The sequence below is a fragment of the Pan paniscus genome, chromosome 7, assembly GCF_029289425.2.
Source record: "Pan paniscus chromosome 7, NHGRI_mPanPan1-v2.0_pri, whole genome shotgun sequence".
Classification (NCBI taxonomy): domain Eukaryota; kingdom Metazoa; phylum Chordata; class Mammalia; order Primates; family Hominidae; genus Pan; species Pan paniscus.
In genome coordinates, this window is record NC_073256.2 from 56,275,796 (window position 1) to 56,344,817 (window position 69,022).

General features: G+C 44.3%; 3 protein-coding genes across 8 annotated transcripts; 2 read left to right on the forward strand and 1 right to left on the reverse strand.

The window, feature by feature from the left end:
* The first annotated feature begins 596 nt into the window (after window positions 1-596).
* Window positions 597-40,228, forward strand: ERLIN2 (ER lipid raft associated 2). Of its 5 annotated transcripts, XM_003830739.6 has the most exons (14): window positions 597-1,014; window positions 10,184-10,314; window positions 16,082-19,693; window positions 20,923-21,044; window positions 23,388-23,469; window positions 24,801-24,847; window positions 27,378-27,439; window positions 27,594-27,719; window positions 32,572-32,645; window positions 32,807-32,865; window positions 33,408-33,499; window positions 34,484-34,573; window positions 36,304-36,383; window positions 36,768-40,228. In XM_003830739.6, the coding sequence occupies exons 3-14, from the start codon at window positions 19,373-19,375 to the stop codon at window positions 36,966-36,968; spliced, it is 1,356 nt and encodes a 451-aa protein (XP_003830787.2). In that variant the 5' UTR covers window positions 597-1,014; window positions 10,184-10,314; window positions 16,082-19,372; the 3' UTR covers window positions 36,969-40,228. The 5 variants fall into 5 exon arrangements, with proteins under 5 accessions (XP_003830787.2, XP_063462781.1, XP_008954404.1 ...); XM_063606711.1 differs by lacking the exons at window positions 597-1,014; window positions 10,184-10,314 and having other exon boundaries at window positions 13,022-19,693; XM_008956156.6 differs by lacking the exons at window positions 597-1,014; window positions 10,184-10,314; window positions 16,082-19,693 and adding an exon at window positions 19,812-20,022.
* Window positions 29,400-31,064, reverse strand: LOC100995507 (STING ER exit protein-like). Its single transcript, XM_034965940.4, has one exon. It carries the CDS (start codon window positions 31,013-31,015, stop codon window positions 30,347-30,349), a length of 669 nt encoding a protein of 222 aa, XP_034821831.1. The 5' UTR covers window positions 31,016-31,064; the 3' UTR covers window positions 29,400-30,346.
* A 5,133-nt stretch (window positions 40,229-45,361) lies between the features above and the next one.
* On the forward strand, window positions 45,362-66,029 carry PLPBP (pyridoxal phosphate binding protein). Of its 2 annotated transcripts, XM_003830740.6 has the most exons (8): window positions 45,362-45,580; window positions 48,356-48,463; window positions 48,541-48,576; window positions 49,110-49,185; window positions 59,017-59,151; window positions 61,607-61,749; window positions 62,186-62,284; window positions 64,230-66,029. In XM_003830740.6, the coding sequence occupies exons 1-8, from the start codon at window positions 45,377-45,379 to the stop codon at window positions 64,359-64,361; spliced, it is 933 nt and encodes a 310-aa protein (XP_003830788.3). In that variant the 5' UTR covers window positions 45,362-45,376; the 3' UTR covers window positions 64,362-66,029. The 2 variants fall into 2 exon arrangements, with proteins under 2 accessions (XP_003830788.3, XP_024785695.1); XM_024929927.4 differs by lacking the exons at window positions 59,017-59,151; window positions 61,607-61,749; window positions 62,186-62,284; window positions 64,230-66,029 and adding an exon at window positions 49,312-49,897.
* Window positions 66,030-69,022: the final 2,993 nt, after the last annotated feature.

The following is a 69,022-nucleotide window of genomic DNA, read 5'->3' on the forward strand; positions in this document are numbered from 1 at the left end:
ATTCCACACCATCATCAGCAAATAGCACTCGACGGACTTAATTGGTTAAGTATTTGTGTGTGGGGGGTGGGGGAGTGGGGAGAAAGAGAGAGAGAAAGAGAGAGAGAATAGAGAGATATAAAGAGCAAAAGAAAGGGGCGAGGTCTCTGTAATTGTGCCCTTTGTGGGCATCTATATTTTAATGCATGTAACTGTGTTATCGCATGAGTCATCTGCGATATAACCTTGGTCCCCAAAAGAAACATCCCTAATAGGGTGAAACCTCCCACCACCACCCTCCCCACCCCACTCTATCTGACCCCTACGGCGGTGTCCTTCCCACCACCATCACTGCTGCTGTCTGAGGGGCAGCTGGAAACTGGCATGTTTGTGAAGTTAAAACACATGAAAGGAAGTTGAAAGAAGAAGTTGTCTCGAAGTGGGCCAGCATCCAGGGCTCCTGAGAAGCCACTTTTTCACTGGACTCTGATCAATGGGGCCTTGGCCCGCCTGACTGGGTGGTTCCTCCTCTGCCAAGAGAGAAGTATGTTTCCCCCATTCCGGAACTCAACGCTTTCTTAGGAGATGAACAGAATTCACCTTATTATTCTAAAAACAGAGTCCCAGGCAACAGGGACAGAGAGACTGGCCCAGCAGGGGCTCTCTGGGCCAACTGAGCAAGGTGACAGGGCCCAGGAAAGGAGCTGTTGCCTGCACAAGGGCAGATGGAGTCAAGGAATCAGTGTTCATGGGATCCTGGCTGTCCCCACAGTGTCGTGGCTGAACCTTACAAGAACAGAAGCAAGTGAAGCACAGGTGGCCAGCCACCTCATGGGGGAAGTATTGATAACGAAGGGACTCAAAGCAGCATAGACATGGGATGCTGAGGGGCCAAGTGAGCAGAGCAGAGAGTGAGTGCTGCAAGTCCTCGGAGAGGTCAACCGGGACCCAAGCATCCAGAAAAGGCAGGGACCATGCAAAGGGGTCCGAAAAATGGGACCTTCAGTGGAAAGCACTGAGAAGACCATTATTCAGGTGAGGTTTGGGATAAATTCATTCCCACAAACTCCCCTTTGAAAGGCTCGTTCCTCTAAGCATGGATTTCAAACCAGTAGTGTCACCATCACCTGGAAGCCCTTTATTTTATTTTATTATATGTTTTGAGACAGAGTTTTGCTCTTGTCGCCCAGGCTAGAGTGCAATGGCACAATGTCAGCTCACTGCAACCTCTGCCTGTCGGGTTCAAGTGATCATCCTGCCTAGCCTCTCGAGTAGCTGGGATTACAGACATGCACCACCACCCCCAGCTAATTTTTTTTGTATTTTAGTAGAGACAGGGTTTCACCATGTTGCCCAGGCTAGTCTGGAACTCCTGACCTCAGGTGATCCGCCCGCCTTGGCCTCCCAAAGCGCTGGGATTACAGGCGTGAGCCACCGTGCCCAGCCTGGAAGCCCTTTAGAAATGCAGACTCAGTAGAACTGTGGTCACTAGAGGGGTGGGGAGGGCAGGGGTTGGGGAGGGAGAGGTTGGCTAACAGATACAAAGTTACAGCTACATAGGAACTAGCAGGAATAAATCCTAGTGTTCTATAGCAGTGTAGGGTGATGACCATTAACAAGAATGTATTGTATATTTTCAAATAGCTACAAGAGAGGATTTGGAATCTTCCCAACACAAAGACATGATAAATGTTTGAGGTGATGGATATGCAGATTACCCTGATTTGATCATGACACATTGTATGCAGTTATCAAAATATCACATGGGCCCCATAAACATGTACAATTATTAGGTTGTCAATTTAAAAATACAACTTTTTTTTTTTGAGACAGAGTCTCGCTTTGTCACCCAGGCTAGAATGCAGTGGCCCAGGCTCATTGCAGCCTCCACTTCCTGGGTTCAAGCAATTCTTGTGCTTCAGCCTCCCAGGTAGCTGGGACTACAGGCATGCACCACCGCACCCAGCTAATTTTTGTATTTCTCATAGAGACAGGGTTTCACCACGTTGGCCAGGTGGTCTCAAACTCCTGGCTTCAAGTGATCTGCCCACCTCAGCCTCCCAAATTTCTGGGATTACAGGCGTGAGCCACAGCACCCAGCCAAAAAATAAAAGTTGTTAAAAGGGAATGTAGACTCACAGGCCCCATCCCGATCCATGACTCTAAATCTGCATTTTGACAAAATCCCCTGAGTAAAGTTCAAGTATGAGGAGTGCTGCTCTAAATGCCATGGTCAAGAAGCCGCACACAAAAGCCAGGCCTGACCCAATTACCTGGTGTCTGGTAGTCCCAACATGTGTCCACTTTGCTACTACAAGAAACACAGCCAGGTGTGATGGTTCACGCCTGTAATCCCAGTGCTTTGGGAGGCCTGAGGTGGAAGGATTGCTTGAGGCCAGGAGATCAAGGCCAGTGTAGACAACATCCCAAGACCCGATCGCTATTAAAAAAAAAAAATTGCCAGGTGCAGTGACGCATGCCTGAAGTCCCAGCTACTCCAGAGCCTGAGGTGGGTTGATCGCTTGAGCCCAGGAGGTTGAGGCTGCAGTGAGCTGTGATTGTACCACTGCACTCCAGCCTGGGAGACAGAGTGAGACCCTGTCTCAAAAAAAAGAATAGAGTATGTTTTTTATATGTATATATAAAAAACACTGTATATATAATATCCTGCTTTTTTTGCTAACCATTATGTTTTAAGCTTTTTTTTCCATACAGCCTCAGCATTTTGATGACTGCATGATATTCTTAGGCTATTTCTAATTTTTCTCTATTTTAAATACATATTATGATTTTTTTAAAAAATCATTTTTTATAAAATGATTTATAAAATCATTTTTTATAAAATGATTTATAAAATCATTTTTTATAAAATGATTTATAAAATCATTTTTTATAAAAATCATTGTGGCTGGGTGCGGTGGCTCACACCTGTAATCCCCAACACTTTGGGAGGCTGAGGCGGAAGGATCACCTGAGGTCGGGAGTTTGAGACCAGCCTGACCAACATGGAGAAACCCCATCTCTACTAAAAATACAAAAAATAGCCGGGTGTGGTGGCTCATGCCTATAATCCCAGCTATTCGGGAGGCTGAGGCAAGAGAATCCCTTGAACCTGGGAGGTGGAGTTTGCGGTGAACGGAGATCATGCCATTGCATTCCAGCCTGGGCAACAAGAGCGAAACTCCATTTTAAAAAAAAGTATATATATATATATAGTAGAGCCCAGGCGCGGTGGCTCACGCCTGTAATCCCAGCACTTTGGGAGGGCGAGGCAGGAGAATTGCTGAAGATCAGGAGTTCAACACCAGCCTGGCCAACATGGTGAAACCTCGACTCTACTAAAAGTAGAAAAATTAGCCTGGTGTGGTGGCAAGCACCTGTAATCCCAGCTACTCAGGAGGCTGAGGCAGGAGAATCGCTTAAACCCAGGAGGCAGAGGTTACAGTGAGCCGAGATTGCACCACTGCACTCCAGCCTGGGTGACGGAGCAAGACTCCATCTCAAAAAAAAAGAAAAAAAAAATTGTGTATGAGTTTGCTAATTAGTTGGATTTAGAGGTCCTATCTCTAAAAAACTAAAATAAAATAATAAATGATCCTGGGTCTCCTTTCCTCCCAGGAGACCAGGGTTCCCCATGCCTTCGCTGCCTCAATTCCCTGCATGGCCCCGAACCAGGGCTGGGACGCCCTGGGGCATGGGGCGTGGCAGGACAGCAGGACATTATTGGGCCTGAGCACTTGGGCATGGGCCTGGCCGCAGCTGAAAGGTCCTGGGTGGCTCTGCAACGCTTCGCCGCCCGTGCGCTGGAGGGCTCGGGTCACAGGAAGGGGCGAACACCTTGCTCCTGGGGTGTCCCATGTGCAGGTCTTTGTTCCCAGCCAGTGGTTGGAACGTCAGCACCCCATGCTGAGGAATTCCGTTCGTGACTGAGGCCTCGTGTAATGACCGCTGGCCGCCTTCATTCCAGCAGGCATTCCTTGCCCGCTTGATTCCCCCGCTCCAGACACCCTAACTGTGGGAGGGGCAGCCTCAGAAAGTGATAATTAAAAGCTAATGTTTCCCCTGGTGACTCTGGGCCTCGAGATGTCCCTACAGTGACCCCACCTCCCAAATCCTCATACTGAACCATCACCTCGTCCCCACCTGGGCTCCCCTGGGCTCCATTAAATGCTCCTGTGGCCTTAATCCAATCGCCCTCCCCATTCTGAAAGTGTAGGAAAGAATGTGGAAAAGAACCAAGGGCCCCGGGTTCGCATTCCAGCTCCTCTGCTTCTGTGTGACCATGACAATGCACTTCCCATATCCATGCCTTGGTTTCCTCCATATAGAATCAAGGGATTGGATAAAATGGATGATCTCTGAGGTCCTTTGCAGCTGTGACTCTCTGTGACTTTATTTCAGAGAATTATCACTGGGCCTAAATGAAATGAGATCATGGATGTTATAAAACATTGAAAACGTTTAAAACTACACACATATATGACACACATAGGAATAAGGAGTCTCCTTTTCTTTTTTAGTTTTATTTATTTTTTTGAGACAGAGTCGTGCTCTGTCACCCAGGCTGGAGTGCAGTGGTGCAATCACCGCTCACTGCAGCCTCAACCTCCTGGGCTCAAGAGATCCTCCCACTTCAGCCTCCCAAGTAGCTGAGACTACAGGCATGTCCTACCACACCTGGCTAACTTTTTGGATTTTTTTGTAGAAACTGGGTTTTCCCATGTTGCCCAGGCTGGTCTCAAACTCCTGGCCTCAAGCAGTCCCCCTGCCTTGGCCTCCCAAAGTGCTGGGATGACAGTCATGAGCCACCGCACCTGGCCAAGAATCTTCTTTTCTCTAATCCCCCAGCAATATGTGTCCTTCTAGTGTTGTTTTGTTTCATGGTCTGTTTTCCCTGCCAGATTGGGAGCAACATGAGGGCAAATGGAGGTTTTTTTTTTTTTTTTTTTTTTTTGAGATGGCATCTCGCCGTCACCCAGGCTAAAGATCTTGGTTCTCTGCAACCTCCGCCTCCCGGGTTCAAGTGATTCTCCTGCCTCAGCCTCTTGAGTAGCTGGGATTACAGGTGTGCACCACCATGCCCGGTTTATTTTTGTATTTTTAGTAGAGACAGGGTTCCACAATGTTGGCCAGGCTGGTCTCAAACTCCTGACCTCAGGTGATCTGCCTGCCTTGGCCTCCCAAAGTCCTGGGATTATAGGCATGAGCCATTGTGCCCAGCCTCTATTTTTTAAATCCCCTCTCAATAACTAACACCCACAAAGCTGCTCAGTAATGTTGACCTGGGGACAGACTGATAACCCCCCTGGCTGCTCATTCATTTAAATGGACTTGTAAGAAGCTTAACAGAAAAGTAGTTACCTTTGCTTCTTAGGAGGGGAAGGGGAAGAACCTCTTTTAAATATATCTTACTTCTTTCAAGGAAAAAAAGTAGTTTGGCCCCTCAAAATTTGTTGGATTTGGAAATTCAAATGAAATTTTTAATACTGCCTTGCAAATAAACACATATCAACATGCCCAAGACTTAATTCCATTCTCCAGGCTCTTCTTAAGTATACTGTGTGCTGAATACCAAGCCTCCACTCAATAGTAAGAGAACACAGAAGAGATACTATAAAGTACTAAAATTTTTATAGCAAACTTAGCAGGACTTAGATATCAAAATAAATATTGTCCCATTCAAAATGTCCCTTTGGAAGGATATACACTCATTCTTATATGTTGCCTTGCTCAAAACTCTTTGGAATGTTTTGAAAGCTATCTTTAAACCATCAGATTTTTAATTGACAATTACAAATCTTTATGTGGTGATTAGCAGGGGAAATGTCTCTCCTGAAGCCAGCCCTGGTGAATAAGCTGGATGATCAGGCTTATTCGGTCAGGTCAAAAATCTAAATAATGTGTGTCTTATAATGAAGTTCTTAATAAGCACATGAGAATCGTATGTAGCCTTCCAACATGAATACGCTGAAGGTCTTCTTTCTCTGAGTTGCACAGGTTCAGCTGCATCTGTAAAAATCAGTCTCTTGACAGATCTTCTTCTACCCTGGTCCCACTCTCCACCTCCCAACCCCCAACATCTATTCTCAACACTATAGCCAAAAGATCTTTTAGAAACAGAAGTTGCTCATTGGTTTGAAAGCCCATGAGAGCTCCCATCTCATTTGGAGGAGTGGCCAAAGTCCAGAGGGTGGCTTCTAAGACCTAGCTCCCTGCACCTTCTCCAATCTCCTCCCACCCCACCGTCTCCTTCAGCAGCTTTGGCTTCAGCCACATGGCCTCCCTGCCATTCCTCAAACACACTAGGATGCTCCTGTTTGGGGCCATTCTCTAGCTGTCCTCCGTTTGGAAACTTCTCTTCCAGAAATCTTCTTGGCCAGCCCCATCATTTCCTTTATGTTTTTGGTAAATTATCACCTTCTCAACGAGACATACTCTGACTTTCTATTTAATACCTCTATTAATAGTGCCTTGTTTTTCATAATGTCTTCTGCTTAATACCTTCCATTTAATAACTTCCATTTAATAACACACAGACACGCATGGACACACTCACTCCTTAGCCCCAGGACCCTGGCCTTCTTTTCATTTCTTCCCTGGTGCTTATCAACTTCTACCATAATATCTAATTTATCTAATATTATTTATAGTATATCTTTTTGTCTGTACGCTCCTGTGAGAACTAAGCTCAGGAAGGCCAGTATCTTTGTCTGTTTAATCGAATCTCAAAAGCCTAGAACAGGCACATAGCTGGTACTCAATAAAAACATGTTGAATTGAATTGGATTGGATTGCATTGAATCGAATTGGCTTGAATTGCATTGCATTGTGTTGAATGTCCCAACTTATATAAAGTATGCTCCCTGCCTTCCAGTTGCTTGTATATCTGATTGAGAGAACTAGTGACATACACATGAAAGTGACTGAGCAGTACACAGCAGTCCAGGACTAAGTGGAACCTGCAGTGATGCTGCAGGAATCCTGGATGGATGAGTGCCGGCTGGAGGAGGAGAAAGAACCTGAGCTGAGCCTCCCATCTAGTCAAGCAAACCCTCTCCTTGTCCCCAGCATAGGCCCTGTTGTTCCGCTCACACTGGCCCTCTGCCTGAAGTCCCCCACCTTTCCTGCCCACTTACCTAAATGCTATCCATCCAAGTCCCCTTCCTCCTCACCACTTTCCCTGATTACTCCAGCCCTCCTCTGAGCCCCTGTAGCTCCTATATTTTGTTTCAGATCATTTAGCCTTTACATAGAACTGTTCTGTGTGTGTGCATGTCATTTCCCCAGCTAAGAACTACATCTTTTACTTCTCTCTTCTAAATAGGGCCAAGGGCTGGGCACAGTGGCTCATGCCTATGATCCCTGCACTTTGGGAGGCTGAGGTGGGCAGATCACCTGAGGTCAGGAGTTCGAGACCAGTCTGGCCGACATGGTGAAACCCCATCTCTACTAAAAATACAAAAAAATTAACCAGGTGTGGTGGTGTATGCCTGTAGTCCCAGCTACTCAGGAGGCAGAGGCAGGAGAATCACTTGAACCTGGGAGACAGAGGTTGCAGTGAGCTGAGATCGCACCACTGCAATCCAGCCTGGGTGACAGAACAAGACTCCATCTCAAAAAATAAATAAATAAATAGTGTCAATAAAAAATAAATAAATAGTGCAGAGAAAAGAGGAAGGTGGCTTTCCAGGAGGTAAATCTCAAAAACAAAGATACCATGGTGTGAACTGCCATGATGAGTTTACAAATATGACACCAGTACTTCTCAGCCCAAGCTGAGGCTTGTATCACCTGAAGAGCTTTTCCCAAATATCTCTGGCTGGGCACAGTGGCTTAACCTTGTAATCCCAGTACTTTGAGAGGCCGAGGCGGTGGATCACTTGAGCCCAGGAATTCAAGACCAGCCTGGGCAACATGGTGAAATCCTACCTCTACTAAAAATACAAAAATTAGCCAGGCATGGTGGCACGTGCCTGTAGTCCCAGCTACTCAGGAGGCTAAGGTGGGGGGATCAAATGAGCCTGGGAGGTCGAGGCTGCAGTGAGCTGTGATTACGCCACTGCACTCCAGCCTGGGTAATAAAGCAAGACCCTGTCTCAAAAAAAAATCCCTGGCCGGGCACAATGGCTCATGACTGCAATCCCAGCACTTTGGGAGGCAGAGGAAGGATCACTTGAGCCCAGGAGTTCAAGACCAGCCTGGGCAACAAAGCAAGACCCTATCTCTACAAAAAAATTACAAATTAGCCAAGTGTGGTGGTGCGTGTCTGTAGTCCCGGCTACTCGAGAGGCTGAGGTGGGAGGACTGTTTGAGCCCAAGAAATCAAGGCTGCAGTGAGCTATAATGAGACCACTGAACTCCAGCCTTAGTGGCAGAATGAGACCCCGACTCAAAAAAAAAAAAAAAAATCTCCTTGTGGGGGCCTTACCCCAGACCAATGTTATCAGAATATCAGGGAATGTGGCCCAGACATCACCAAATGATTCTAATGTGTAGCTGGAATTAAGAACAACCATTGTATCAGAGAAAACATAAGGAGGCCAGGCGTGGTGGCTCATGCCTGTAATCCCAGCACTTTGGGAGGCCCAGGCGCGTGGATCACTTGAGGCCAGGAGTTCGAGACCAACATGGGTAACATACCAAAACCCCGTCTCTACTAAAAAATACAAAAATTAGCCAGGCATGGTGGCCCACAGCTGTAGTCCCAGCTACTCGGGAGGCTGAGGGACAAGAATCACTTGAACCTGGGAGGCAAAGGTTGCAGTGAGCTGAGACTGTGCCACTGCACTCCAGCCTGGGTGGCAGAGCAAGACACCCAGCCTGGGTGACAGAGCAAGACCCCATCTCAAAAAAAAAAAAAAAAAAAAAGAATAAAGGTGTATATGAAAAATTGGGAAGCCGGCCTAAAATGCTGTAGTTGTGACTATCCCTCCTTTCCATTTTGTTCCTATGAGTTTGTCATGGGAATTTGTCTTTGTCAGGATAGCCTGGATGGATCAGCTGTGGACAGATGTGACCATCCTCTGCCTAATGCTATAATGAGTAGCAAGAGGTCAGAGAAGCTATGGAGAGAGCAGACGGCACCAACAAATGTGGCCAAGACCAGGGGTCATCTGCACCCACGGAATGCAGAAATGTTTGGGAAAACTAGAGGACTAGTTTAGACCAATTGACAATTTCTGTTGCAATTTCTCCCCTTCCTTGGTTGTTAGCACTCAGGTTACTCTCTCAGGCCTGCCCAGCAGAAGAGCTAAGAAGTGTGTAAATTATCTTGACGTTACTCTTTCAGGAATTCCTGGCTAATTCCTTACACTCCTCCTCCCTCTACATCCTGGGAAACTGAGCAGAAGTTGAATCTTCTCTCTTAAATGTAACCTGGCTCACGTGCACTGAAGAGCATGCAAGAAACTTGAGTAACAGAATTAGCTGGGCGTGGTGGTGTGTGCCTGTAGTCCCAGCTACTCGGGAGGCTGAAGCAGGACAATCACTTGAACCCAGGAGGCAGTGAGCCAAGATCACGCTGCTGCACTCCAGCCTGGGCGACAGAGCGAGACTCCATCTCAAAAAAAAAGAAACTTGAGTGACAGAAGTCCTCATCCTAGTCTGGTCTGTAGATGTCCTCTGCTCCATCTCTCTTCTCCTCCCTCCTTTATGAAAAAACTTACAGAGACAGACTAAGAAACTAAGCAGCACTTCCCATTGGTTGATTTCAGAGGCACCTGTGCAGACCAGGCCTCTCCTTGCACCGCCCTGACTGCATTCTCACATATGAAATATCAATATCACTATTAAAATACAAACATCACTCTTCCCCCACTGCCACAGCTAGAGATGGGGCTGAAAAGCCAAGCCCCTCTGAGAAACGAAACGGGGCTTGAATTCAGAGTGAGATGGAAAAAATTGAGATGAAAACTTTTCCTGCCAGCAGGATCTGCTTATTTGGGAATGGTGGGAAGGGAAGGGAGGGTGGGAAGGGCAGGGAAAAGGAACATAAAGGAAAATATGTTGGCACCTAGTAGCTGAAGGAGGGAGAGAAGGGTGTGCCAGGGAACGAGGGGGCGGGTGTGGAAAGACGAGGCCTGGGTGCTGATGACAGCCTTCCCTGACTCCACCAGCTTGCCAAGACCCAGCCCTAGATCCCAGAGGGGTCACAGCTGAGGTCCCCCCTCCAGAAGCCACTACCTTTCATTTTCTTGCTCCCCAGTCTCTGTGCCCAGAATCACTGTCTGCCAGGCTCTGGCCAACCTGTAGCCTCTCCGTGCTGAAAACGACCTGCTAAAAAAGCCAAGAGGGAAGGACCCAGCACACAGCCGTGAACCACATATACACGAAGAGGTAACTCTAAACTCCAGAGCTGGGCCTAGGAGGAGGGGAAGGGTGGAGGGGGGATGAGGTTTTTCCACTTCCATTCGCAACTGTCAGGCGGGTGATTAATGACCAACAGGTTTGGAATCGCCTCTATTGCCAGATCAGTATTGTTGCCCCTGACAGCTAATGAGGTTGGACAGGCTTCTCCACACTGAGCTTTACGGGCCCGCTCCCTCCCCTGCAGAGCTCACAAGCCCTGCCAGCTTTTGTGCACCGGAATGTTCAAGCCCCACCCCCCTTCATTCCTCCAACACCACCTCCCCCCAACTCCCTGAACCACCATCTCACCCCAAAATCTTGCCCATCCACCAAGGAAGCTGGGTAGTGAGGCTTCAAGCCCCAGCCTGCTCACAGATACCCATCTGTTACACCCACACCCCCAAAAGCCCCTTTCCCATTCCCACTGGAGCTTGAGCAATGGGGCTGGAAGGAAGGAAAAAGAACCAAAGCGAACACTTCAGCCCTTGGGTTTAAGATGACGGAAGGATCTCTGAACACTTGCTTTGGACAGTCTGGCCAGCAAGTTTAACAAGGTCATTCCACAGCCAGCTGTAAAATTCAAGAAGTATTTTATACACTCATGGCTTCAATCTGGCAGATGTGCTAAGGGGGTGAGGATGGAGGAGTGAGAGAACTTGGGAAAGGTGATTTAATAACAGTTAATAATGATTTTTAACCAACCACCTTACGCCTAGATACACAAAGCCAGGTGTCAGTGCAGAAATCAACCTGGTCCTAGGTCTAAGGGTAAAGAAATACTGGCTTTGTTTTCTGCTCTCTTACAAATAATATTTACCTTTGTGCTAGTTCACATCTTGATACGGTTAAGCACATGTTTCCCTGTGGTTTAATATTTGAAGGAGTTGGAGCAACATAATAAGCAAACAGCATAAAAAGCCCAGAAAGACCCCCTCAGCTTAAAAATCTATTACTTTTCAGTGTGATATAAATGTATTTTGCTTCTGCTCAGAGCAATTTCCTAGTTTACTCTTATTAAACCAGAAGACGGCTTAGCAGAGTTCTTGATTTATGAAACACATACTAGATTCATTAAAACCTTAAAAGATTTAATACATTTTATCAGGACATTAAATCTGTGCAGGCTTTTTAAATCAAATACCTGCCATATTTCATCCCCCACACCCTGCAAACTTACTTAAGAACACTAAAATGTGGACTGACAAACATTATGGGTGTTTCAGGCCTGATTTCTAAGTGGCAGTAAAGTCCTCCCCTCCAGGATTTATAGCCTGGCTTCTCCCCAAGTCTGGTCTTCCAAAGAACAACTGACTCTCCTCTTTAGAATTTGGTTCGGTAGGATGAGCTGAGATCTACATTTCACACACATACGCACACACATTTCTTCCTCTCCCATTGCATAGCCAACATTCCTATTATCATGGGTTCTCTAGGACCCCACCCTTCAACACCACTCGCCCATCTTCTATCTTCTTCCGGAACTCCTACTGGCCTCTGCTTCCATGCAGACACACTCCTAACATCTCCTTCTCTCCCTCCCTACTCCCCTGACTCTTAGCCCATACAGAACTGCACCCATGGAACACCTGCCATGCTTTGGGAAGCAAAGCAAAGCCCTCTTATTCTTAATCCCCTCATTTTTAAGTCTATCCACACCACAGTTGTTCTCAGCTGGGGGCAAATTTGTCTCACGCACACACAACTGGGGACATTTGGCAATGCCTGAAGACATATTTGGTTGTCACAACGAGGTGGGGGTGTTGCTACCAGCATCTAGGGATAGAGGCCAGAGAATCTGCTAAACATCCTACAATGCACAAGCCAGCCCCTCTACCCCACATCGTGGTAAAAAGAGAGAAAAAGAAAGAATGAAAGAAAAGAAGGAAGGGGCAGGCATGGTGGCTCACACCTGTGATCCCAGCACTTTGGAAGGCCAAGGCAGGATTGCTCGAGGCCAGGAGTTTGACACCTGCCCTGGATAACACAGTGAGACCTCATCTCTACAGAAATAAAGCCGGGCATGGTGGCGTGCACCTGTAATCCTAGCTACTCAGGAGGCCGAGACAAGATGATCACTTGAGCCCAGGAGTTCAAGGCTGCAGTGAGCTATGATTGTGCCACTGCACTCCAGCCTGAGTGAGAGAGCGAGACCCTGGATCTCAACTAAGTAAATAAAATAAAAGAGAGAGGGGGAAGGAAGAAAGCGAGGGAGGGAGGGAGCAAGAGAGAGGGAGGGAGGAAGGAAGGAAGGGAGGAAGGGAGGGAGGGAGGGACGGAGGGGGGGAGACTGTGAGTGTCTAGAACCTTACCAGGCATAAGTGGTCTCCTCCACTCTCCTTCATTGCTTTCACACTTAGGATTGTGGCTCATAGATAATAGTTGTTTCAATAAATGTTTACAGAGTCAAACTAAATCTCTGTCCTAACACACTGACATTTTCCAAAATCACAAATGTAAGGGAAAAAAAAATTGGATTTACAATCAGTTGATCTGCCTGTGACCTTGAGGAATGGCTGAAGCCCTCTCTCCTGTGTGTCCTTATCTGTGAAATGGAGTTGTGGTGGTATTACCCTCATGGACTATTATGAGCATTCAATGAGCTGGTGTAACTGACAGCGATTTTACATTCTAAAAGGTCATGGGATGTTTATTATTTTTGTTGACAAACACTTATTGAGTGTTTATTGTATGCCAGGAATTATGTTAGACCCTCGGGGGGTGGGACAGATACAAAGATGAATAGACAAGCTCCTGCCCTCGCAGATCTCAGCCTTGTAAGAAGCAGAGACAAAAACTAGAATGTTTCAGTGTATTATAATGAGTGTTGTATGACAAGAATGCACAGGATATTGTGGACACAGATAAGAAACACCTAGAAGGGTCTTGAAAGATGAATAAGGCCGAGCACGGTGGCTCACGTCTGTAATCCCAGCACTTTGGGAGGCCTAGGTGGCTGGATGACTTGAGGTCAGGAATTCGAGACCAGCCTGGCCAATATGGTGTAAACCCCGTCTCTACTAAAAATACAAAAATTAGGCAGGCATGGTGGCACATGCCTGTAATCCCAGCTACTCGGGGTGCTGAGGCAGGAAAATCACTTGAACCCAGGAGGCGGAGGTTGCAGTGAGCTGAGATGGCACCACTACACTCCAGCCTGGCCTGGGCGACAGAGGAAAAAAAAAGAAAAAGAAAAAGAAAAAAAGAAAGAAAGACAGATGAATAAGAGCTGGTCTAGTAAAATAAAAAAAACTGCAGAATAAGATCATAAAAGCTGCAGTTATAGGTAGGGGATCACATCATTAAAAATCTTATATGAAAAGTTAAGAGGATTTGAACTTTTTTAAGCAGAAAAGGGATTCATCAAAGAACACATGGGGGTAAACTGTGGACAACACACTGATTTAAGGGTAAATGGAAGGTGGGGGTGAGGAGATAGCTAACATTAGATTATTACAATAATCCAGGTGATAAAGCCCTGAATTGCCTGGAGAGGAAAGCCCAGGGTCAAGGAATAACTACGATGGATGGGGAAGATTAAAGACAGTGGCTGAGTGTCTACCCTGGATGGTTGAGTGAATGGTGGCGTCTTTAGTGGGGGGAGGATGTTTGAAGGGAACTATGAGTTCCGTTTTAGAGATGATCTCTTTCTCCCTGTCCAAAATCCAAAGAAATGGTATTCTAGTGTGTAGCTTGTGGTTATCAATATGTATTTAGGAGCATCACCAGCGACCACATAATTAGAATATGGAGAACACAAGAGGCCTTCCAGAAAGAGACAATAGAGAAAAGAAGAGCAGTAGGGGCCGGGCGCGGTGGCTCACCCCTGTAATCCCAGCACTTTGGGAGGTCGAGGCAGGTGGATCACTTGAGGTCAGGCATTCAAGACCAGCCTGGCCAACATGGCGAAATCTCGTCTCTACTGAAAATATAAAAATTAGCCGGTCATGGTGGCGGGCACCTGTAATCCCAGCTACTCGGGAGACCGAGGCAGGAGAATCACTTGAACCCAGGAGGCAGAGGTTGCAGTGAGCCAAGATTGCGCCATTGCACTCCAGCCTGGGCGACAAGTGAAATTCCGTCACAAAAAAAAAACAGAAAAGAAAAGAAAGAAGAGCAGTAGGTCAAGGACACAAGGACAGAGTTCTGAGGAATAGTTGAGGATGAGCTCAACTAGAGATTAAAAATAGGAAAATTCAGACAAGTAGACAGAAACCCAGGAGGGAGGGAGTGATTCACAGAGGCCAAGGGAGGAAGAGTCTAAGAATTCAGGGGACAAATCAATAGCATCACGTGCATCAGAGAAAGCAACTGAAGGGTTAAGAACAAGGGAATGGAAAGTGAGGAAGTAACGACATCAAGTGTAGGCTACTTTTTCAAGAAACTTTGCTCAAAGGGAAGGAGACAAATCAGGTAAGAACTAGAGGCTTACATAGGATCATCGGAGAGGCTTAGACGGAAGGGCGTGGAGAAATTGCACAAGATTATAGGCTGTGGCTAAAGAACTGGTAGAAAGAGGAGATAATTAAAGGCTCTAGGTCCCTGAGGAAAGAGGAGGGATACGATTAAGAAACCAGGTGAAAAAAGATTGGCCTAGAATAAACATGGGTTACCTTATTCTCTGAGACTCACATCGCCGTATACAAGGTATCTCTTATATACAGCAAAAAAGAAGTCTATCAATGACATAGAGAGATGTGTAAATACATATATGTAGATAAAATTTCATATAATCTTTTAAAAAAAATTCCTGTTACTGTAAGTTCAGAGTTGGAGGGTTAGAGATGTCAAAGGAAAGGTCATCCCAGGCGAATCAGGCCAAGCCAAAATGCAACTGCCAGGCTTGTTGGAACAAAATCTCAAGGTCACAGGCTACTCTTCTCATCACCCCTCAAATGCAGTAGGAACCTTAGCCAAGCCCCCTTTCTGAAGACTTCTTCTCCTTGGACTTCTCTACAAGTAAAATAAATGGGTTGGATTAAAATCATAGGCAATAACCTATCTGTCCATCAACAGGTGAGTGGATAAACAAATTGTTGTATAGCTACACAATGAAACACTACACAGCAATAAAAAGGAATGAACTCTTGATAGACTCAACAACATGGATGAATCTCAAAATAATTATTCTGGGTTTTCAAAAAAGCCAGACCCTCACCCACAAAAAAGGGTACATACTATACAATTCCATGCATATAAAATTCTACAAAATGCACACTAATCTAGAGCGGCAAAAGAAGATCAGTGGTCTTTTGAGAATCGAAAAGGGGGTGTACCAAAGAGGGGTAAGAGGGAGAGATTACAAAGAGGCATGGGGAAATTTGGGGCCATGATGCATGTGTTCATTATACTGATTGTGGTAATGGCTTCACAGGTATTTGCAAGTCAAAATGTAAATTGTACACTTTATGAACAGTTTATTACATGTCAATTATATCTCAATAAAGCTGTAAAAATGTGTAATCACAAAAGGACCTTTTAGGTGCCTTCTAGCTGACTTTCAACTCAATTTTTTTCCTGATGGCTCTTTGATCTCTTTACCCAATGCCTTGAAGAAACATCATTAGCCCCAAGCAAATATGCTTTTGTTCTTGGAAGGCACCAATCCTGGTTTTTGCAACTGAAAAAAAAAGAAAAGAGGAAAAATTTCTGAGCCCCCTTAATAACTAAGGATACAGTTCACTCCTCTTCCCATAAGCTCACCAAAATCTTAGTGGAATCAAATGTTCTAAAAGATTATTTCTATTCCCTGTTTTAGGGCCTAAAGTAAAAAAGATAAACTTTAAATCAAACGGAAACTTCTTCCAGCAACTTCCACTCTTGTGATACTGAACTGAACTGAAGCAGAAGATTTTAAGAGTTGCCTGAATCCTTTGGATTAACCTGCTTATTGGCTTAAAAAGTCTAATTGTGAAATTGACTTAAAAATTCCTAATTGTGAAAGAAGGGGTCTCTTCTTTGGCATGGCACTCTCACTAACAATTGTCTTGGTAAGAGGACCCAACAAACAGCAATAGAAATAGAAAACTATGGATTGCTAGGTGAGAGTATTTTTTAACCTGCTTCAATCTACAACTGCAAAATGAACTGGCCCAATTTAATTAGAAAAATTTCAGAGTTTCTGACCACTGATCTACATTACTGAAAGGTTACATGTGAAATAAATGTGGGGTGTGTGTGTGTGTTTGTGTCTGAAATTGAATCATTTTCTAACTCATTCACTATAAAAAAGAAATAGACAGGATCATTTGAACTCTGCCTTTGCAATTTATCATCTTCGTGATCTTAGACAATCTCTTAATTTCTCTAAGCTTCAACTTTCTCCTCTAAAATGGAGTTGAACTCAAAGGGCTGACCTAAAGTTTACATAAAATGAGAAAATGTAAGGTACTGGGGCTGATACATAGACAGTATTCAATAAAGCTTTATGAAATCTGTATTGTAAATATCCATTGAGGTATAATTTCAGAAGCCTTTATCTCTTCTTCTGATAAGCCTTCATTTGGTTATAATTTAATACCATACAACTTAAAGTTTATCATTCTCTCGCCCTGTGTCACTTAATAATCTGCAATGATAACCCACAAACATGCAAGAATACATTAAGGGAATTTGCTATTTAAAACAGCAACAGCTAACACTTGGTGAACACTTAAAATGTACCAAATGTTGTATATGCTTTTCACAACAGTCCTATAAGTTTCATACCATTATTACTTTAATTTTATAGATGAAGAAACTGAGGCAGGGATAGATCATTTTTCCAATGTTACAGAATAAGAGGTAGGCTCCAGGATTTAAACAAGGCAGCCTGACTGTGAAGTATCTGAGCTAAATCACTACTCTATACTGTGAGGTTTTTTAAAAAATAAAATTTTAGCCGAGCGCAGTGGCTCACGCCTGTAATCCCAGCACTTTGGGAGCCCAAGGCACGTGGATCACTTGAGGTCAGGAGTTCAATACCAGCCTGACCAACGTGGTGAAACCCCATCTCTACTAAAAATACAAAAATTAGCCAGTCGTGGTGGCATGCGTCTGTAGCCCCAGCTACTCGGGAGGCTGAGGCAGGAGAATCGCTTGAACCCGGGAGGCAAAGGTTGCAGAGCTGAGATCGCGCCACTGCAGTCCAGCCTGGGTGACAGAGCGAGACAGGAAGGAAGGAAGGAAGGAAGGAAGGAAGGAAGGAAGGAAGGAAGGAGAAAAAGAAATTGTAAACATTTTTGTTAAACAAATCATCACAAATGTATCTGCTGGGTAACATAAAAATCACAGGTCTCTTAAGAAAGAGATTTTCAGAAGTACTAGATCATCATGTACTAGCACATCATGAAGTCCATCCCCCTGCCTTTAGGCACGTCCACAACTAAGTAACTCAGGTCTGGTAAAATGACTCCTAAGAACAAAATCCCAAAACTTCTACCCACAATTCACTCCAAAGTTTAATGTGAGGAAATTTTTGTGTTTTTATTATTTTTAATTGACACATAATAATATACATATTTGTGGGAAGGGGAGGGGAGACGGGTTGCCAGAGGTTGGTTAAAGGAAATTCTTAAATTACAAGTAATTTAAATACTTGATGCTGCAGGCTAGCCCCCATTTCATGGGTTGATGAACCCTAATATTTCCATTTTTCTTACTCAATTATTAAATAAACAAATAAATAAACTATTAAATAAGCATGCCAGCTGAGGTTATACCACTGAACAATGAGAGAAAAAACTCAAGTTCTGATAGGACCGATCAAGAGATTGGCCAGCTGTGTCTGTTTGGGGTGGGGGATGCAGGGACACAGTAGGGAGATGAAAGGCCTTCATTTATGGAGATGGGCACAGAGCTCCCAGACAGCACCATGTAACCCTCGTATGGGTTTCACCATGTAATGCTGAAACATCCCAACACCCAGAGCAAACCCAGGAAAGGTAAACGGGCCAATCCCAAGCAGGCATGCCTGGAAAAAACCACACTTCCCTTTTCCTGAGTCTTAAATCTGTCTAACACCACCAGCTTGCCATCTTCCCGGTGTAAAACTTTTTTTTTTACTGAAGGCTATAATTAAGTGGACTCTTTCTCTCCTGCAAACAAAATATTAATAACCTCAGTGGCTGAATTAGAAATGCCCCAATGTGATGCTGGTGAATAGGGCAGGTGGAGGACAACGTGAGGCCCTTAGACTAGGAGACACAAACTCTGGATTCCGGGCCTGGTCCCACGTTGCCTTCAGTCTGTATTTACTGGGCACCTAAGCCCCGGGGGTGCGGAAGGAAAGTCAGTCTCTGCTCTCCCGGGAACGTACAGTTTATCTAGAAAGACGAAGTGCACTAGCCCCTGTGCACTGTGGCAGGAGTTTAAAAAGCAGTGAACTCAAGATATTAAGGAAACACAAAGGAAACTTTCCTTGGCTTTTACCCTTGAATCTCGCTGAACTTCTTAGATTCCGTTCATTAAAATTAGAATAATAATTCCTTGTTAATATACTTTGTGGCGTTGCAGGATCGCAAGGGCCCAAGCTCCCAGAAAAATATAAAGAACAACTCAAGGTAGGGATTTTTGATTGGTGAGGTAACGATGCTAATCTGTACATTGAAAAGACTGTTTCATTTCAGCTGTGCTATAGGAAAGCAAACAGTTGCAACTCGCCAGTACCTTATCAAGGAGAGAAAAAAAAAAAGGCCGCGCATGGTGGCTCATGCCTGTAATCCCAGCAGTTTGGGAGGCCGAGGCAGGAGGATTGCTTGAAGTCAGAGTTTGAGACCAGAAATACCAAGACCCTGTCTTTACTAAAAATAAAATTGTCAAGTGTCGTGGCGTGCGCCTGTGGTCCCAGCTACTCAGCAGGGTGAGGTGGGAGGATCGCTTAAGCCCAGGAGTTCGAGGCTGTAGTGAGCCATGATCGTGCCACTGCACTCCAGCCTGGGCAAAAGAGCGAGACCTTGTCTCTAAAAAAACCAAAACGAACCAGGTTCGGCCTAATGCAGAAGGAAATCCGGAGCAATCCCCAAAGTCAACGCCTTGGAAAGGTTCGCCCTGGGTCTCAGTACTCCGGGGCATGCGCGTCCTGCCGCTCGCTCTCGGGGAGCTCCCACCTACACCGCCCTCATCCCCAGCCCCAGGACGGATACCCAAGACCGAGGTCCAGGACCGCACCGACCAAGTCGCGGGCGATCCCTGGCGGCCAGCTACGGCCATTGACCGCTGGGAGCGCGAGGGGCGGGGCGCAGAGCGAGCGCGGGGCGGGGGTGTGGTCTTCTCGCGTGAATTGATGGCGTCATCGAAGCGACGGCCCGGAAGGAAGTCGCGTGCTGAGGGGTGTGACGGTTTTCTTGCTCGTGGGCTCGGACGAGTACGGAGCGCCTGCAGGGACAGCCTGGTACGCGGCCCCCGCCCCTTCGTGCGCGCGCTGGGCCTAGCTGCCGCTCAGGGTCGGGGCTGACCCGTCACTTTCGGGAACCTCAGTCCCAGCAGCTTCTCTCCCTCAGCCGGCCCGCTCCTGGAGAGAGACAGAAACCCTTTTCTGTCGCGTCCTCTCCTTGCGAGCCGCAGGGGGACCGAGCGGAGGCTATTGGAGCCGCAGCCCCAGACCAGGGCGCTTGACCCTCTCTCGGAACGGGGCGGGGAAGGGGCGCGAGTGACCTCGGGGAGGGAAGGGCACTGGCAGGAAAGGACGCAACTGCAGATCGGTAGCCGGAGGCCGCCACGGTAAAATAAGCGCCTCGCAGATGTCCGCGCCCCGGTTACGTTAGACCTGGGAGGCAGAATCCACGCCCTGCGCTCACGGGCCCACGCACGCACAGCTGAACTTTGCAGTCAGTCACCATAGTTCCAGATCATTCAGCGTTCAGGATCCAACTCCTCCGCGTTCTGGTGCCTGAACGCGGTTGGACCTAGGAGCCTAGAGGCTCGCAGTTTGGGACATTGCCTTTCTCTCTGACCACGGGCTTGGGGATCTGTCAGGTGCAAAGTGCCAAAGTATATGGGGGGGAGTGTGGCTTCAGGCTTGTTCAGAGCCCTGTCCTGTTTAGGGCCAAAGGAATAACTGGGAAGGTGGATGCGAGGCCAACGAATCCTACCTTGAAACTCTGCTCGCCTGCTGGCTCTGCCACTCCAGCATCTGAAAGGAGTAAATAATGGTTTCCTTTGAAACTGCAGGCAATTAGGAGTGGGAGACTCTGACCAGAATTACATAGCCACAACTGCCTGTCATTTGGCATCCTCTGTAATTTGGGCCAAAGTACTGCAGCTGCCTCTCTTCCCTACTACTGGTATGAAAGGTTCAGTGACAGCACATTCGTGTTCACAGGAAGACAAGGCTGTGTTCTGAACCCTACCCAGCTGGCACGGGTTCTCCCTTGAGCAACGGCTGTATCCGGAGCCAGTGCTTCCTCAGTGCGGTGGGGGCTCTAATTTTACAGTTAAAGAAAGGGGAACGTTGACTGAGAACGAGGAGGAAGCGAGTTGTAGATCTAGCCTTGTGTTCACACGACACCAGGCTGGATATGAGTCACTCGCAGGGAGCTCAGCTTGGTGAGGTCCTCTCGCTGTTGTGGCCTTTTCTCCTGCACGTTGGACCACACACATTTTCCCGTGTCTTTTCCGTAGGATAAAGGCTCACTGATGGCTCAGTTGGGAGCAGTTGTGGCTGTGGCTTCCAGTTTCTTTTGTGCATCTCTCTTCTCAGCTGTGCACAAGATAGAAGAGGGACATATTGGGGTATATTACAGGTAAGGCAGAGACAGGGAGAAGCCGGCAACTTCCTGTTAAATAGCTCCCTTTCCTGGTCATTGCTTTCCTAGCAGATTCTGCTGAACATCTCTGTTTATATTTCCTTGAATAGGGGAGCCTTTTCAGATGGAGCTTTTTATGTCAGTAACCACGGGAAAGAGAATACACACACACACACACACACACACACACATACATATATATGTAAATTTAGAACTTCACTTAGTAGTCCAAGATGATGCCATGGGTGGTGATTAATAAATGTGTATATAGATTTAGAGACAAAATCTAAAGGAAACTGGTGCTCCTCATTGATCATCCCTAAAATACTGTTTTCTCCTACATTCCTCTGGCAGTCTTAGCTCTACATCCCTCTGGCAGTCTTAGCTCTACACTGCTAGGTTACCTTTACAAAAGCCAGCTGAGTACCAGTTCTTGATGGCAACTTGAGAAGGTAGCCTACTCTGCTAATTTGGGATGCTCTTTTAAAATTAACATTTCAGCCAGCCTGGGTCACATAGTGAGACCCTATCTCTAAAAAAAAAAATAAAAAATAAAATTTTAATTGGCCGGCTGTGGTGTCACACACACGTAGTCCTAGCTACTCAGGAGGCTTAGATGGGAGGATCACCTGAGCCCAGGAGATTGAGACCAACCTGAGCAACATAGTGAGAGCCCATCTCTACAAAAAGTAAAAAATTAGCCGAGCATGGCGGCACGTGCCTGTAATCCCAGTTATTTGGGGTGCTGAGGTGGGAGGATCACTTGAGCCCAGAAGTTTGAGGCTGCAGTGAGCTATGATCACACCACTGCACTCCAGCCTGGGTGACAGAGCAAGACCCTGTCTCTAAAAATAAAATAATATTAACATTTCAAGAAAAATGAAAAGAGCCTGCAGGTTGACTTACCTCAATCAAAGCAAGCCTTAGGAGAGTGGTTCCTACAATAAAGGAACCCATTATGTCACTGTTTATTTTATTGGTTTTTTTTTTAATTCTTTGCCTAATATAAAGCAAAGAAGCACTTATAAGTCTTGGGTTGCTTTCTTTTTAGTAACCTCCATGACCAAGTGTTTTGCTTTATGTCTTTATGAACTCTTCTTATATGTGCTGTTGTGATGCTTATTTCTGGATTGCTAACAGCAAGTTCTAAAACTCTGATTGGAATTCCTCTCTCCTTTAATTCTTTCTCCCCATCATCTGCTTACATGTTCCCCAAAAAGGCTTTTAACTTCATCATTTACATATAACTTGATTAGAAAGGTAACTCTATTGCCAAAACATATATTTCAATTATTTATAAAGTACTTCAAATTATTCTTTTGGTTGGTCATGTCATTGGACTCCAGCATTAGTGCAGGTAGTTGATAACCATATTACTGGACTTAACTGCCCTAATGGATTGCCACAAGCCCAACAGATATGACAAAGTAAAACAGACTTCTTATATATATATATATTTTTTTTTTTTTTTGAGACAGTCTCGCTGTGTTGCCCAGGCTGGAGTGCAGTGGTGAGATCTTGGTTCACTGCAACCTCCGCCTCCCAGGTTCAAGCAATTCTCTGCCTCAGCCTCCTAAGTAGCTGGGATTACAGGTGCCTGCCACCACGCCTGGCTAATTTTTGTATTTTTAGTAGAGACGGGGTTTCACCATGTTGGCCCGGCTGGTCTTGAACTCCTGACCTAATAATCCACTCACCTCAGCCTCCCAAAGATCACAGGCGTGAGCCACCGCGCCTGGCCAGACTTCCTCTTATCTAAGTATACCCATGGATTCTGCTGTCTTTTTCTTTTTTTTTTTTAGACAGAGTCTCACTTTGTTGCCCAAGCTGGAGTGCAGTGGCACAATTATGTCTCACTACATCCTCAACCTCCCAGGCTCAAGCAGTTCTTACATCTCAGCCTCCCAAGTAGCTGGGACTATAGGCATACAACCACCACACTCAGCTAATTTTTTTCCTTTGCTTTTTTTGTAGAGACAGGGTCTCACTATTTGAAACAGGTTGGTCTCAAACTCCTGAGTTCATGCAAACCTCTCACCTCAGCCCCCCAAAGCGCTGGGACTGCACTAGTGGATTCTGCTGTCTTTATTCCATCTAGCCTATGTGCCTATTTTTCTTCTTGCAAAAGCATGAACAATAGTTTTATGTTTTACCATCAGGCTTCCTAGAATATTAGGATCTAGCTGAGAGGAAGAAAGGGATCTGTAGCCATGGCTGCAGCACATGTCACTCTCTATTATATGTTTATAGGGCTGAAGGGAAAGTTGACCCTCATGATATTGATCTAACAGAGCCTTCTTGCCAAACTGAAGCTGCCTCTCTCTTCCCCCTCCTCTGCAGAGGCGGTGCCCTGCTGACTTCGACCAGCGGCCCTGGTTTCCATCTCATGCTCCCTTTCATCACATCATATAAGTCTGTGCAGGTATGCTTGGCCTCTGTGGTATGGCTGGACGACTGCAAACTTGGGCTGTTAACTAGTGCATGATTTGAAATTATTTAGCCATTGGATGAGTAAAATGCCATTCTAGAGAATGATATAAGGATAATATATACATATTATATATATTATATATATATATACACACACATACACCATATATATATATATATATATATAAAATGAGGCTGGGGAGTATTCCTTCAAGATAAAGCCAGAGAAGAACCTGTTCTGAGTATATGGAAAGAAAAGTCTGGGTTTATGTGTGTATGTTTTAAATCACAGGCTACCATGTTAAATGGAAAGAAAACATAGTAATTTTGCTGATTCTTATTTGAATTCAGAAATATGAACATAATTTTTGCAGTGAGTGGGGAGGAGTTAAACTAAGTGAGGGGAGGTGACATCTAAAATAGGAGTGAGGTTAGTTGTGGCAGATCTAAAGCCTGGCTAAGTTAGACTTGCCATCTCTGAAGTATGTCCAGCTAAGAAGAATAACAAGATTTTACACTTTACACTGACCCAGGAGAATGTCTTGGGATACCTGCTAGGCATTTTCCCTGTAAGTTTCATGTGCTGTTTACCAGGCTTTGTGGCTTTCAAACTGCATTCAGGTACATTGTCTCATTTGAGTCTTGTAGTAATCCTGAGAATGGGCTGAGCATGTGCTAGGGTCTGAGACAGGTTAAATAGGTAATCTGCTGTTTCAAAACTAGTATAACAGCCCTCCCCCTTATCCACTATTTCACTTTCCACAGGCTCAGTTACCCACAATAAACCATGGTCTGAAAACAGGTGACTACAGTACAATAAGATATTTTGAGAGAGAGGGAGACCACCTTCAAATAACTTTTATGACAGTATATTGTTATAATTGTTCTATTTTATTATTGTTGATCACTTACTCTACCTAATTTATAAATTAAACTTTATCATAGGTATGTGTTGTAGGGTTTGGTACTCTCCCCGGTTTCAAGCATCCACTGGGGGCCTTCGAACATAAAGCGGTGCCTAACATAAATAGAAGAGGTAGAAGCAAGCACAAGTCTTAAGATGCCCAATCCAGTGTCATCTTCACTAAACCATTATTACTCAGCTTGTTCATGTGGTGGTTCACTTATAGTGAGGCTGGGGCAGGGGCCTTTGCTTGGCTTAGCAACCCTGTGAGGAAGGAGGATTAGGTGGGGTAATCATGTTTAATGAAGGCCATGCTCAACCCAAACAGTTATTCCAGGACAAAGGCATTTAGGATTCTGAAAAGTAAGTTACTTTGTCACTGCCCATCTTCTAGCACTTTATGTTTCCTCTGTTTCCAGACCACACTCCAGACAGATGAGGTGAAGAATGTACCTTGTGGGACTAGGTAAGGTACCCAGAATAAAGCTTTTAAGCCCAAATAAGTCAGAGAAAAGGCTGTCTGGCTGGCTGCAGGAAGAGACAGTGAAAAGGGAGGCACCCTTTCTTGGTTAATTCCCTGTCTCGTAGCTCCCTATATTGATTTGACCAGGTGATGGAGTACAGTAGAGGAAATCATAGAAGGTTCAGGAGGGGCTAGAATGCTGTATGTGATAAGGAGTTTACACTTACTCTATTAGAAGTGAGGATCGGCCGGGCGCGGTGGCTCACACCTGTAATCCCAGCACTTTGGGAGGCTGAGGCAGGTGGATCATGAGGTCAGGATATCGAGACCATCCTGGCCAACATGGTGAAACCCTGTCTCTACTAAAATACAAAAATTAGCTGGGTGTGGTGGTGCATGCATGTAGTCCCAGCTACTCGGGAGGCTGAGGCAGGGGAATGACTTGAACCTGGGAGGCAGTGATTGCAGTGAGCCGAGATCACACAATTGCACTCCAGCCTGGCGACAGTGAGACTCTGTCTTTAAAAAAAAAAAAAAAAGAAGTGAGGATCACTAGTCACAATAACAAAGACATGGAATCAACCCAAATGCCCATCAACGATAGACAGGATAAAGAAAATGTGATACATATATACTATGGAATACTATGCAGCCATAAAAAGGAACAAGATCATGTCCTTTGCAGGGACATGGATGGAGCTGGAAGCCATTATCCTCAGCAAACTAATGCAGGAACAGAAAACCAAACACCACATGTTCTCACTTATAAGTGGGAACTGAATGATAAGAACACATGGACACATGGAGGGGAACAACACACACTGGGGCCTGTCAGTGGATAGGGGGTGGGGAGAGGGAGAGCATCAGGAAGAATAGCTAATAGATGCTGAGCTTAATACTTAGGTGATGGGATGATCTGAGCAGCAAACCACCATGGCACACGTTTACCTATGTAACAAACCTGCACATCCTGCACATGTACCTCTGAATTTAAACAATGGAAAATAAAATAAAATTTTAACGTTAAAAACAAAAAAAGAAGTGAGGATGCACAAAGGTTTTTAGCAGATAAATGACCTGATACAAGAAGATAACTTGCATAACTAAAGAGAATGTCATAAAGGTAGGGGAGACCTTCAGGGCAAAGAGATCCGAAGAGAACACTGCTACAGCGGTCCCACTGGAAAGCAAAGAGAGTTTAAACTGGGATAGAGTAACAAAGAATACCACAAAGAAACACTCTGACAAATCCGGAATTGGAACATCCCACAAGATCGCAGGCCTGATCTCTTCACAAAGTGGTGTATTTAGAGGGATGCTGGATTGGACAGAGACTTACAAGAAACATAAACAGAAGCAAGGGTGAGCATTGATTAGAACCTGGTTCAAAATTAACAGCTATAACAGATACGACAGAAACTATGTGAGTCCACTCAGGCTGCCATGACAGAGGACTACACACCAAGGGACTAAAATAATAGATATTTTCTCACCATTCTGAAGGCCCAAAGTCCAAGATCAGGGTAACAGCAGGGGTAGTTTTGGTGAGACCTCTCTTTCTGGCTTGCAGGTGACCACCTTTTTGTCACGTCCTCACAAGGCCTTTCCTCTGTATGTGCAAGAAGAGAGAAAAAGGTCTTTGGTGGATACCAGACCTTTTGGATTACAGCCCACCCTTATGACCTGTTTAACCTTAATTACCTTCTTAAAGGTCTAATCTCCAAATACAGTCACATTGGGGGTTAGGGCTTCAACATATGAATCTGGGGGCGAGGCATACACAGGTCAGTCCATAACACAAACTGTTGGGGAAATCTGAATAAGGACTGGGTATTAGGTGATATTACAGAATTATTGCTAATTTTCTTAGGCTTGGGAATGATATCATGAGTGTGTAGGAGAATGATTATTCTTAAGACAGTGCTCACCAAAGTAAAGGAGTAAAGTATCCTAACTGCAGCTTACTTTGAAATGTTCAGAAAAAAAAAAGGTCAATAAATAAGGTAAAATGTTATCAGTGTTGAATTCAGGTATCTGGATATGGATGTTAGTTATACTATTCTTTCGGCTTCTCTATGTTTGAAATCTTTTATAATAAATATTTGAGGGCAAAGGGAGTGTGACACCAAAGTAATAGTGAAGACAGTTTAAGAAACATTGATCATAACATTCCACAGTAACCTTCTAAGTTCTGAAAACTTCACCTTGACCCTCCTTAGTCTTTTCCGTGCAACTGATTAATCAAAAGGCATTGCTGATTCCAAAGATATGAGTTACTCTTTCGTACTGGTCCCCAAAAGTCTCATTCATGTCTTTGTAGAGATGTTCCTAGGCAGTGTGATTTCTCAGGAGAGTATGTTGTTGCCATGAGCCCTGCAGAACCTCCCACTTGGAGAGCCAATCTGCCTTCCAACTTCCCATGAACTCTTCTACTCCTTTTCTGCCAAGCCCCACATCTTACGCCATCGCCCTGGGGGACTGCACCATATTCTAAGGCTTCCCAGTGACTTCTTGTCCATTCTCCCTCCAATAGTGGTGGTGTGATGATCTACTTTGACAGAATTGAAGTGGTGAACTTCCTGGTCCCGAACGCAGGTACGTCTTAACAGTTTATTGCCACCACCAGCTCACTTTCCCCAGCATGCCACTCCCGTGTCTGTTGTAGCACCTTGGAAAAGGAGAGCTGCCGTGTCTGAGGGCATTTTGAGTCTTGCCTTTTCTTATGCCAAGCCCTCTCCTTCCCTCTCAGTGTATGATATAGTGAAGAACTATACTGCTGACTATGACAAGGCCCTCATCTTCAACAAGATCCACCACGAACTGAACCAGTTCTGCAGTGTGCACACGCTTCAAGAGGTCTACATTGAGCTGTTTGGTAAGAAAGTCTCTCCTGAGCATGCCGTGCTTAAGCAGGGTTCCTGGAACCCCGCGTCTCTCCACTGCCTAAAGCCTGGCTGCCTGCAGGGTGTGATGGTCACTTATGGACAGGAAATGTTAAAGAATCTTGTGCTCAGGAGCTGGTCACAAAGGAGTTCATGGAGAATGCTGATAGCAATGCAACAAGATCCTTAGAGGGCTGGAGCTTTGGGCACAGGGACCATAGTGGAGTAGAGTATTCACTTCTGGCCTCAATCAGAGGCTGGAGTGGAAATGTGTTCCCACTGTCCCTAAACTATCATTCTATATGAAGACAAGGTCCATTCTAGAAGAACCTTAGAGATTGTCCAGACCAGCATCCTCATTTTAAGCTGAGGGTACTGTGACCCAAAGCAAGAAAGTCACAGAGCCAGATGCCAATTAGTAGTGGGGCTGAAACAGGAGCCTTCCTCTCCTGGCTCTTCAGCATTCTTCTCACCATGCAACACTGAATGGAGGGCCCCCAGGAATGGGTGATGAAAAAGACATGATTCATAGTTAATTCTAGAAGTAAGATGAGAACCATAGCTCCTTCCAGTTCTCAGAACCTTTGTGATTATTATTTTTTTACTCTGTACCTGTAGCAACGAATAGAAAAACACTTTAAACAAAAAGATTCCACCTGCCTAAGTAGATATGTTCTGTCCTTTTTACCTTTTTCAAAGTAAAGGCAACCTGACTTAGCAGCAAAGGAAGGACACAGTTGGGTAACTGTTATAACTTGTTTGCAGTCAAGTATTCTGTTTAAACTCACTGCCAGAAATTCTCTAATAGCCAATGCCAAAAGTAAATGAATTTTTAACCAATAGTATAACTGTTCTTGACACTAGGACTGGAAAATGATTTTTCCCAGGAATCTTCATAAAAGGGACCCTGAGCAAGAACATTTTTCATAGCAGACAGGAGGACTCATCCACGTCGCCAGCAATCATAATTAAGCAAACCGCCTTTTGCACCATTTAAGATTTAGGAAATCATCCAAATTACTTTTAATGTTTCTGCAGTAGAAAATGAATCTAAATTCATTTTATAGGGTTTGTAGTCTTTTATCTGTTTTGGATTCACTGTGCTTTTAAGAAAAAGTTGGTAAATTTGTTCTTTTTAACCTCAAACTAATAGAATTTTATAAAATATTAATTTTCTCTAGCCATTGTCTTAGGACTTCTGACATTACATGAACATTTCAAAGCACTGAAAAAAGACAAAGGATCCCTAATGTCCCTGAAGAGGAAATTAAAATACAAAGTTGTTTTTCATTAGCAAACTTCTTACTTTCTTACAGCTAAACTTGGTAGCTTAGTGAAGTACAGCTGCTTGTATGGAGGAGCTGGGGAAATATATTTGCTTTGAAAGTTTTTTATTTTTACATCTCAGTCTTGCTAGCAAGCACTACTTGGCTTAGAATCTGTCATATCCATAAAGGAGGAGCTCATGTCTCTAGTCCTGGCCCTTCAACTCAGAAGGTTCTTCTATACTTTCCTTCTCTCAGGACCCTTATAGCCCAGACTTTAAACATGAAGCTGCATAATTTTCATCACTTCTTACTCTGCCGCATCCTCTTTGCCCATGTTATTAAAGTATTATCTAATACTTTGAAGTTTACCTGAAGAACCTCTTTGTGTGTACTTAGTAATACAACTTTTTTTCCTGTCCCAACACCTTTTAATACAGTTGAATGGATAAAAACATGGATACAAACACATGGATATAGTTATCACTGAAGCAGTGTGACATAAAATAATACCTATGTATACAACACTCCTCTGCAAATAGCAAATGTAAAGTAAAAGATACACAACAGATCATTTTGTTTATCTCACTATCATTTATTAATCTATAATGTATCCCTCCTATGTATCCATGCAAGGAAGCAATACTAGCTGCCCGACTAGAGGGCAGCTCCCTTGGGTTACTTACTCAGACCCCATTTTCATTCGGATCTGAGCTGTCTTACCCCCTCACTGCAACTTGGCTTTTCCTTCTTTGAGTATAAAGTCTGACATGGGATGGCTCACCTATAGCTTCAGTGTGTTAAGTAAAGAAAGCTTTATGCAGATTCTGGCTTTTAGTGGGTCTCCTCTGACAGTAGAAAGATTCAAACCACAGCCAATTCCAAGAACCCTTCTAAGAACAGAGACAGAGTCACTTCAAAGGATCTGACTTGCTATACCTAAATATAATTCACACTGCTTTTCTCTATGACATACCATAATATTTTGTCCAAAAATCTTGAAACATGTTATTAACTTTGAAGAAAGAATAAAACCAGCCACTTTAGAGACCGGAGACACTCAAGCACTGATCTATTTATAAAGTTTCTACACAGCTGAAGAAGTTTGCATCAAATGGACAAAAAATAGTAAAGAAAATCTAAATACAGAAAAAAATTAGAGAAAAATCCATCTCCTAGAAAGCAGGTCAAATGGACTCAGTTAAAGACCTCACTGCATGTAGGAGAATCAGTGGGAAACAACATAAAGCCTTCTGCTGGGACATAAATAGGAACCAGTCTATGTAATCAAGAAATTACTTTGTCTCCTGATCTAAATGCTTGCCTCCAGTCTAGGGCTCAGAAAAAAAGCCTGGTTATTTGAACTGGTTGTCAATCAAGGTCCCCTTCATTTTCACTTTCTTGGCTTCCCATTCAGCCAGCTCTTGCAGTGGCCTCTTGCTCATGCCTTTGCGCTCCAGCTGTTTTTCAATCACTTTGGCATTCTGTGCATACGAGTCAGCAACTTCCCTAGCCTCAATCTCCTCTTCCTCTTCATCAATGGTAGACACAGTGACAGAACTGAACTTGCCCATGTCTTTGGTCCGTTTGGTCATCATCACCTTCTTAGGAGGCTCTTGTTTCTGAGTATATATGTTCGTTTTCCCAAAGCCCTGGCCAAACTTGACTACTGCTCCATCCACAATGAAGGTAATGGGAGCATTCTTCGGCTGGGATTGGTAGAAGAGCAGCAGTCCACACTTTGCACATTTCTTTCTGTACTGTAGTTCAATGCCTTCAGGTCTCCGCAGATACATAGTCTCTTCGTCTTCTGTGTTACAAAACTTATGGGCATGTTTGGCAGCATCAATCACACGGGACCGGTCCCGGGGCCTCATGGGCAATTTCTCTAACTGACAGTCCAGCACTAGGACCACCTGGCCGCACAAACAGTAGTACACATGGAGGGGCTTCTCGCCGTCGTCATATTCCTCCCGGTCCCGAGTGTCAGAGCAGACTACTGACCGAGACACTACTTTCGGCATGGTTTCCAGGAGCAACCTGAAAACTCTACGCAAAGAAGAGGGTCGCGCCGAAATGACGTCACGAGCGCGCCTTGCGCCTTTTCCCTGCGGCTACCTTAGTAATACAATTTAAATGGCATTTATCAACATTTCCATAACATATAAACATCAATATTACTAAAACAACTTGAAAAGTATTTCTTTCACATTTTTCCGGTAAGCTACTAGCCCAGGGCCACAGGTTTCCACCTTGACTGAGATATAATTTGGTCTGATGAATGACGTTATTAAGTTATGGAGGATACGGGCCATTTAAAGTTTGGTTGGTATTCTACTTAAAATTACTTAAAATATGAAATGTAATATTTAGTTCTAGTTGTTAAATTGGTTGACCCCTAGCAGGTGTGAGGTGCCGACTTGATGGCATTTCTCCTTCGGTGCTCAGAGGCTTGTGAGAGCACATCCTATATGTGGAAACGTTACCGTCCCTTGTTTACTGATACTACTGTCTTAAAATCCTAACAATCAAGGCCCACCAGTTAAACAAGCTTGTTGTTTTTGCCACTAGCCAGCTTTCATGGGCCTCCGTTTTGGCATCAGTAAAAGAACGGAGACTTTCTCTTCCTCAGAGGCTCTTATTTGAGCACAGGTGACCACGAAAGGACCACTTAAAGCAGATGGCGGCTGACAGCAAAGGAGAGATGCAGTGTACAAGTCCCAGCCTGATTTCACTCTGTCTTTTTCTCTAAGCCCCTCCGGGATCTTATCAAGGATCTCATGGGCAGAAGGCAAGGAAGAGGATTCTAAAACCTGAGAAGCCCAGGCCAGAGAAGGCAGCTTTGGTACTGCTGTTCTGAGATTGCAGCTGGAAAGGAAGGTGGGGGGAGAGTCAGTTACAGCTGTTCCTACATTTGTCTGTGAAACAACTCATGTGGATTCCAGACAAAGAAATCAGGACCAAAGCAAACAGCACATCAAAAGCCTGGGGCTCGCTTCCAGAACTGTAAATTTTAATTTTCCCTTTGTGTTGTTTGATGGAGTTCCTAATAGAAACAGTCTTCCTTGGGGCTCTCCTTGACGTCAAAGTCTGTTTTTCTTTTAGAAACTTCTAAAATTACTAGATTTAATGTGCTCAGCTCTTTCCACAAAACCTAAATAGCCATTCCACCTTCCTTCTTCTTGGAAACTGTGAACCTTCCTTCTCTTTTGCTGCTATTGTCTAGGGAAAGGCTGCTGCCTCACGCAAGAAATGTGCTAGAATTGTTTGTTCTTCCTTTTTTTTCTTTTTAAGCTCTCACCCCCTGTAGGGCATGGTTAGTATTTTCAGAACAAAGGTTGAGTTTTATCTTGAGGCACAGAAAGAAAATGCCCTTGCGTTCACCATGTAGAGGGCTGCCTACACAGGCTGCTTCAGAAGTTGGGCAGGGGATCTTTAGATTTGTGGGCTTTGATAAGTACACTCCCTTGAGAAAGTACATTCTTGAGCTGGTGATTGAGCTTGCACTTTACCCTCATCCTGCCCTCCCTCATCTAGAAAGTGTAACAACTCCTTTTTCTCCATCTTTTCTTTATTCCAGATCAGATTGATGAAAATCTCAAACTGGCTTTGCAACAGGACCTGACCTCCATGGCCCCTGGGCTGGTCATTCAAGTAAGCATTGCTGCATGGGAGCAGCCCCTCTCTCTCTGACACTGCTTCCCTTCTCCCAAGGGATGTCCTTTTTGTGCAGGAAGATCAAGGCCCAGTGGGAGCTGGGTGTGTCCCTCACTACCCTCACTTTCCCATCAGCTGCTGTTTTAATCTCTCTCCAGGCTGTGCGGGTAACAAAGCCCAACATACCAGAGGCAATCCGCAGAAACTACGAGTTGATGTGAGTATACCCTCCGCCTGGGCTGTGACCACCACTGCCTCCCACCTCCCACCTCGTCCCATCCCAGAGGTAACCAAAGCTGCCAGCCTTCTCGGTTATCCCCTTGCTGGAGGATTTGCTACAGCCCATTGCACTGTAAGATTGGGCAGGCGTGTCAGGGCCACCACTGGGGCTCCCTACCTGTGATTGAGAACCCCAGTATAATCCCTGTAGAGCAGCGATGTTTTGAAAAGGGCCAGGGGGCCTTGTTTGTGTTCAGTGACTCATGCCCAAGGTGGAGACAGGAGCAAGAGACCAGTAAGTGGACAGGCAGGTGTATTTTACTAAATTATGTTTTATTTCCCACAAATGAGTTACTTGGGAGGAGAAGAGCTATGTTACTGTCGACAACAGATCAGCTTTTACCTGGGCCATGGAACAGCCTTCCAGGAGGAGTAGGAAATGGGAGTTTGCCTCTCTTCAGCAGAAGAATTCGACTTTCCTGGGGATAGTGAAGCTCCTGAGTTTTCCATAGCTGCCTCACGGCTTTTTCTTCTCTTCAGGGAAAGTGAGAAGACAAAGCTTCTCATTGCCGCCCAGAAACAGAAGGTGGTGGAAAAGGAAGCAGAGACAGAGCGGAAGAAGGCGCTCATTGGTCTGAATGTGGTTCTGTGATCCCCCTTTCCAGGCAGAAAGGCTGGGGGTGGTGGGAAGATGCAAGGAGGCTAAGGCCTGGTGAGACCTCATGGTCCTCCAAACCACTTCCACAGCACAGGAGTGGCAGGTGGACTCCCAGAAACAAAGTTGAAATTGTCAGATCATGGCCAAGGATAATGAGTTTTTTTAGTTTCCACTTAACTCTTAAATGAAAGAAGCCCCACCTGTTAATTCTTTCTTTTTTTTTTCTTTTGAGACGGAGTCTTGCTCTGTCACCATGTTGGCCAAGCTGGCCTCGAACACTTGACCTCATGACCTGCCCACCTCATCCTCCCAAAGTGCTGGGATTACAGACGTGAGCCACCGTGCCCAGCCTGTTAATTCTTAATAATAATGGCTAATACTTAATTAAGCACTTACTGTGAGCCACATACTTTTCTAACCACTTAATATGTGGGTTAAGTCAACCCTCACAACCACTGTGGAGGTAGGTACTGTATTATCCTTAACCTCATTTTATCGAACCAAAGCACAGAGGGGTAAAATACCATGCCCAAGGGCATATGGCAAGTAAGGGGTGGAACTGGGGTTCAAACCAAGGACACTGGCTCTAGAAGCTATGTTCTAAGTCACTGCACCATATTATCAACAACTAACCTGACCCCTGTCTACAGTGAAGGGTCAGGTAGAACCCTACTAGAGTACTTCATTCTTACAGAATATTCCTTTGGGAGAAGTTCCCTTGTGAAGTTAGGGCTCATGCTTCCTATGTTGGGCCCAGGTCTCCTTGGTTACTGTCTCACACTGATGGAAGGGGACTGTGCTCACTGGCATATCCCACTCTGCCCTTGTGTGCCCTCACAGCTGCCCTCTGGGGGCTCTCCAGCCAAGCTGGCCCACCAGGACACTCAGCTCGGGTGAAAGGTGAAATTAGTCAAACTCTGAAATGCCAGAACCGTAATCCTCACTATCATTTATTCAGAGGCAGAAAAAGTGGCCCAGGTGGCTGAGATCACCTACGGGCAGAAGGTGATGGAGAAGGAGACTGAGAAGAAGATTTCAGAAATTGAAGGTAAGCAGAAGTGGCAGTCATGCCTGAGTCCTCCTCAGACCCCGCCCTGTGGCCAGTGGGTTGGGGAGCCATTGCCTTTGCCCTTTAACTGTGCTCAAGGATGTCATGATCTCTGTGCAACAGCAGCTTTTCTCCATGTGGAGACTTGAGTTTTGAGGCTATTGTGGCCAGGCTAGCATCTGTTTTCTACTTCAGAGAGCATTTGTTCATTCAGCAAATGTGGCTGGAGTGCCAGTATGTGCCCAGGATTTTGTTAGGCATGAGAAAAAGGAAGTCCCGTAGACCCTGCTGTCTTGGAGTTCCCAGGCTAGCAGGGCCTTGGAGCGGTGGGAGTGTACTCTCAGCAGTTGGCTCTCCCCCTTGCCTTAGCTACTTCTGCTCCAAAGTTGGTCAGTGCCACAGTTTTGGGCTCAAAGTCTGTTCTCCAGGTCTATGCAGATATTAAGCCAGGTTTGAAGAAGACAGATTTTCAGCACCTGTCAGACAGGAGCTGGAGAGAAAGGTTTTCTTTGCTGGCTTTTCTGAATATCATTCACCTTCTGTTCCTGCTTCTAAGCCTGCACCTCCTTCCCACTGCCCACCTCTTACTTCTTGGGGTGGCTTATTTCAAGCAAATTCCAAGGCACAACTGGGACCTCAAGGCCCAGCTTCAGGCTACAAAGTGTTATGTCTAATTATACTCATTATTGGGCCTGTCAGGCTTTGCAGGGGCTCATAGAGGAGCCAGTTAGGATTTCACAGATCAGTGGCTCCTCATTAGGGAGCTCTTAGCAAAGCAACACGTTTTTATTTCTCACAAATACATGTCATCAAGTGCTCAGGCCAGCTGAGGGGGCCCCACAGCAGCCAGAACCCTGGCTGGACTGCAGGTTCCTTCAACGCGGGGTCACACTGAGGGCACTCAGTGAAAACCCACCCACAGACTAACCTTTCTCCCAGGCATGTTGCTACATATATTACTCACACGAGGCTGGCCCGTTCCCAAGACAAGGAGGTAAATATCAAAAATTTTCTATCAGCTTGACAGAAAGCTAGTCTCAGAGCTGATTAGGGAAGAATATGACTTGCATAGAGGAATTAAATAGGTCTTAATCCAAACACGTGTTGGTCTGGACCATGGCGTGTAATTCTCAGAATCGCGCCAGCTTAATCACTGTTAATTAGGACCTTTTTGAAATGATTGATGGAAATAAAAGGGAATTGAAGTTGGAGAGGGACTGAACTATGTTATGTTCGTGGCATTCAGTTTTAGGGTGGATCGACCTCTGGCCGTACTTAGAGCCACCTTTGAGCTTTCCTGCTTTTGCTGTGTAGCACAAGAGGGAGGAGTGGAGAGCTCTGGCCTAGAGCTTGAGGCAGGGTCCCACTGCTGTGCTTCACAGACATGGATCTCCAAAAGAAGTAAGACAGGAAGCGCTTCTGGCTAACACTGCTTTCTTCCATAGTGCTGTCAACATGTATGTTTGGGCCATAGCCACAGACTTGCTGTCCTTGTCATAGGGAGATGCTTTCAAAACACTTTTTCATCTTAGTTGATCCTTACAACAACTTGTACAATAGGGGAAAATGCATGTAAAACACAGAGGAAAAAGCAGTCTCCCCCAAGTCACAGAGGCAATCAGGGGCGAAGTTCCAGGGACCAGAACAGAGTCTTCCCATAGCCTCTGCACTTCCTGCAAAGAACTCAGTTTTAGCACTTCACCAAGTTCACTGCACTCCTTCCCCCTCAGATGCTGCATTTCTGGCCCGGGAGAAGGCAAAGGCAGATGCTGAGTGCTACACTGCTATGAAAATAGCCGAAGCCAATAAGGTAAAGACCCCGCACAGCCTGATAAAAAGGAGTCTTTGGGTCTGGGTCTGTATTGCAGGAGAGTGTCCAGTGTTGAGTGCCTGCCACCACCCAAAGCCCTTCATGGGCAGAACTGAGGACGCCTTTGCTGTGTGGTGCAGGTACTTTCCTTCTCCTTGGACATGCCTTGATAGAAGTTTAGTTTAATTTTGTATTAAACATGGAAACTTTTAACTTTTGCACCTATGCTCCAAGATCTGAGATGACTGTCTCTTACAGAAATGTAACAATGAGACCACAAAAAGTAGGTAGGGGCATAAATATAGGAAAATTGAAGGGGCACCACTCCCCGTCTTCTCTAATATGGTTCAACATAAGTCTTCCATACTTTTTTTTTTTTAACAGCTGAAGCTAACCCCTGAATATCTGCAGCTGATGAAGTACAAGGCCATTGCTTCCAACAGCAAGATTTACTTTGGCAAAGACATTCCTAACATGTTCATGGACTCTGCGGGCAGTGTGAGCAAGCAGTTTGAGGGGCTAGCTGACAAGCTAAGCTTTGGCTTAGAAGATGAACCCTTGGAGACGGCCACTAAGGAGAATTGAAAAAAACTTGATATGACTGCAAATGATACTTAAGCAGATCTTTATTTTTTAAGATGAATCAGAATGTTCCTCCCTCCCCGACTACCTTCTCTGACTGTCTTCCAGTTACTGTGGTGAAAAAGAAGAAATGAACTTAAATCCACTCCCTTTCCAGGGAAGGGAGGGTGGGGACTGATGATGGGGGGTTTTATTTCAGGTAAGCAGTTTATATGACTTCCAATAAGATTTGTAAACCATGGGCTTGACCTTTGACCTCTAGACACTAATTTTATCCTTTGAGGCTGGCTTAATTAGGGATGCTGTCATTAAGGAGAGGGAGAAATGTAGAGTGTTACCTCCAACTCATTTGATTTCCCTTACTTGGGAAAATGCAGTCCAGTGTTCTCACCTCTGCCTCCGAGGTAGGAGATGTCTGTGGGTGAGGCTCAGCAACTGAGCAAATATGTGCCTGTGAGTTTGCCAGTAGAGCTGTGAAGAAACAGCTGCAGAGAACATTTGACCTTCCTGGCATTCTTGTCTGCATGTGTGTGAGTTATTTTAGAGGTGTGCTTTCTTGAGCCCTCATAAGGAAGTACTGGTGCTAGGTTTTGCAAGATTTTGTATACACTTTGCTCCTTGCCCTAGGGCTCAGAGTGGTGGTTTCTGACTACATTTCTAGAGTCAGAGCTTGATCACCACCACTCAATTATTTCGGCATCTTTTCACCTATGCTGTGATTTGTTTTTTTTTTTTTCTTCTCAAAAATTCTGTTCATTGGTTCCACTCAGCATCAAGAACACAGGGACAAACAACTCAAGTGTCTTAACAGCTGCTGGAGTGGGATCCTTGTTATCTCTTAGCCACTGCAGGACCTGCCTGACAGGTTATGTGTGCACCTCGAGATGAAGTGTCTTTCTATTATTGTAGAGATTCTGTAGTGAAGAGGTCTGACACCATGTGTGGAGGAGGAGGAACGATCAGTCAAGAGATGTCCTGGTCTTAATGCCTGTGGCTTGTGCTGGGAGTGGGTCTGACTTAGTGATAAAAGGACTCTATTCACTAAGTAGCCTGTGTTTTTAAATCCAGGGCTGCAGGCAGCAACACAAGTCAGGCTGAACTTTCAGTCTCCAGAGACAGCTGTGTGGAGCAAATCAGAGTTCATGCCCAAGTCCCCAGGTTGGAATGGCTGTGCCAAAATCCATTCAAAGGGTTTTCTTTTTCATTACTAGGTCAGAACATTTTGAGTCACCTTGGGAGATTCAGGATGGGGAGAGCAAATTTGAACAAAAGGTTTTTCTTATATCCTGAGATTGAGGGGTAGGGGGTGTCCAACCTGTATAGCCCATGGGTTGTGTCTAGAATTAAGTGGAGGGCAGCTATCTGGAGTTAACTTGCAAGCATATTGGTGCCCTCCATGACCACCTCTGGCTTAGGACTTGGCCCTGTTATGAGCTGACCCCCCCCCCCCCACCCGCCAACTCCTATACCCGTCTTCCCTAGGTGAATCTGTGAATGGTCCTTTCTGGCAGCAATCCCTGCCTTCTTTTTGGGCCCATGCCCAGACTTCTGGTTTAAGGAATGGTCCCAGAGCTTGGGCCAGCTTGCTCAGAAGTTTTGGGAGCATTGAGCCTGCCTAGAAAGATACAGTGTTAGCTCCCCTTACTTCAAAGTTGCCCTTCTCTGTTCTGACTCCTGGGACTTCTGGTCCTGGGCACACTTTTTGCAGGCAACAAAATGTGCCTAGGAGTGATGGATTTTAATGTGCTCCAGAGTCCTTTCACAAGGTGGTCATTGCCCTTGGCCGGGCGTGGTGGCTCACACCTGTAATCCAGCACTTTGGGAGGCCAAGGCAGGCGGATCACCTGAGGTTAGGAGTTCGAGACCACCCTGGCCAACATGCGAAACCCCATCTCTACGAAAAATAGAAATATTAGCCGGGCATGGTGTCAGGCACCTGTAATCCCAGCTACTTGGGAGGCTGAGGCAGGAGAATTGCTTGAACTCGGGAGGCAGAGGTTGCAGTGAGCCAAGATCATGCCATCGCACTCTAGCTTGGGCGATAGAGCAAGGCTCCGTCTCAAGAAAAGAAGGTCATTTCCCAAGACTAGCATAGGGAGTATCCATTTAAAATACATTCATCTTCCTCCCATTTCCGTGCTATTAATCACTTGTTAGAGCAACACGACATGCCCAGCATCCCACTTCCCGAAAATGTCTACTCCTTCTACTCTGAGCTCTTGTTGCCTAGACCTCAGAAAACACCAATTCACCACAGTAGAACCGGGAGCAGGGATAGCTCAGCTTCTCTGAATAGCACACTTTGCTCAGGTCTTAACTTGAGGGCCTCTCCAGTACTAACATCCTGCGATAGCTTGTCCCATGAGCACAGAAGAGCCTCAGTAGAGTCAAGTCCTGCTGCAGCTGCCCCACCCCAAGTTTCTATCATTTCCTCTTTAAACAAAAAATATGTTATCCTACACATTAGTGTCAATCCAATGGTTGTCTCTTATCTGTCTAAATAGCAAAATCATGAAAATCAGCTGTTTTATTTGCATAGGACAACTAACCTGTCTGTGTAACTTTGTTTTTATTTTAACTCTTACTAGAAAATCTAATCTTAAAACATTTGAATTCTAAACATGTAAAATGTGACAGCCTGCAATTTTGTAGACAGTGAAGTAATGGCTGCTATTTATAAATGGAACGTCTATCAAAATAAGTAACTGTTTATAAAATTCAGTTTTTGTAGGATTTTCCAAGGAAAAATCACCTTGGTTGAATGTTTCTCACTCATTAAACTTTGCAGAAGTGATTCATATTCAGTACTGTTTTTAATCACTTTTTAAAATATAAGGACCGAATGCAAGGAAACCAAAGTTTATTAATAATTTTTATATAACTAAAATAAAATAGATGTGGAGGGATCTGTGATCATATAAAAAGGGAGGGTTACTGAAAGAATTTTAGCAATATATTGATTCAGGAAAAGGAGCTGTTTTATAAATGATCATTCACTGCTCCTATGGTTCTATGTATCTTTCAAACCGATATCTTTACTATTTAAAGAGCGTAAATAGTGAAAGTAAGATGGTCATACTTGCTGACTTTATCTATTTAAGTTTGATGGAGATAAACTATATCTTGGCTAGTGGCTACTGTGTCTGTGAATGTAACCAGTACTTCTTTAAGCTCTATTCAGTAGGGTTCCAGCCACTGCTTTTTTGTTGTTTCTAGCCACTGTTTTTTTTTTCTTGTTTCCTTATAAAACAGGTAATAACCAATCATTTTGTGTTTGTATTTCCATTCCTTTTTATTTCTGCCTTTGTGTAGACTGATGATTAAGTAGTCAAACTACTTCTACTTTCAAAGAGCCCCAAGGGCTTAATGACCCCATTTGTAACTGAGAAATGATTCTTGTTTTAGTAATCATTCTATAAATGATACTGCTGGATTGATTGCCGTGGGTTGATAGCTGGAGGAATTGTTTTGGACAATACTAACATGTGAACTTATGTCTTAGTTTTATTTGCAGTCTTGCTAAGTAAAATGAGTCTTTGTATCTACTTTTTTATTAAAGTGAAATTTAGCAATAGTTAATATTAGGTGACATAAATAAAACATCCCAGACTAGTGAGTTAAGTACAAGATCTCTCTAAAAATAAACAGATGAAAATCTATCCCCATTATCGATACAGAATTTGTGAACGTGGCATAATTCTTGGTAGGTGCTATAGAGATTTATCATTTTAAACAGTTCATACACCACTGCAATTCTGCTCCAAAGGACAAAGATATTTTCAAGTGAACCAAAATTCATTTTGATATCAGTTCAGTGGACGAACTCCCAGTCTTTACTCTGGAAAGCTGCCCAGCTTAGGGTTGCCAGATAAAACATAAGATACCTAGTTAAATATGAATTTCAACAATGTACAATTTTTAGTCTAAGTACTATGTGTCCTAAACACTGCATGAGACATACTCATACCAAGGTATTTGTTGCTTATGTGTAATTCATATTTAACTGGGTATCCTGTATTTTTACTTGTTAAGTCTGGCAACCCTAGCCCAGGCTTTCTCAGGTTTTTTTTTAACAGGGATCCCAAGCTTTTTCTATTGGTTTGAGAGCCTGCTACACAAATAATATGATCTTAACAATTGAATAGTTACATTAAGAGTGTAGTTACTGCAGTTAGACTGCCAAAGTTCAAATCACTGCTCTACTACTTCTTAGGTGTGTGGTCTTGAATAAGTTTTTTGACCTCTCTAAGCCTCAGTTTCTTCATTAATAAAATGAGTTGCATGGCTTATATGAAATAATGCATACGAAGGGCTTTCACACTGTACCTTGCATGTATGTATTCAAAAACTTCAATCTGGAGAAACGGGCTAAAAAACATACAGCTATTAAATGGGAACCACTAAGTAGAAAGCCAAACACGTGAAAAAAAATGGAATAAGATTACAAATGGGATAGCACATAGAAGAAGGGAATGACATTGCAATGCAGCAAACACAGTATTGAGGATACATACCTCTACAAAAATGTTGTGTAGAAAATAACCTGGTTTAAAGAAAGAAAAGAAAAGAAAAGAAGCCAGGCACGGTGGTTCACACCTGTAATACTAGCACTTTGGGAGGCTGAGGTGGGTGGATCACCTGAGGTCGGGAGTTCAAGACCAGCCTGACCAACATAGAGAAACCCCATCTCTACTAAAAATAGAAAATTAACCGGGCATGGTGGTGCATGCCTGAAATCCCAGCTACTTGGGAGGCTAAGGCAGGAGAATCACTTGAACCTGGGAGGTAGAGGATGCAGTGAGCCAAAATCACGCCACTGCACTCCAGCCTGGGCAACAAGAGCAAAACTCTATCTCCAAAAAAAAGAAAAGAATCTGATTTGGCCCTGTTGAGAGGAACTGTCCAGTTCTGGTCTCCAATTTTAAAAATGAAAAAAATTTGAAGAAGCTAGAAAGAAAATGTTAAAACCAAAAAGAAAAAAAAAGTAATTAAGAAATAAAGCTCATAGGTTGATGCCAGAAAAGGCAGAAGGGACATTTAATGACTTCACGATTATAAAAGTTACATACTGGTAGCTAAAAAGAGGAAATTCGCTTGAATAAAGGAGGATTTGTAAAGAATTTACTTAAGATCAGGCTTGCTAAATTTTCAAATGGGGAGGAGTAGTTACTTGCAAATAGAAAATAAATATTCTTCTCTGATGGTCTTCAGAAATTGTGAAGACTCTGTGCTGTTTGGGATGGTTTAAATGTCATTCTTTCTGTATGAAACCTCCCTAAGTCTTCCCTAGGTCTAGGGTTCTACTATCTCTATAGACATTTCAAAGGCCAGATGTGATGGCATGTGTGCCAAGGGCTTGCTGTCATGGGCTACTCTACCTGAATTCATTTAAACTGGGATGGGACATGGGCATTATTTCTCCGTTTCTCTTTAGAGCTAAGTAACCAGGCAACAGTAATTTTCTATTTTACTTTTTACTTTTTTATCCCCCTAAAAGACTCACAGTAGGCTCAGAAGGAAACAATTTTTAAATCCATATATGTTTTTCTCATAATTTGGATTTATTCCAGACTATGAGGGTGTTTTAAAAGCTTGATGGCATTGATGGTGAATAAGTATACTAGATTTTAGATTATTTATAAAATCTGTTTCTCTGGGCATTTGGCTTTTTAATCTTTCTCTTTTCCCCTTGGTCCTTGCAAATTATTGGAGCAATTTAAAGACAATTACTGGTGATGAAATGATTTTGGACTTGTATTTTTCAAGGATTAGGTAGTAGGGGAGGATGAAAGGTTAAATTGGATGGTTGATGTCCCAGGAAGAGGAAGAGAAGAAATTAAAAAAGCAAATAAGGAAAAAAAGGGACAAAGTGAAATAAAATTAATTCAAAAGTACAACTAAGAAGAAATTGGAATGTGAAATGACCATGGGACTGGGGGCACCATGATCTTTTTGTCTCCATTTCCATTTTCATAAGACCACAGAATGTCAGAGATGAAAAGCATATTGGAAGTAAATCGGCAGTAAAGCCTGTCTTACTCAGCCTGGTCTCTCTCAGGGTTCTTTACAGAGTAACGCCTCAATAAATGTTCACTGAATGGATAAGGGGGTGGGAGGATGACCTTGCCTTGTAGTTCAAAGAATAGAGGTCCCTGGCTGGGCACGGTGGCCCATGACTGTAATCCCAGCACTTTGGGAGGCCGAGGCGGGTGGATCACAAGGTCAGGAGTTCGAGACCAACCTGGCTAACATAGTGAAACCCCATCTGTACTAAAAATACAAAAATTAGGCGGGCGTGGTGGTGCACGCCTGTAGTCCCAGCTACTCGGGAGGCTCAGGCAGGAGAATCACTTGCACCCAGGAGGCAGAGGTTGCAGTGAGCCGAGATCGCGTCACTGCACTCCAGCTTGAGTGACAGAGCAAGACTTCGTCTCAAAAAACACAAAAAAGAATAGAGGCCCAATCTAGTAAATGAAGCTACAACTACTTGTTGTCATAGTGACCTAACACCTGGATTATACATTCCCTAGATCTGTGAGGTATTTATGGTTTTAAAATGTTTTCCAAATAGCACATTATTTGAAGTGTTTCATCTCACCCAATCCTTCCTCTACACATCCCATCAACATGATCCCCTCTGTCCTCCCCATCACTCACTGCTGGCTCGCTCCTTCCCACCTGTGTCTCTACAGCAAGCATCTATTATGCTCACGCCACAAAGGGCCATTCTGGTCATTTTAAATTTTTTTATCATTTTGGTTGGAGTACAGATGTATCAAGTCTAGAGACATTTTATCTGAACACAATTACTCCTAATGTTGGCAGTCCTAGTTTGCAGATAACCCAGTTAATGTGTACCAGGGTAAATGACCAGAGACTTCCCAAAAAGAAGTCCCTTATTTTAAGGATCTGAGGTTCTGCCTAATGTGATTTTCCCAGAGCAGAAGATGTGAAATTCCATCTCTGTTCCTGGGAGTCTGGGGAAAAACTGTGAGAGGAGAGAGTAAGAATATTGCCCCTTCTTTCCGGAAAGCTCTAATAAACCCCATCACCTCAAGACAAGACCACCTGAAGAACAAACATTAGCCATTTCTCTAATATAATAGCATCCCACTTCATTAAGTTGAATTAATGTTTGAGAAACTTTCAACAGAAACTGCAGCCAAGAGTAAATTGATCTCCTTCTCCTTGCCCATAGCACCTACTATTTCACCACCTGACTATGTAGCATTCTGTATTATTCTTTGTATGGCCTGGCTCCTCATCAAGTTTATAACCATATTGCCCACAGAAGGGGACTCAAGAATCAAACTCAGGGCGTTGTGGTGCCCGTTTGTAGTCCCAGCTATTCTGTGAGGCGGAGGTGGGAGGATTGCTTGGGCCCACGAGTCCCAGATAATCTGGGCAACATAGTGAGACCCCATCTCAAAAAAAGAATCTAACTGAATGTGCTGAGCTCCTGCTAGACCATCTAAAGCTGCCTGTGGGCTGGGCGCGGTGGCTCGCACCTGTAGTCCCAGCTACTGGGGAGGCTGAGGCAGAAGAATCGCTTGAACCCGGGAGGTGGAGGTTGCAGTGAGCCCAGATCGGGCCACCGCACTCCAGCCTGGGTGACAGAGCGAGACTGTCTCAATAATAATAATAGTAATAATCATGCTGCCTGTGTCCCCTGATGAGACAGCACTGGCCGCAGGTGGCCGCTAACCTCTCGAAATAGGGATGGCCCGAATTGAGACATATGCAAGTCAACACTACACCGGGTTTCAGAAACACATACGATTTTCAAAAGAATTAAAATATCGCATTTAGTTTTTCTATTGATTGCATGTTGAAATCTTACTTTGGATATATTGGATTAAATAAAGTATATCATTAAAATTTTTAAACTTATGTGCCTATGAGAAACTTCCAAATTACACAGTTGGATGGCGTTATATTTCTCTTGGACAGCAGTGGTCTGAAAGATGACAAAAATCACGATACGTTTGAATCACGCCATGCCTTTAGGGAAAAGAAGAAAGAAGAGTTTCCTTTCGTATCGCTTAGGGGTTCCTCGCAAGAACCATCTGACAGAGAAAAGCCCTGGCTCCCGCCCCAGTGGCTTCTAATTCTGGTCCCCGCGCCCAGAAAGCCGGGAACAGGCAAGCCTGGAAAGGCGTTTTGAAAGGGAACAGGATCCCCCGAGTATAGGATGCGTTTTTGCCTCACAAAAGTCCCTTGGGGGTGGGGGGACGGCAGCGGCTGAGGCGCAGGAAAGAGGAGAGCACACGGGGAGTGGCCCTTGGAACCATGCGCGCAAAACCTCAGCCCCTAGGCTCCATTTCCAGGTTCGCGGGTGACCTCCCCAAGATGGCCGCCGCCTGGGGGCGGGCCTCCACGCTGCACGGGTGTTGATTGGGTGAGACGACTCAATGGTGAGCAATGATTGGTTCACACGGCGCAAGCTGGGCGGAACCGGAAGATGGTGTGAGCCACGGGCTGCCGGGGGCCTGGGGCTCGGCGTCGGTCCCCGGGGGATGTGGAGAGCTGGCAGCATGTCGGCCGAGCTGGGAGTCGGGTGCGCATTGCGGGCGGTGAACGAGCGCGTGCAGCAGGCTGTGGCGCGGCGGCCGCGGGTGAGGAAGGAGGCTGCGTGGGGACGGTGGGCGGCCGCCTTGAGAAGAGGGACACCTGCGTGGGAATGGGTCGTCACGGTGACGCAGAGGGGTCTCCCAGAGAGGCGGGACCGGTCGGCCGCCTAGGGCCACCGAAAGGCTAGCGAAGGGTTTCCCCAGCCTCCTTACCTTGAGTCTGTTAGGTTTTCTGGAGATTGGCTTCGTTGGAGCAGAGGGTATCGCTACCTCGGGAAAATGACTTAGTGCCTAGGTGTCGTGGCCACTTGCGCACCGCGTAGTTTCGGGGTCGATAGCCTTGGCGGATGCGAGGGGGGCCAGGCCTGTGCCCACGGACGGTAAGGGGAGACGGGGGTACAAGAGCACCCCGCGGAGGCCAGAGACGCCCGAGATCGCGTGTATGGCAGCGTCTCACCTGCTAAGTGCCCAAGAAATGCCAGTGCCGCCCGGAGGCCGAGGTGAGGGTGGACTGGCCGGACTTCGCTGGCATCAGAGCGGCACTTGTTTATGGGGCAGGAGGGAGCAGTCCAATCCCAAGCCGGTTAAGGGGAGCTTTCGTCTTTTGTGTATATATATATTACATTCTCTTGGACTTTGATTAGACCAAGAATCAAAATCTGCCCACCTCAGTGCAAGTTTAAGCTGAATGGTGTGGAATGAGACGGACCTTAACAGAGAGGTCACAGGTTTCTCTGATCGAGCATTTATGCTGGCTGAAGACAAGACCTGTATTATAGTCTTTCCTTGACTATTCCTTAGACGTTACCTTGAACAAGTCAGGTAACTATTCCGGCCCTCAGCTCTGAAAGCTCAGAGATCTCTTCTGATGTTAATATTCTGTGATTCTCGGTGGTTCTCCAAGAAAAATCTAGGGCTTCCCCTAATAAACATCACCTTGGAGGTTCTCTCAGGGAAACTCTCAGGCAGATGGGCTGCCTGTTCGGGTAACTCTCTGGAAAGCGTCAATCATCAGCATACTCCCAGTAGTCACGACTTGGACTCAAACGAGGCTGGTTACGCATCGCTGTAGAAGGAAGGAAGAGGAGACATTTTTCTAATTGATCTGACTCCGTCACGTCCTTGAGAACACTGTGATTCTGTGAAAACTTCAGGGGATGATGGATACAAGAAGACTGAATCGTGCAAGGATAAACGAATCTCTTCTCTTACTGTTTCTGTGTGGATTGGGTGGCAGCAGAACGCATAGAACCCCTGCTCTTTGTATAGTGGTCTTGAGAGGATGTCACATAGGTCTGATCCTGAATCCAGAATTTTTTGTGTCGCAGCCTTAGTTCTGCCACTGGTTCTTTTCTTTCTTTTTTTTTTTTTTCGTTGTTTTGTTTTTTTTTGTTTTGTTTTGTTTTGTTTTGTTTTGTTTGAGACAGAGTCTCGTTCTGTCGCCCAGGCTGGAGTGCAGTGGCACGATCTTGGCTCACCGCAACCTCCACCTCCCGGGTTCACGCAGTTCTCCTGCCTCAGCCTCCTGAGTAGCTGGGATTACAGGCACACACCACCACACCTGGCTAATTTTTTTGTATTTTTAGTAGAGACAGGGTTTCATTATGTTGGCCAGACTGCTGTTTTTTGTTTTATTTTGAGATGGAGTCTCACTCTGTCACCCAGGCTGGAGTGCAATGGCACAGCCTCAGCTCACTGCAACCTCCACCTCCCGGATTCAAGCAATTCTCCTGCCTTAGCTTCCCAAGTAGCTCGGATTACAGATGCCCACCAGCACACCTGGCTAAGTTTTAGTATTTTAATAGAGATGGGGTTTCACCTTTTGGCCAGGCTGGTCTCGAACTCCTAACTTCAGGTGATCCACCCACCTCGGCCTCCCAAAGTGCAGGGATTACAGGCGTGTGGCTCACCTGGCCATGCCACTGGTTCTTAATTCACAGATTGAACAATCAATTGCTTAGTAACCTAAGTGGGCCACTTTTAGAGTAAATGGGGCAGTGTTATTATGGTGTAATGATACACCAGGACTAGAATGAGTCGCCAAACTGCTAACGTTTGGGTTTCACAAGCCAGAAGTGACCTCTCTTTTACTTAGAGTGCAGCCTTCTATTAATGAAGTGATTCTTAAGCCTCCAACATTAGTATGTCTTAGAGTCATCTGGAGAGATTGTTAAAAAGGAAATTCTCCGCTGGGCACAGTGGCTCATGCCTGTAATACCAGCACTTTGGGAGGCCGAGGTGGGCAGATCACCTGAGGTTGGGAGTTCAAGACCAGCCTGACCAACATGGGGAAACCCTGTCTCTACTAAAAATACAGAATTAGGCATGGTGATGCATGCCTGTAATCCCAGCTACTCAGGAGGCTGAGGCAGGAGAATTGCTTGATCACTTGAACCCAGGAGGCAGAGGTTGCGGTGAGCCGAGATGGCACCATTGCACTCCAGCCTGGGCAACAAGAGTGAAACTCTGTCTCAAAAAAAAAGGAAATTCTCACCCAGGTGATGCCGATGCAGTTGGTCAAAGACCACACTTACAGGAAATACTGCTTTAACTTGCCCGGCTCTCCTGAGAGAGACATTTCTTCTGCTAAATATTGACATCGCTAACATTGATGCATAGATTGAGATGCCATGCGCCTAAAAAACATTTGATCATGATCACCACTATTTGATATTGATCTGCCTACAGTGTTGAAAAAATGGATCTTACCTAATGCCAAGTTGAGATCAATGCCTGTCTATCCTACAGGATCTCTCCTATGGGATTCATTGGGGTACTGTTCCCAAACATTCACTCATATGGCTCTTTCCCTCTTGGCAGGATCTCCCAGCCATCCAGCCCCGGCTAGTGGCGGTCAGCAAAACCAAACCTGCAGACATGGTGATCGAGGCCTATGGATATGGGCAGCGCACTTTTGGCGAGAACTACGTAAGAGCCCTTTTCTGAAGCCCTTTGGAAGCATCATGATTGCCAGGCTTCTGACTTGTTCTGTTTTGACCTTTTAGGTTCAGGAACTGCTAGAAAAAGCATCAAATCCCAAAGTAAGTAGATAGCTGAATTCTTTAATTTGTATCTAAATCTTGGCTCTTTAGTTGAAAATTAGACCCATCCTGGTGGTTGAGTTGTACAGCAGTTTTAGGGTGGTTGACTTTAGATTGGGCCAGGGATAGAAATGTCAGCTTCCACCTTGAGCCCCAAGTGATTCTCAGCTAGATTTTTCTCTTTGTTCAGACTGTCGTTTTCTCCTTGGTGGCTGTTTGGAAATGGTGGTTTCAGGAGCTTGCTGTAATCTTGGATCTTTTCAAGATTTGAAAGCTTAAATCAGTTCATCCTAGATGGGCAATATCTGAAAGATGGAGGGAATTGATGGGAACAAGGAAGGAAAACAGAACAGAAGCCTTAGATTTTTCTCTATCCTTTTACCTCATTAGGAGGCCGGGTGAAGATTGTGATAGTTTATTACATTTAAGGAACAGAGAGTGGATGTGAAAGGTGACAGGGAGTACATGAGGCGTTTGAGCCAGCAAGGCCTCTATAAAATCTGAGTTACACATGGTTACCTTTTTCCCCTCAGATTCTGTCTTTGTGTCCTGAGATCAAATGGCACTTCATTGGCCACCTACAGAAACAAAATGTCAACAAATTGATGGGTAAGATAAAATTAAATATGAAAACAAAATTGTTCTGTCATTGTATTGCTTCTACTACCCTTTGTGGAAGAGAGAGCAACTTTTAGAATAGCCCCAATTCACCATTTGTTTTTGGAATTTCTTTAGGAAAGTCTGAGTTCTTAATAAAAAGAGAAAACATCATGCCAAGAACAGAATGAATTCACCATTTTCTGGGTTATATATACTTGGAAACCTACCCAACCTCATGTTTATTATTATTTGGTGGTCTTTCAGAAAAATTATAAAGAATTGTAGCCCATAAATTTTTTTAACTAGCAAAAGAGACATTTCTGTTCTTTTTCCTTTAAATAAAAGCTACAGTAAATAAAATACAATACAGTAAAGTAAGTATAGTAAAGTAAAATTAAGAATTATAGTAAAGTAGGCCAGGCGCGGTGGCTGACACCTATAATCCCAGCACCATGGGAGGCCGAGGCAGGCGGATCACCTGAGGTCAGGAGTTCAAGACCAGCCTGGCCAACATGGTGAAACCCCAACTCTATTAAAAATGCAAAAAAATAGCTGGGCGTGGTGGTGCATGCCTGTCAAGTCGCAGCTACACAGGAGGCTGACACAGGAGAATCACATGAACCCGGGAGGCAGAGGTTGCAGTGATCCAAGATCACGCCACTGCACTCCAGACTAGGTAACAGAGCAAGACTTCATCTCAAAAAAAAAAAAAAAAGAACAAGAATCATAGTAAAATAAAATTAAGAAAGACATGGAGATCTTGAGTAACTGAACTTATTTCCCTGAAGGTATAAAAATTTAAATAACCTGTATATATTTTGTAACAGCTTTATTAGGGAGGTAATTGACTTACAATACATTGCACATATTTAAAGTATAGAATTCGACGAGTTTTGATGTATGTTTGCACCTGTGAAACCATCACAACAAATAGTGAGCATATCTATCACCCCCAAAAGTTTCCTCCTGTCCCTTGGTAATCCCTCTCTTACCTGTCCCACTTCTCTTCCTCAAGAACCACTTACCTGGCTTTTGTCACTGTTAATGTACATGAGTTTACATTTTTTAGAGTTTTATCCAAAGGGAATCATGAAGTATGTACTCTCTTTTTGTCTGACTTCTTTCATTCAGTGTAGTGATTCATCATGTTCATACCTGTATCAAAGGTTCAATTCTTTTTATCATTCAGTAGTATTCCATTGTATAAGTATATTACAATTTGTTTATCCATTCACCTGTTGATGAATGTTGGGTTGCTTCTGATTTTTGACTGTTGCAAATAAGTTGCCATGAATATTTGTGTACGAGCCTTTGTATGGATATATTTCCCTTTTTCTTGGAATAAATATATAGGAATAGAATGGCTGAATCACAAGTTAAGTGTTATGTTTAACTTTTTATAACTGCAATAAAACAAACATAAAATTTACTGTCTTGATCTTTTATTTATTTATTTATTTATTTTTTATTTTATTTTATTTTTTTTTTGAGATGGAGTCTCGCTCTGTCGCCCAAGCTGGAGTGCAGTGGCGCGATCTCAGCTCACTGCAAGCTCCACCTCCTGGGTTCACGCCATTCTCCTGCCTCAGCCTCCCGAGTAGCTGGGACTACAGGCTCCCGCCACAACGCCCGGCTAATTTTTTGTATTTTTAGTAGAGACGGGATTTCACCGTGTTAGCCAGGATGGTCTCAATCTCCTGACCTCGTGATCCACCCGCCTCGGCCTCCCAAAGTGCTGGGATTACAGGCGTGAGCCACTACACCCAGCCTGTCTTTATCGTTTTTAAGCATACAGTTCAGTGGCATTTTGTAGTCACATTGTTGTGTGACCATCACCACCATATATCCACAGAATTCTTTTTATCTTGCAGAACTGAAATTCTGTACCCATTATGTATGTTTAACTTTTTAAGAAACTACCAAACTTTTCCAAAGTAGTTGTGCCATTTTACATTTCCACCTGCAGTGTTCAAGTTCCTCCACATCCTTGCCAACACTTAGTATGGTCAGTCTTTTAAAATTGGGGCCATTTTTTTTTTTTTTCTTTTTGAGATGGAGTCTCACTCTGTCGCCCAGGCTAGAGTGCAATGGTGCAATCTCGGCTCACTGCAACCTCCGCCTCCCAGGTTCAAGTGATTCTCCTGCCTCAGCCTCCCAAGTAGCTGGGATTACAGGCACACACCACCACACCCGGCTAATTTGTTTGTATTTTAGTAGAGATGGGGTTTCACTGTGTTGCCCAGGCTGGTCTCGAACTCCTGAGCTCAGGCAATCTGCCTGCCTCAGCCTCCCAAAGTGCTGGGATTACAGATGTGAGTCACCGCATCCGCCCCAATTTTAGCCATTCTAATAGGTATATGGTAGTGTCCTTTCGTTTCCCTAATGCCTAGTAATGTTGAACTTTTCATGTTTGCCATCTGTTTATCTTCTTTGGTGAAGTGTCTATTAAAAGTCTTTTGCCCATTTTCTAATTGGATTATTTTCTTACTGTTGAGACAAGAGAGTTCTTTACATATTCCAGATATGAGTTCTTTATCAGTTAAGTGCTTTGCACGTATTTTTCCTCAGTCTATGGCTTGTCTTTTGAAAAGTGAAAGTTTTTAATTGGAATAAGCCCAGTTTATCAGTTGTGGGTTTTTTTTGTTTTTTTTTTTTTAAAGAATGTGCTTTTGCCATCGTGTCTAAGAAATCTTTCCCTATCTTAAAGTCACAAAGATTTTCTCCTACGTTTTCTTCTGGCAGCTTTATGGTCTTGGGTCTTATTAGGGTTCATGATCCATTTTGAGTTAGTTTTTGTATATGGTACAAGATATGGATCCAAGTTCATTTCTTTGCACATGAATATCCAGTTGTTCCAGAACTGTTAGAAAGGCTATCCTTTTTCCAAAGCACTGCCTTTGCATTTTTGTCAAAAATCAGATATCCTTTGATGTATTTCTGGACTATCTGTTGGTAGTGATCTCCTCTGTTAGTGAGTGATGTATTTGTCTGCCTTTATACCAGTAGCTTGCTACTTTGATTTACTGGAGCTTTATAATAATTACTGAAATCAGGTACTGTTAACCTCCAACTTTATTCTTTTTCAAAGTTATTTTAGCTATTGTGGGTCTTCTACATTTCCATATAAACCAGCTTTTCAATTTCTACAAGAAAAAAAGAAAAGCCTGCTGGATTATATTGTATCTTAGATTAACTGGGGAACATTTTGACATATAACAATATTGACTCTCTTAACACATTAACAAGGTATACCTTAGTACTTATTTATATCTTTAATTTCTCTCAGTAATATTTTATAGTTTTCATTGTATAGATTTTCCACATCTTTTCTCAGATTTATTCCAAAGTTTTTATTTTTTTATGCTATTGTAAATGTATTTTTCTATTTCAACTTCTGATTGTTGCTAGTACAGGTTATAAGCATCCCAATTTCAAATTTCTGAAAATCAAAATGCTCCAAAGTCTGAAACTTTTAAGCACTGACATGACACTTAAAAGAAATGCTCATTGGAGCCAGGCATGACAGTTCATGCCTGTAATCCCAGCACTTTGGGAGGCTGAGGCAAGCAGATCTTTTGAGCCCAAGAGTTCGAGACCAGCCTGGGCAACATGGTGAGACCCTGTCTCTACAAATAGTACCAAAAAATTAGCTGGGTGTGCTGGCACACACCTGTGGTCCCAGCTACTTGGAAGGCCAAGGTGGCAGGATCACTTGAGCCCAGGAGGTTGAGGCTGCAGTGAGCTGAGATCTCACCACTGCACTCCAGCATGGGTGACAGAATAATACCTTGTCGCAAAACAAAACAAAAAAAAAAGGCTGGGCGCGGTGGCTTACGCCTGTAATCCCAGCACTTTGGGAGGCCGTGGCAGGTGGATCACGAGGTCAGGAGATCAAGACCATCCTGGCTGACACAGAGAAACCCCGTCTCTGCTAAAAATACAAAAAATTAGCTGGGCATGGTGGCAGGCACCTGTAGTCCCAGCTACTCGGGAGGCTGAGGCAGGAGAATGGCGTGAACCTGGGAGGCGGAGCTTGCAGTGAGCCGAGATCGTGCCACTGGACTCCAGCCTGGGGGATAGCAAGACTCCGTCTCAAAAAAAAAAGAAAGAAAAGAAATGTTAATTGGGCCAGAGGCAGTTGCTTATGCTTGTAAGCCCAGCACTTTGGGAGGTCAAGGCAGGAGGATCATTTGAGCCTAGGAGTTCAAGACCAGCCTGAGCAACGTGTCAAAACCCCGTCTCTACAAAAAATAATAAAATTAGTGAGATATGATGGCTCGAAGCTGTAGTCCCAACTACTCAGGAGGCTGAGGTGGAAGGATTGCTTGAGCCTGGGAGGTCGAGGCTGCAGTGAGCCGTGATTGTACCACTGCCCTCTCTCAAAAAATAAAAAGATTTTGGATTTCAGATTTTCAGATTAGAGATGCTCAACTGGTTAAGTATATGCAAATATTTCAAAATCTGAAAAAAATCCCAAATCTGAAATGGAAACATTTCTGGTCCCAAACATTTCATATAAGGGATACTCTACCTGTATATAGAAATATGCTTGATTTTTGTATGTTGATCTTGTATCCTGCAACCTTGCTAAAATTACTTATGTTCTAGTTGCTTTTTTGTAGATTCCATTGAATTTTCCACATAAATAATCATGTCATCTATGAGTAAAGACAGTTTACTTCTTTGTATATTTCCCTATTTACTTCTTTATGAACAGAAGTGCTGAGAGTGGGCACATAAGGAGGAATTTCCCTTCTAATTTTAGTTTGCTGAGAGATTTTATCAAGAATAGATGCTGAATTTTGTCAGATGCATTTAATGTATCAAAGTGATCATATGGTTTTTTAGTTCGTTAACATGTTGAATCACATTTATTGATTTTTTTTTTTTTTTTGAGATGGAGTCTCACTCTGTCACCCAGGCTGGAGTGTAGTGGGGTGATCCCGGCTCACTGCAACCTCCACTGCCCGAGTTCAAGCGATTCTCCTGCCTCAGCCTTCCGAGTAGCTAGGATTACAGGCACATGCCACCACACCTGGCTAATTTTTTACGTTTTTAGTAGAGACAAGGTTTCATCATATTGGCCAGGCTGGTCTCGAACTCCTGACCTTGTGATTCACCTGCCTCAGCCTCCGAAAGTGCTAGGATTGCAGGCGTGAGCCACCATGCCCGGCCTATTGATTTTCAAATGTTAAACCAACCCTGCACTCCTAGGATAAATCCTACTTGAAGGCTGGGTCTCTATTAATCTTATTATATGTCATATAAACAAAATAACTGTGTTATGGGATTTATAACTATGTAAAAGCAAAATGCATGACAACAATAACAGAAGGGGATAAACAGAAGTACACTATTGTAAAGTTCTTAAACTGTGTGAAGTAGTGTAACACACCTTGAAGGTGGACTGTTGTAAGTTAAACCCCAAAGCAACCAATAAAATAACACAATAAAGAGTTATAGCTTATAAGTCAACAAAGGAGATATATTGGACTCAAAAAATGTGAAATGGTATCTCCTTATAGTTTTGATTTTCTTTTTTCTTTTTTTTTTTGAGACGGATTCTCACTCTGTTGCCCGGGCTGGAGTGCAGTGGTGCGATCTCAGCTTTCTGCAACCTCCGCTTCCCAGGTTCAAGCCATTCTTCTGCCTCAGCCTCCCGAGTAGCTGGGACTACAGGCGCCCACTACCACGCCCAGCTAATGTTTTTGTATTTTTAGTGGAGATGCGGTTTCACCATCTTGGCTAGGCTGGTCTCAAACTCCAGACCTCATGATCCGCCTGCCTTGGCCTCCCAAAGTGCTGGGATTACAGGCGTGAGCCACCGCGCCCGGCGGTTTTGATTTTCATTAATAACGAATGATGTTGAGCATCTCTTCATGGGCTTATTGGCCATCTTTATGTCTTCTTTGGAAAAATGTCTAGTCAGTCCTCTGCATGTTTTTTAAATTGAGTTGTCTTTTCATTATTGAGTTGTAAATTCCAGCTAGATTAAATAATCTAACTTGAAAATAAAAGCTATAAAAGTATTAGAATAAAATGCAGGAAAATATTTTTATTTTCTTGGGCTTTTCTAAGCAAGACATAAAATCTGGAAACCATAAAAACAACAACTAGGCCAGGCACAGTGGCTCACACCTGTAAATCTAGCACTTTGGGAGGCCAAGGCAGGTGGATCACTTGAGCCCAAGAGTTTAAGACCAGCCTGGGTAACATGGCAAAACCCTGTCTCCACTAAAAATACAAAAAATTAGCTGGGCGTAGTGGTGTGTGTCTGTGGTCCCAGCTACCTGGGAGGCTGAGGTAGGACGATCACCTGAGTCCAAGAGGTTAAGACTGCAGTGAGCTGTGATTGTGCCACTGCAGTCCAGCCTGGATGACAGAGGAGACCCTATCTAATAATAATAATAATATTAATAATAATAATAAATTTTAAAAGAACAACTAGCAGATTTGATCACACAAAAATTAAAGCTTTCTGCATGTCAAAGCAAAAGGGAGGCACAGAGTGGAAGAAAAATAATATTTTTGAAGAGGGAAGAGGTTAATATCCAGAATACATAAAGAGCTACAAATCTTTTTGTTTAATCTATAGGGGAAAAAAATAGGCAAAAACTGGGGCAATTTATAAGGGGTAAAAATACAAAAGGCCAGTAATCAAATGAAAAATATTCATCCTCAGAGAAATACAAAATCACTAATCAGATTTGTAAAAAATCAAAAAGACTGCTAAGATCCAGTGTTTTGAGGGAGTGAGTAAATGAGTACTCCTTCGTCTTACCAGGAGATTCTAAAACCGTAGAGTCTTGGAAAAACATAAAGATTCCACCAAAAAACTATTATAACTGAAAAACAACTTCAGTAACATTGCAGGATACAAAATAAATATACAAAAATCAGTAGCATTTCTATATGCCAACAGTGAATGATCTGGAAAAGAAATCAGGAAAGTAATCCCATTTACAGTAGCTACAAATGAAATACCTAAGAATAAACTTCACCAAAGAAATGAAAGATTTCTACAATGAAAACTATAAAACACTGATGCAAGAATTTGAAGAGGACATGAAAAAATGGAAAGATATTCCATGCTCATGAATTGGAAAAATCAGTATTGTCAAAATGTCCTTATTGCCCAAAGCAATCTACAGATTCAGTGCAGTCCCTATCAGAATACTAGTGACATTCTTCACAGAAATAGAAAAACACAGTCCTGAAATTTGTATGGAACCACAAAAGACCCATAATAGCCAAAGCCATCCTGAGCAAAAAACAAAGCTGGAGGAATCACATTACCTGACTTCAAATTATACTGTAGAGCTATAGTAACCAAAACTAGCATAAAAACAGACACATAGACCAATGGAACAGAATAGAGAACTCAGAAATAAATTTGTACATCTACAGAGAATTTATTTTTAACAGAGGTGCCAAGAACATACATTGGGAAAAGGACAATCTCTTCAATAAGTGCTGCTGGGAAAACTGGATATCCATATGCAGAAGAATAAAACTAGACTCCTATCTCTCACCATGTACAAAAATCAAATCAAAATAGATTAAAGACTTAAATCTAAATCCAAGACCTGAAACTACTAAAAGAAAACATTGGGGAAACTCTCCAAGACATTAGTCTGGACAAATTTTGTTTGTTTGTTTGTTTGTTTGTTTGTTTGTTTTGAGACAGGGTCTCACTCTGCACCCAGACTGGAATGCAGTGGCATGATCTCGGCTCACTGCAACCTCCATCTCCTGGGTTCAAGCGATTCTCCTGCCTCAGCCTCCCAAGTAGCTGGGATTACAGGCACGCCCCACCATGCTGGCTAATTTTTGTATTTTTGGTAAAGACGGGGTTTCACCATGTTGGCCAGGTTGGTCTCCAATTCCTGACCTCAGGTGATCCGCCCACCTCAGCCTCCCAAGGTGCTGGGATCGCAGGTGTGAGCCACTGCACCTGGCCATGTTAGAAATATGTAAAGGTGATGGGAGGAGGGAGCGGGGAAGGAGCCAGCAGGCATAGAAGGGGCAGGAAAGCCTAACAGAACTGTTGTTTTAGTGCCATTTTCCCTTCTGGATGACCCGTTATACTCATTCAACCTCACAGCTCAATTCATTTCCATAAAGGCTTCTTGAGGCCAGATGCAGTGACTCACACCAGTAATCCCAACACTTTGGGAGGCCAAGGTGGGAGGATCACTTGAAGCCAAATACATATATGTATATTTCTTTCTTTTTTAGTCTTTCTAGTCTTGCTCTGTCACCCAGGCTGGAGTGCAGTGGCGTGATCCCGGCTCACTGCAACCTCTGCCTCCCAGATTCAAGGAATTCTCCTACCTCAGCCTCCCGAGTAGCTGGTATTACAGGCATGTGCCACCAGGCCTGGCTAATTTTTTTTGTATTTTTAATAGAGACAGGGTTTCACCATGTTGGCCAAACGGATCTCAAACTACTGGCCTCAAGTGATTCGACCACCTCGGCCTCCCCAAGTGCTGGGATTACAGGCGTGAGCCACAATGCCTAGCCATCTCTGGCTAATTTTTTTATTTTTTGGTAGAGACAGGGTTTCACTGTGTTGGACAGGCTGGTCTTGAACTCCTGGCCTCAAGTGATCTGCCCTCCTCAGCCTCCCAAAGTGTGGGGATTACAGGTGTGAGCCACTGCACCCGACCTTGACAAAGATTGCTTGAGTAAATACTCCAAAAGCACAGGCAACCAAAGCAAAAATGGACAAATGGGATCACATCAAGTTAAAAAGCTCTTGCAGGCTGGGCACAGTGGCTCACGCCTGTAATCCCAGCACTTTGGGAGGCCAAGGCCAGCAGATCACGAGGTAAGGAGTTCAAGAACAGCCTGGCCAACATGGCAAAACCCCATCTCTACCAACAATACAAAAATTAGTGAGGTGTAGTGGTGGGTGCCTGTAATCTCAGCTACTTGGGAGGCTGAGGCAGAAGAATAGCTTGAACCCAGGAGGCAGAGGTTGCAGTGAGCCAAGATTGTGCCACTGCACTCTAGCCTGGGCGACAGAGCGAGACTCTGTCTCCAAAAGAAAACAAGCTCTTGCAGAGCAAAGGAAACAACAAAGTGAAGAGACAACTCAGAATGGGAGAAAATATTTGCAAACTGCCCATCTGAAATACTTGTACATAGCACCAAGTTCTATATCCAAGCTTTGTTTTTGTAATAAAAAATAAGAAACAATCTAATATCCATTAACAAGAGGAATAGTTATGTAAACTGTGATAATCTGTCCTGTGGATTGCTGCAGTTTTTTAGTAGAGATGGGGTTTCACCATGTTGGCCAGGCTGGTGTCAAACTCCTGACCTCAGGTGATCCACCCACCTGGTATTACAAGTGTGAGCCACCACACCTGGCCAGTGTTAGGGTCATGGTGATGTCCTTGTTGGATAAGAATACCCTCATCCCAGAAAGTTGAAGAATTGTGGTGATATGCTAGGGAAGCATCTTGGCTTCCACTGGTCATCCTTTCTTCATTGTCATCCTGACCTGTTTCTCTCAGTTTGAACTGAGACATAGATCAAGCCTTTTACTAGGAATCTGTCCGTTACCAGCTTCTTGAAGCGTATGGATGTATATGCTGCCTGATCATGTATGTCAGCTTTTCCCTTATTTACCTTTGCTGATTAGCCAGGGATGGTCTGACATTTGAATTTGTATCTAGTAAAACTGTCACATTTGTCTTCTTAGAGGAACTGAGATTTAACTGTGTTTTTCTTTTCCTGGCATATTTTTTCCTCTAACAAGTCAGAGATTTGTTGCATGTTACTTGCTGCAATAGAGCAAATAAGGAATACTACTTTGCCTCTGTCTCATTACAGCTGTCCCCAATCTCTTCATGCTGGAAACAGTGGATTCTGTGAAGTTGGCAGACAAAGTGAACAGTTCCTGGCAGAAAAAAGGTTCTCCTGAAAGGTTAAAGGTTATGGTCCAGATTAACACCAGCGGAGAAGAGAGTAAGTAACCAGACCTGAATTGTAGATTTTTCTTCCTTTAGGATGGTTGAAGCTTAGGGAGAATGGGTGGGCCCAAGTGTCTGATGGATAAGGTTATAGAAACAAATCACAGGATCACAGGCCTCTAAGTTGGCTGTTTTATGTGTGATCTAGGTAGCATAATGGCATGCAAAGCAGTCTATGTATCATTCTTTACTACATCATGGTTCATTATATCTTAATTTTAGGGGAAGAAGAATGGATGGGGAGTTCAAGAAGGGGATTGTGACTTCGTTTTGTATTTTTGTTTTTTTTTTGAGATGGAATCTTGCTATGTTGCCCAGGCTGGAGTGCAATGGTGCGATCTCGGCTCACTGCAACCTCCGCCTCCCAGGTTGAAGCAATTCTCCCACCTCAGCCTCCCAAGTAGCTGGGACTACAGGCGTGCACCACCACGCCTGGCTAATTTTTGTATTTGTAATAGCGATGGGGTTTCACCATATTGGCCAGACTGCTCTCAAGCTCATGACCTCTCAAGTGATCTGCCCATCTCGGCCTCCCAAAGTGCTGGGATTACAGGCGTGAGCCACCACGCTCAGCCTTTTTTTTTTTTTTTTTTTTTTTTGAGACAGAGCCTCACTCTGTCGCCAGGCTGGAGTGCAGTGGCACGATCTCAGCTCACTGCAACCTCCGCCTCCTGGGTTGAAGCGATTCTCCTGCCTCAGCCTCCCGAGTAGCTGGGATTACAGGCACGAGCTACCACGCCCAGCTAATATTTGTATTTTTAGTAGAGACGGAGTTTCGCCATATTGGTCAGGCTGGTCTTGAACTCCTGACCTCAGGTGATCCACCCACCTCAGCCTCCCAAAGTGCTGAGATTAAAGACATGAGCCACTGCACCCAGCCTGGGATTGTGTCTTTCATCTGGAAACCCCCAAAGGTCACCATCACTCCTACAAGGAGTATTTTAAATTTTTAAGACCTAAGATTATATAAATACTCTTAGATCTTAAAAAAATTACTTGATGTTGCATTGGGAGAGAATGGAAGATAATTACTGTGAGTGGGCCAGGTGCGGTGGCTTACACCTGTAATCCCAGCACTTGGGAAGGCTGAGGCAGGTGGATCACCTGAGGTCAGAAATTCGATACCAGCCTAGCCAACATGATGAAACTTCATCTCTACCATACATACAAAAATTAGCCAGGCATGGTGGTGTGCGCCCATAGCCCCAGCTGCTCGGGATGCTGAGGCAGGAGGATCCCTTGAACCCAGGAGGTGAATATTGCAGTGATCCGAGATCGCGCCACAGCACTCCAGCCTGGGCGACAGAGTTAGACTCCATCTCAAAAAAAAAAAAAAAAAAAAAAAATTATGGTGAGCACCAGTCAATGAATATCTTTATGGGGCTTGGATTAACAGTGTAACATAGTGTGAATAGAAGCATGGGCTTTGAAATCAGACAGACCTTGGGTTTCAGCTACACTACTTTCCAGTATTGTAACCTTGGATAAGTTACCTAATCTCTCTGTACTTCAGTTTCCTTTTTTGGCAATGGTATCATGAGAATGCTTACTTCAGAGGGTGTGATTAGGACTGAATATGATAATCCAGGCAACGTTGTTAGCACAGAACCCTACACATGTTGTTAGCTATTCGTTAAGAATAAATGTATACAGATCAGGCATTTGATTGCAACCATCAAAGCACCAGTATTCACCAAATCTTAGTATGCAGGAACACAGTAGAGGCATCTGTTTTCTAGATAACGTCCTAGAGTCAGACTACCTGGGTTTAAATCCCAATTATCAATAGAAATCTGAAATCAACTATAGGTCAAGTCTTTATTGTACCATTTCTTGATAATTAGCTATAATATGCCCTATTTAAAGACTGAAGTAAATGTTACTAGTATCTCCGCCTAATAAATGGGGGCAAGACAATATCAATAGCTCTTATAACTGTATAACAAATAATTGCTTGCTGCAGATTTCTCTTCCAGTTGTTAATTAGAAAGTTCAGTTAAACTTTGCTAATATATAGCCAAAAATATTTAACATGTACTTTATTCTAAATTTTTTGCAATTCCATTAAATTAATAAAACTATAAAAATTCTTGATTTAGAAAAGTAATTCTCAGGTTCATCTGGCATTTTGGCAATGCAAATCTTCCTGGTATCCCAAAAAAGCAAGATTTTTTCTTTTCCATATCTCCTAGCTGTTTTCAGCTGAAATCCTGAGATGGAGGAAAGAGAATCCAACTGATAGTTCTTTTCTTGAGAAATTTAGAACCTGACCAGAAGCAGAGCAACATAGAAAACCCCAAGTATAAAGTTACTCTTTAGGACTTGAGGCTCTTTCAAGAGGTTCTCTTGTTGGGGGTCACCTCTTCTGTCGTAAGGAAGGGAGGAAAATGGAGCCTTCCTCTGGCCATTTACCCTTGCAGTATACCTGTTTTCTGTTTCCTTTCGTGAAGGTAAACATGGCCTCCCACCTTCAGAGACCATAGCCATCGTGGAGCACATAAACGCCAAGTGTCCTAACCTGGAGTTTGTGGGGCTGATGACCATAGGAAGCTTTGGGCATGATCTTAGTCAAGGACCAAATCCAGACTTCCAGGTACTGGGGGGTCGGGGAGATTGCTCATGTGCTAAAGAAGCAGTGTGCTGGAGTGCCATTGCAGGGCTGGCTGCAGTGGGGATTGCAGAGTCATCCCAGACACTGCCTGTCGAGTGTTCTAGCCCTCTTTTGAACTCTTCTCAGAAGGAAAAGGGAAGAACAGGTTTCCAAAGCCCCACAAACCTTTTTCAACTCAACTTGAACTTGGCTAAAACATAGTCTTTAGAGAATATGAGATTTCTTCCTCTCCAGTGACTAATAGTTTTCTCGAAAGTGGGATAGTTTGCAAAAAACCGTTTCAGTAACGTCTGGCAATTTTGGCAGGCCTTGAAATCATAAGGAATACATAACCGTTGTCAGAGAAGTTCAGATTCAGCCACTTTTGGGCATCGTTAGAGAAGGCAGGAGTAAAATAGGTGTCATCTCTTTCTGTCAGCTGTTATTGTCCCTCCGGGAGGAGCTGTGTAAAAAGCTGAACATCCCTGCTGACCAGGTTGAGCTGAGCATGGGCATGTCCGCGGATTTCCAGCATGCGGTGAGTGTCCTGCCGGTGCCCTGTCTGCCTCGAGGGGTGGGGGTAGGGGTCTGAGAGGCTGACACAAGAGCAGATCTTTGCTGTAGAAGCCTTGGAAATGCCTTGGGATGGCAGTAAGGTACCCAGTGTCAGCTATTCCAGCATCTCCCATTCCCCATGCCCTTTCTTTTTTGAAAAGAGCCAGGTGCGGTGGCACACGCCTGTAATCCTAGCACTTTGGGAGGCCGAGCCGGGCAGATCATGAGGTCAGGAGTTCGAGACCAGCCTGACCAACATGGTGAAACCCCATCTCTCCTAAAAATACAAAAATTAGCTGGGCGTGGTGGCGCACGCCTGTAATCCCAGCTACTCAGGAGGCTGAGGCAGGAGAATCGCTTGAACCCAGGAGGCGGAGATTGCAGTGAGCCGAGGTCGCGCCACTGCACTCCAGCCTGGCTGGCGACAGAGCAAGACTCCATCTCAAAAAAAAAAAAAAAAGAAAGAAAGAAAAGAAATGTATAGAAATTATAGCCTGACATCTGAACTTTTAAAACAAAATATAATTCCGTAAGTGTAATCTAAAGGAAATAAGAAATTAATTATAATTATAATTTCATAAATTATAAACATAATTCCATAAGTGTAGTCTAAAGGAAAATAAGAAATTAAGCTATAATTTTTGGAAAGGCATTTCATTACGTAAGTGCGTGGGCATGGCTGTATCACAGCAAATCATGATGAAGCAGCCTAAGGCTTCATGTTTGTTTGTTTTTTTTTGGAGACTGAGTCTCGCTCTATTGCCCAGGCCGGAGTGCAGTGGCGCGATCTCAGCTCACTGTAACCTCCACCTCCCAGGTTCAAGCGATTCTCCTGCTTCAGCCTCCCAAGTAGCTGGGATTACAGGCGCCTGCCACAATGCCCAGCTAATTTTTGTATTTTTAGTTAAGACAGGGTTTCACCGTATTGGCCAGGCTGGTCTCGAACTCCTGACCTCAGGTAATCCACCCACCTAGGCCTCCCAAAGTGATGGGATTACAGGCATGAGCCACTGCACCCGTCCGAGGCTTAATCTTATGTGTAGATTCACCGACAATCTTATGTGTACATCAACAGCTGTAAATATCAACTGATACAGGTGTGCTAGATTGGCAACGCAAATACATGATTTTCTGAAATAGCAAATAACTTGATAAAGTTTCAAAAATCAAAATATAAACTTGCATTCCTGGAAAATTGTATTTCTTAAAACAGTGCAAAAATACATTGCATTGATAAGTAAAATGGAATTTGATCAGATAATTATAAGGATTTTTTTTCATCTACCTGACCGTGGCACATTGGAGAGGTAGGTGGGCTGTGCTGTGTGGCTGCGTCCCACACTGGACGTCTAATGTCCTTGACCCCCTCCTAGCTGAGTGCCAGCCACACTCTCCAACCACTGGAAATCCAGAGAAACCCAACTTGTTTCCTATATATGCCCTCAGAGGCAATTTGACCTCTGAGGAGAACAATCATCCTGAAGCCATCTTCGGCTGTGTTATTATTCATAGAAGGCTCTGTTTTTGTTTTTTTTTTTTTTTTTTTGAGATGGAGTTTCGCTCTTGTTGCCCAGGCTGGAGTGCAATGGCGCAACCTGTGCTCACCGCAACCTCCGCCTCCTGGGTTGAAGCAATTCTCCTGCCTCAGCCTCCCGAGTAGCTGGGATTACAGGCATGTGCCACTATGCCCGGCTAATTTTGTATTTTTAATAGAGACAGGGTTTCTCCATGTTGGTCAGGCTGGTCTCGAACCCCCGATCTCGTGATCTGCCCACCTCGGCCTCCCAAAATGCTGGGATTACAGGCGTGAGCCACCACGCCCCATCCATAGAAGGCTCTTGAGAGCCAGAATGGGGGCACAGCTTCAGCACTGGCTCCATTTTATTATTTTAAACCTGGTCCTCGATACCTTCTCTTTTTTCCCACAGGTTGAAGTAGGATCTACAAATGTCCGAATAGGAAGCACGATTTTTGGAGAGCGGGATTACTCAAAGAAACCCACCCCGGACAAGTGCGCAGCAGACGTGAAGGCCCCGCTGGAGGTGGCACAGGAGCACTGAGCCAGGAAATACTGAGAGCACTAACTATGCACTAACCTAGATTTTCATTTCGATATTCCCTGTGTCCCAGCGCAGTCCTGCTCTCCTGTGACCTGTGGAGAGCACTAATGATCAGATGGAAACCATCTGTGCTTAGTCTCTGACATAGGAAGCTTGCTTCAGGCAGTGGCTTTGGATTGAGTTTGAGAAATTCAAACATTTCTGCAGAACAGATACCAAATCAATAGCTAGGAATCATGTTCAATATTGAATTCTGCCCAGGAGCATGAACTGATCCATGAATGCCTTTTCCAGGTTAAAATTTGGTCACTGATATCTATAATCGTGGAAGTCAGAGGGATTCCCCTTTTTCATCTCATTTTAATGGGAAATTCCTTATGGTTAACATCTCCCTACAAACTCCTACTACGTCGTCTAAATTGCTGCTCTGGAATAAGGTGATTTCTGCCCCCAGATTCTTCCCTAGCCGGTAGATACGTGAAGATATTCCCAACTGTGGAATGGCAGTGTAGGTAGCTTCAGGAAATGGCTCAGGTTAATTCTCAAAACACAAATTGTTGCTGGCCAGGCATGGTGACTCATGCCTGTAATCCCAGCAATTTGGGAGACAGAGGTGGAAGGATCACCTGAGCCTAGGAGTTCAAGACCAGCCTCAGCAACAGCAGGAGCCCCCCCACCCCCGCCCGTCTCTACAAAAAAATTTAAAAATTAACTGGGCATGGTGGCTGAGGTGGAAGAATGGAAGAATCACTTGAGCCCAGGAGTTTGAGGCTGCAGTGAGCTATGATTGCACCACTGTACTCCTGCCTTAAAAAAAAAAAAAAAAAAAAAAAATCCCAATAGTCCATGAAGGCTTTGATCTCTTGGGAAGTTCTTCATAGATGCTGTCACATTTCTTAAAGCAACCTTTTAATATGCAGATAATACCCCCCAACTTTTTTAGAGACAGCCTGTCTCTTAAAAAAAAATTAATTTGGTAGTGAGAGCTTGTGTCACTGCCACTCTGTTTTATCCCTGAAATTAAGGGATAACATAAGGAGGACTTGGGCCTTTCTGACATCATCCTGAAGAGACAGGACTTTGCGTTTTTCCTCTGGGACCTACAGTGATGAGAATTTAATGATTATCTCCTCCACTATAATCCTCTTTAGGGTGATTTTTTAAATCAAAACCCAGTGAATCTCATTACTCCTAAGAAACGAAAGATTCCTTCAAAGCCTTTTCAGGCACATGGTTTCAACAAAGCCTGGCTTTGACATTCCTTGTCCTGAGGAGCACTTTCCAGGCATAGTTACAGCTTCCCCACTGTATTTACAAGCCAGAATTGTGCAACTCTTCTGGATCATTAATAAAGTAGCAAGATCCTCAAAAAACCCAAAAACACCATTCTCTAATAGTCATGACAAATGGCTTCAGTATGGCTTGTTTTCTATTTTCCAGATGGCTTTTTCTCTTATTTTTTGAAGCCCCAGTCTTTGATTTTACAGGTAACTTTCAAAACATGATGCTGCTGCCAAATGTACTTTTGTAAACTTAAACATTATGATTCCTGTATTATTTCAGTGAGAGCTACAGTGTGATATTTCAGAGTCTATTAAATAAAAATGTGAGTTTGAATTACACCATCTGTGCCAATTACAAAGCAATTAAAAGATTTATTTTTTATGATCTGGTATAGTGACTGAATATAACAGGTGGGGGCATTGGAACCGACAGGAAGCAGCTATGCTGGTGCCTTGGCATTGTGCCAGCCTGGCTTTGGAGGAGGGCTTCCCTGGGGTCACAGACGCAGCCAAAGCTACACCATGGGTGAGAGGGATTCTGAACTTCTAAGGGCAAGAAAAAGGACATTTCAAGAATTACAAAAATAGTTACCCCTCACTGCAAGAGACTTTTGAATTGCCTCTAGATGGCGACATTGGCTAACCTGAGGGACAAGCACTGGCTCTCCACTGTCAGTAGTTTACCTTATGAGGGACTCCTGGTTACTCAGTCTGGTGGAGGCCAGAGAGGACATGACTCTCTCAAGTGATAGTGTGACTTGCAGAGCCTCAGGGGTTCGATACCAGCCAGCCTGGGCAACACGGTGAAATCTTGTCTGTACCAAAAATACCCCGCCCAAAAATTAGCTGGGCATGGTGGCACATGCCTGTGGTCCCAGCTACTCCAGAGGCTGAGGTGGGAGGATCGCTTGAGCCTAGGAGGAAGAAGTCACAGTGAGCTGAGATTGCACCACTGCACTGCAGCCTGGGTGACAAGGTGAGACCCCATCTCAAAACAAAACAAAACAAAAACAGCGAATAAGGAGGAAAGCCAGGGAAGGCTCAATCAGATCTAGATAAGGGAAGGACACCAAAGTGTGTCTAGGGTGTCCCCAGCAGGATGGGATATTTTGCAGAGAGAAAATTGAGCCAGGTTGTGAGTTTGTCTTTTGTTATGCATGATGGGTGGCAGGTTGGGTTTCTTCCAGATTTTCATGAAAGCCAGTTCCTGGAGTTTGGACGGCTTGCTCTCCTGGATTGGGCCCACCTGTGCAGCCTCACAGTCTCTGAAGGCGCTGGGCCCTTGTCTGCCCTGAAGCCAGCCTCAGAAGGCTTGAGACGCCACAAAACCTCCCAATAGTCCATCAAGACTTTGATCTCTTGGGGAGCTCCTCACAGATTCTATCACAGTTCTTAAAGCAACCTCTTAATACTCAAATGGTACCCCCCACCTTTTGTTTAACATTGATGGCATATGCAGCACTATTCTCTATATTCTCATTTCACCATCACAACAGCTGGTAGACTTGTGTAGGCTGATAGGCAATGTCCCTTTGTGGACGGGGCACTGGGGCCCAGAGAAGGTTCCGTGTTCTCCTTGTCTGAGGTCAGAGTGAGTTGGTGGCAGGACAAGAAATAAACTCAGGACTTGACTTTCTGGCCCAGAACATGGTCACTACTCCACACTGGTATCTTCTATCTCTACCTTTAATAATTGATAAGTGGCATATTCTTAGATGTGCAGCTTTCATTTAAACGAGCCTTATTACCATAAAATAAGTGTGTGTGTTTCTATTCCAGTGGAACAGTTGAGAATTGACGCATCTTAATGCAGAACAAACTTTGAAACCACAGGCAGTGGGGGTGAGAAGGAAGGAGAGCATTAAACCCAGCCATGAGTGGGATTGGCCTCCCCTCTCGTCATCCCATCTCCCTCCCAAGCTCATTCCTCATGATTCAAGCTAATCTCACAGGCTGCAGGGCCCAGAGTGTGCAACCCTGTGCCTTCCCCCTGAAGCTGGACCAGCAGTGAATTCTGTTCCCCAAGGCTAGACACACAGGAATGGGGTCAGACAGGACATTCTTAAAATCCAGGACATCTTCATCCTTCAGAAAAGAAGTGGTCGTGTGCATCCCACCAAAGCTTTGAAGGAGGAAATACTCACTTACCAATTCCTGAAGGGCTGCAGTAGGAGTGGAATGTCACCAGTGGTGCAAGGGGAAAGGATTTCTCTGGGAACTGTGACTGTCTTTACCATGAAATCAGTTGAATGCTATTACATCAGCCTCATGACTAAGGACAAAAGAATCCAGACTGTCTACCAAAATGTTTTACTAATCTGTCCTCCCCTCAAGGAACACATAGGTAAAGAAAAGGGCTTCCTTTTCCACCCAGTTTGCACCAACGTGTGTAAACTATGGCTCTGTGTGGTTAAGCAGCTACTTGCAAGGTAAGGGTCCTTAAACTTAAGTTCCTCTTCTATAATCACGTTGAAGCCTCAAGGGACCGCAGAGCTAACACTTTTTTTTTTCCTTTAAAGTGCAGCACAGAGCAGTTGAAACGGCACACAGTGGGGACAGCAGGAGGGGCTTTTGGCACTTTTCTTGTATTTAAAATAAATTTTACAAGCCCACACTCCTGAGCCTTGAGATCACAGGGAGCAGAGGCCACTCTGAGTGCCGGAGTGCCTTCTCGAATGGTCCCATCTGCACCAGCTGCCTGGAGACACCGCCTGCTACCTCCACGCTATTCCAGGCCAGCGTCTCCAGCACCCGCCCTGCTAGCAGCCTTACCGCTCTCCAGCCTCAGAGCTAAGCCTGACCCGGCTGCCAATCTCCAAAATAAAATCAATGTGTGACCTTATTCACCAGATGTACCGAAGAAACAAGCACAAATGAAGGCCAACTTTGAAGCCAAAAAGGGAAGATGAGAAGTGGGAGAGAGAGAGAAAGAGGAGGGGAAAAGAAACTTGGCTAGACATGAAAGGTGTCTTGTCTGTCTGTTCCCTATTAGGCGCAATTCTCTTGCAATCTGCAGCCTCCACATAATTCTCTTGACCAGAAACTCTCTGGAGAGATAGTGTCAGAGGAAAAACAAACAGAATAGCATCTTCTGACAGCAAAGTCACTTAAAAACCTATTTGGGAGGGAAGAAGAGAGATGTCAGCACCTCAGGGGAGGGCACTCCTTCACAGCAGGCCACATGTGGAGTTACATTTGCCCTGGGATTGGACAAGGACAGGCAGGGGCCCAGGAAAGGGTTGATGTGCGAGGGCGAGGCAGTCCCAGGAAGCAAAAGCCCAAGGCCTCTACCCTCCCAGCCCCGCTGATGCCCAAGATCTACCTCTCTGTGGACGGCACACTAAATCCCACAGTATGGGGCTTTCTACAGCCCCATGG

Excerpts from the sequence above, each read along its gene's own strand:
- LOC100995507 (XM_034965940.4), bottom strand. The coding sequence starts at position 31,015 with ATGCCGAAAGTAGTGTCTCGGTCAGTAGTCTGCTCTGACACTCGGGAC.
- ERLIN2 (XM_003830739.6), top strand. The coding sequence starts at position 19,373 with ATGCGCGTCCTGCCGCTCGCTCTCGGGGAGCTCCCACCTACACCGCCC. Across the intron at positions 21,045-23,387 it reads CATATTGGGGTATATTACAG|AGGCGGTGCCCTGCTGACTT; the intron begins GTAAGGCAGAGA and ends CCTCCTCTGCAG. Across the intron at positions 32,646-32,806 it reads CCCCTGGGCTGGTCATTCAA|GCTGTGCGGGTAACAAAGCC; the intron begins GTAAGCATTGCT and ends ATCTCTCTCCAG.
- PLPBP (XM_003830740.6), top strand. The coding sequence starts at position 45,377 with ATGGTGAGCAATGATTGGTTCACACGGCGCAAGCTGGGCGGAACCGGA. Across the intron at positions 45,581-48,355 it reads CTGTGGCGCGGCGGCCGCGG|GATCTCCCAGCCATCCAGCC; the intron begins GTGAGGAAGGAG and ends CCCTCTTGGCAG. Across the intron at positions 48,577-49,109 it reads AAAAAGCATCAAATCCCAAA|ATTCTGTCTTTGTGTCCTGA; the intron begins GTAAGTAGATAG and ends TTTTCCCCTCAG.